This window comes from Aythya ferina (genome assembly GCF_964211825.1).
Source record: "Aythya ferina genome assembly, chromosome: 2".
Taxonomy (NCBI): Eukaryota; Metazoa; Chordata; class Aves; order Anseriformes; family Anatidae; genus Aythya; species Aythya ferina.
This window is the reverse complement of record NC_140297.1, coordinates 99,244,295-99,316,383: the sequence shown is the minus strand read 5'-3', so window position 1 is coordinate 99,316,383 and position 72,089 is coordinate 99,244,295.

Sequence of the window (72,089 nt, the reverse complement as noted above, 5' to 3'; positions counted from 1 at the left end):
TCAAAAGAGAGAAAATGCCTCATTCTAATGATGTTGGTTTTCTTTCCAGAGTGCTTAATGTCTTCCCTTCCCTTCTCACTGGCCCTGCTCTCTGCAGGTGTTTTGTCGCTGTTCCTTAGGCTCTCCATCACTTATCTTTCCCTCTACAGGGTCTTCCTAAAAATATCCTCTTCTTGAATCTCCTTTACTGCTTTCACTCTCACTTTTAGTTCCTTCTGCTGTGTCGTCCTTCTTTTATAAAAGCTGCTATGCCTTCTTTAGCTCTGCTCAGTCGGGAGCTAATTCAATGGATTTGAGTGGGAATGGCTTTTCTTGGGTAAAACAGTATAGATCAGTGAATATAATTTCTACAAATTGTAGAATAGGAGGCAATCTTCCAACATTGATGGCTCAAAAATTATATTTCTTTGAGGAGCCAAAGGCATCTCTTGTCTTCACTGAGACAAAAGGATTTTTGGCAAGTCTGTGTTGGCTGGATATTGTAAAAACATGATGTGAACACCCCCCCACTCCTGATTCTTAATCAAAACCCTGACTTGGAAATGGTATAATTTGTACAGAGTCCCGTAAAATTATGACAACATTGCATAGATGTTTGGCCTTTTTAACAATGATTTTGATTACTTTCAGAGGATAATTTGTGCGTGACCACTTCTGATTAAAAAAATATCTGTTCCCATGCATTTAACTTCTCTTTCTTTTCACGGAATATTTCTCAGTAATATAAACAGTAATAATAATACAAATGTCATGACAATTACAAATAGTAACATTTGTCACTGAATAGTAATGTGTCATGAAGAGGAGACAGTGTGGAGTTCTCTGCTGCCACATCTAGATTGCCTTGAATGCTTGAGCTAGAGTGCTTAGAGCAATCTAAAGTATCCTTATGGCATTCTGCAAAGTATAGATGTGACAGCACTTTGAGAGCAGTTTCTCTGAAGCCTCAAAGCCAGGGAAGCTGACCACTCTTGTGCCCTTCAGTCTCCTGAAACAGAGACTCCATCTGACTCCCGGTATCTAGGTTAAAATCTCACCCTTTGCTCCCTTCTTCCATTTTTTCCTCTTTTTAAATCCTTTAAAATGTCCATACCTCTAGCTTTTTAATAGACCATATTGTGCCATTTTGCTCACCTTGTTACCCTGCATCTTCCATGCTGTAGTTCTCTTTCATATAAAAGTTGTTCCACTGAAAAATAAAGTGCACCTCCTTATACTTGTCTCAGTTTTCATAATACAACTTCTCTGATGCTCCTCACATAGATGGACTAAACAGCTATTTGGCTAGCCCAGTTCCAGCTTCATAGATGCAATATGAGATCGTTGGCACCTACTATGCAGGCAGGCTTTGCAGCTTTTGAAGCTAAAAGCTGTGCTTATAAATGGCAGTCATAGAGCCTAAAAGGTAGGTTCAGTTCCACAGATTGTAAAATAAGATTATGGCCATGTTGGATAAAAGTATGAAATTATGATAGGTTGAAGCCACAGCACACAGTTTCATGAAAAGCTCAATGATCCCTTCCTTTGCTCTTCTTTAAGCACTGTAGAATTCACAACCAATCTGCATTTATTTGGAAATCACTGATTTTTATGCCTGGTAGTCTTTGAAACTTTGTACAACTGTTTACAATTGCTAGACACGTTGAAGCAAATAAGTTGTTCTCATTTTCACTCTTTTTTTCTTGTTCACAAGTGAAATCTAACCATTCTTTAAAAGTAGCTATATACCAGTGAAATAGTAATAAAGCCTAGCTGTAAAATTTTCTCTCAGAAATTTATATAAACCAGCTCTATTACCTCTTATTAATGCATTACGAATACAATCCACACTACACCTATCTACTTTAAGATTATGATGTTGTAAAAAGTGCACAGCCATTTAAAAGACCTTATGTTTAAAGAGACTGGGTTACAATCTTGTCAGTTTTTGGTGTTTTATCATAAATGTTGTAATGCATTTGATGCTTTTCCTAGAAATTCTGAATATGTTTGAACTAGGGAGATTATCTGTGCCTACTTGAAAGGTGAATAAATGAAAATGTTTGAAATGAGAAATTAGAAGACATATATACAAAGTCCAAAATCTGAAAATGGATTATTGCTTTTTTTTTTTTTTTTAAGATCTCGTGATTTGTAACTTCTTTGAGTTTTGCAGACAGGAATGGCTAATGAGTCTTTTGTGTTGATTTTTTTTTTTTAGACTGTTGAGGCTGGCAGCAACATCTTATCTAAAATTATTACTGCCTTGTCATAATGCCCTGAAAAGTCATGAGACTTATTCCAAAGGCAGAATGAATCTGCAGAATAGCTCAGAATAGCTCCCAACACCATTCAATCTAGCACTCCCCTGAGCTAAGCATTAGCACTAGTTAAAAATTCTTTTGAAAAATAGCAGTTGGGAAGACAGTGGGTGGAAAGTGAGGAAAAATGGATTTCTACTGCTGTCCTCTCTGCTCCGTGCCCATCCAGCTCATTGGTATCCACCATGAGCCTATTCATTTTCTTTCCCAAATGTCCTGTGCCATCTGCTGGATTGAGGAGCAACAAGTGGGTACAGGTCCCCAGTTACTGCTCAGCATGACAGTGGCCTGACATGTTTCTCCATACTGATATTACCAATGTTAGTACAAGTTTCCCACTGTGTAAAGCAGTTCTACTAAGCTAGACCAATAATAGATTTATTTTTTTTTAAATGTGAAAATTAGTCTTTCACAAATAAGAACAACTTGCTAGCTGCTGGAAGGACTCAGGTAAATGCAATGACATCCCATGAGGAGGTCATCATGTTACTGTTAGCATTTAGCTATTACTGCTTAATACTCAGCCCTCCACATAGATCTTTCCACTTGTCATTATTTAAGAGCAAAGAGCCTTTAACCTTTATCTCCCCAAGAAGCCAAAAATCTCTGATGCCACAAGTTTCGTAGCTCACAATACTGATGTTAAAATAGTAATTATATTTCACTTAGTATAAAATAAACCCCATGTAACTCAAAGATATCTTTGAGTTAACATGAAGTACTAGATACTGTTTATCACCAGACTGTTGCTTATTTCACCAACATTACAGGAGTTTGTACCACATGTTCAGAAAACTTTGCTAAGGGAAGTGCACAAGATCTCACAGTTTCTTAGGCCATACTTCTGAGCCATCCTCAAGCACCATCTTAGTTGTGTCAGCCAGAAGAGAATTAACCCCGCCTCTTCAGCACAGTGCTTCCCATTCTACCCCAGATTTCCAGTTCCTTTTTCACTGAGATGGGTGTTCTCATGATTTTCCGAATGAAGACAGTAAAGAAAGTAGCATTTTCTGACTGCTGCATCCACATAAAATTAGAGACAACCATTTACTTATATGGAATGAGACTGGATTCACACAATAAACAAACTAAGAACAAAAACTGATACACATCAAGAGCTTCGATTTGCTGCAATATTGCATAGAACCAATGAATATGAAATATTTCTTCACTAGGACCAGCTTGCAGGGCATCAATATTAAGAAATTAAAGTTCTGAAGTGACACCACAAGCCATATGAAATCATACAACTTAGTCCCTGATTTTTGAACATACTACATGAAGACAATACACATATTGGCATGCTACTGCAAGAAAGTACAGTGTATTTTCAACACTAATGTGCTTAATTTGCTTCCTTAGGAGATTTTAGACCTTGGGGGTGGAAGACGCTGCAAGGAACTACCCAATCTAAGAAACTGTTTTATCTAGGTAAAGATTTTTTTGGAGATCTTTTTTTTTTTTTCCTTTTTTTTTTTTTTTTCTTTTAAGTGAGAAAGATATGGAGCAGCTGCCTAAAGCAGAAATGCTACAAAACTCATTAGCCACAGCAAAATTAAATTAGTGCTTTCCAGATAATCCTAAGTTATTATCCATGAATCTTTGTAAAATAGTGCTCCACATCACTTTTCCTCTCATATATTATTTCTACCTTTGGTCTGTAGTTGGTGCCTTCTTGAAAGTCTTTGGCTGAATTGCTGCCTAAACATGTAATAAGACACTGGGAGGTGTTTTTTTTTGTTGTTGTTGTTTGTTTGTTTGTTTGTTTTTGATTAGTTGTGTTTCTGTTGTTGTTGTTGTTTTTTGGTTGCTTAGCTTTTTTTTTTTTTTTTTTTTTTTTTTTTATGTGTGTGTGTGTGTGTGTTATGTTTGGTTGGTTGGTTGGTTTGTTGATTTTTTTGTTTGTTTTATTTTCCAGCTGAAGTCCCATGTTAAAACAGGAGACCCAATTCTCCATCTTCTACTCCATACATTTTTTTACATCAGCACACAAAGGCTCCAGTCCTTGTCTACATTCAAGGAATTAAGACCACAGCTACACAGAGAAACTGCAGAGATGCTCTGGAGGCACATTTTTAAACAATCCAATTATAGTGGGTGCCAATTTCATGGGCCCAAATGACCCACAGAGTAGAAATGGCAGCCATGGCTCAGCAGAGCACTGAGAAGTCTTGCGCCTGCTCCCTTTTCTAAATTAATTTTGCTTTTATTGGCAGGAAATACACATTGTTCATCTCAATATGACAATGGCTTTGTAAAATTTAATGACATTTTTTAGAAGGCCAGACCTATGAACTCACTGACCCCTCATTGAACTCATGGACTCCAATTTGCTGAGACCTCTGACATCTCCATTGCTCTTGGTGCTGCAGAGCTGAAGCTTCAAGGTCTTTCCCTAATAAATTGTAGGAGAATCTTTACATCCTCCTCAGTACATGGGTGAATGGTGAGAAGGCATTGAAGTACTTGCATAATTGCCTTCTTTGGCCTAGTTGGCCATGCTTTGGCAATGTGGGCAGTCTACAAGACCACATGAAGGCAATATCTGATCCCTAGCCTATAACCAAACTGAGGCAGCTTGTTCAGTCAGAAGTCCCACAGTTTCCAAACCAGATGCTTTGTATATGGTTAGAGAGACAACACTTGAGTTAGAATTTGAAATTAACTCTGTCATACAGATGCACTCCCAAATTCTTTCTCTCACTTCCACTGTTTGTTTAATCATACTTGCATTGACAGCCAATCAAAGTTTTCTCAATCAAAGTGTTTTTATTTTAAATTGAAAATGGATTTCCATTAAAAGTGCTTTGGATTAATTTTCTACTGCTTGAACAAAGAGCTGAAAGGAAAATTTGGTTTTCAAGAAATTGGGTTAGGAAACCCCGTTCAGTTCCAGCCAAGAAACAGCTGAGCGTCTAAAGGCAACCTCTCAACATACCATCTGATTATTTTGGAACAAATTTAGACAGCTTTCAGAGAACATACAGTGAACTACCCTCAGCTATGGGAACAGAAAAGTAAAGGGAAAGGATACTTTCAAGGAAAAAATAAGTGGAAAAAAAAAAGTAATCAGATAATATTTTCTCAAAAAGTTTTCCTTTTGTGAAAATTTTGTGAAATTATTATTAATCAAAACCAAAATTTCCTGCTAGGGGGAGAGGTGGGATTGGTTTTAGCACATCTTAATGATTATCACTTTTACATATTTATCCTTCTGCTGAAAGATCTAACTCCCACTGTAGCTAGCAAGCAAATCATAGGTTTTAGATGAATGCCTCTATGAAGCAAAGATGCTATTAAAACCAATATTTGGGAGTAGTGGTTACTGGAGACGTTCTTGTGGAAGGTCTTGAGAAGTTTCTTTTTTAAGTTTTTCTGCAAAACTGAAGGAAGGAATTGTCCCATCTCTTTACTTCTCATTAAGAATTATTGCTTCTGAAGCAGTGCTAAACCATCTGTGTCAGGTAGCTTCCCTGGAGTTTATCATTATAAAGCTAAAGAACATATTTTAGTCCAGATTGCACCAAACCAAAATGGAGGGTTGGTTTTAGTTTCCAAGAGAAAGCTCTGTACATAATCTCAGCTTTTTTCCACTTCAAGTCTGCAGAAGCTAGGCTGCGTGCCATAATACCAATAAATTTGGTGCATCACTAGAAAGACACAGTTCCCAATACTTGGTTGATGTACATGTTGCTCACAAGACTTACTGATATTGCTTGTTGATACAGTAAATTAAAAAGTTAAAACCAAGGCCAGCAGAGAGAGCAAACCTGTCTGCAACATACAAGTTGCTTAGTATTGTTTCTCCTGGGACCACAGTTCTAGAGAAATGTGCAAATATTCTCAGCAAATCATAGCTTAAATATCAATCTGTTTGCCAAGTGATTCTCCCGACTCCATGCTCACAGCAATGAGAAAACATTTTATTTATTAATTATTATTTGTAATATGGGAAAACAAATGGCTGTGTTCCCAGTCAGTCAACTCCTCTATCTACATATGTGTATTTCAGGAACACAAGCCTTACCACTAGCTTAGAGAGGCCTTTTTTTTTCCTCTTGTCAATGGGATCCTGCGTTAAAACATTAGTAGTACATTACTTCTTAGCAGGTGCACAGACCCCTAGCCAAATGTTACTTGTTAACCATGGTGCGACATTATATGGCCATAAATGTCTAGGTATTAATCACACGCTTTGATTTGTATCCAAAATGTGATTTATGCACCCGATTTCTAAGACTGTGTGTTAAAATAACAAGGAAGACTAAAGGAATTTTCTTCACTCAGACAGCTGAATCACTCCCTGAGACGAAGTGGATGTAGCTGTCGGCAGAGAGGAAATTCCTGGAAGAGCAACTGGAATCAGCCATGTCAGCAATGGAGGAAGGAGGGGAAAAATAAGGCATCTTTGAAAAATTCAGAGGTCTTCCATTCTATTCAGGGCAGGGTATGTCAACAGTATAGCTGCCTGCTGGTACTCATATGCTAATTTATATGTGATCCTTAGAGGGTACACAACATAGGCTGTCAGACTGTCTGTAGTCCAGTTTCACTGAGTCTTTCTGCAGTGCTATTTATTCTGTTAAAAACTGTACCATCATGGGGATCAACAGTAGAAACTTCGTTGTCATTGCTATACCACCTGATAAAGTGGTGACTTTGTAAAACCCCTGAGTCACTTAGCTATGTTAATGAAAATGCATAATACAGATTGAGCTTTGAGCACAGCACCTCACTGGGGACACACATACATGTTTGAAGGGTGCTAAGCAAAGTTGCAGTGAAGACAAAGGGGAAAGGCTACAGGAGGATGTTAGCTCATTCAGCAACTGTGATTTGGTTCTCTATTACTTTGGACAAAATCTCATGTGATCTAACATGTAGCAAAGTTTAGCAATAAATGAGGCTGCCAACATGGATTGCTGCGAAATCCTGCCCTCTTCAGTGCTTCATTTGAACTTGCCAATTTATAGTTTGATCTAAGGACTGAGGGTGGTGAGGCACTGGAACAGGTTATGCCTGATCCCTGGAGGTGTTCAAGACCAGGTTGGATGAGGCCCTGAGCAACCTGATTTAGTGGGTGGCATCACTACCAGGGGGGTTGGAACCAAATGATCTTTAAGGTCCCTTCCAACCCAAGCCATTCTATGATCATGATTCTATGACTGCATCATCAAGCCTACCAGAGAAAACAGGTGAAATTAGTGCTTGTATCCCAGTTGTTCATTCAACATGGTAAGTAACTGCAACTGAGCCCCAAATCGCAAGAGGAAAACCCATGGGATTACACCCCAAAATAAATATCTTAGACATTGTAGTTTGAAACACCTGAAACAGGATTAAAGTATATCCAGTCTTTCACAGAATTATCCAAAGACCAAACTCCATCTCGCTGCATAGACTCCCACTTTTCCAAAGGTGTCACTGAACCACTGTATTCCTCCTCTCCACCTAGCATGCAGAATCCTGTTTACTGGTACCTATTGCATCTTCATCTCACATTCATAATGACATGCCTAGCTTTCCTATACAAGGCAGAAACACTGTTTCTGGCCTGAGATGCTGAACAAGAGAACGCGTGGCAACACATATGCAGGACACACTATATCCTTCATCCTTGACTTCTACCTCCCTCACTGTGACATTCACATTCTCCCATCATCTCCAAGACCAGTTAAGCAAATCACAATAATCAATTTTGGTCCATCAGATTTTTTGTCCGTGACCTCCCTTTTGTGTATGCGTTGCTTCCCATTAGCTAATGCCACACAATTAATTTCTTCTTGATATTCCTTTTGCGTTCAACAAGTGGTCATAGTTGTGGCCAACCCATCTTTTCAGTGTAAACCTTCCCTCTCTAACATGGAAATGAAATCACTATAGATCTATTATTTCTCGGAACAGGATATTTCAATTTGCATAAAATATTCTGCACTTGACACAGTGCCAGGAAGAAACACCTAATGTCCATTCTTCATTGCATTCTTGCTGTGGCCTTAAGAACAGAAGGAATCACCAAGTTAGTCTCACACCTATTACTCCCAAGTTCCTCACTTTTCAGTCCCATCTCTGATTTACACTCCCATGACTCTTTGAGAGCCCCGTCAAGGCAGTGACCAAGATAATGGACAAAAGGGAATTTCTTACATGATGTAATTTCACATTAAACAGGATGGTTCACAGGTTGTAATAGAAGGTCAACAACAGATATTATAACCCCTAAATTGGTTGGGAAAAAAATGGTGATTTGAATCAAAACTTAAATATAGATCTATATTAGCCAAGGTAGTTGAAGTGAAGTGTCTCCCTATGTGTCAGTGATATGCCTGTTAATAAATTGAAAGGAAGGCAGATCCCATCCTTGTTCATTTTCATATCATTGAGGTTTACTGGAGGGGAATGGCACTAACACTGTCTTCAAATGCACAGTATCTCCTTTTAAGTTGGATGGCTATATTCCAAAGTAAAAAAATTATCTGAATGTCATTAGTCCAATGGGAATGCAGAAAATGTACATTTTGGTGACAAATCAACTTGTTAGGCAAGAAAAGGAGAGCAAGAAGAAATTAATTAATTGAATGGATTCATAAGCCCCTTATTTTTTATTAATAAAACACTGAAGAAGAAAATGTTGATGAGACACAGTCATTCATCTTGGATTGGTATAACTATGAAAAAGGAAAATTCACACCACTATAGACAGCTATGAAGGCCTTATGCACAGCTTTATGTTCTGAGTTATGGATGTTGTAATAGATGGCAGACTCAAGACTCAACAACACTGTGTATGTGTACTTTACCTAGGGATGAATTTTACACTAAAAAACAAAACAAAACAAAAAAAAAAACACCAATAGGGCAGATTGAGAGGAGAAGAAAGCTGATTTAATACACTGTATAGCATGTAGTCACTAATGGACTTTTAGTTATTCCCAAAGTTAACTGGCCCCATAAAGGATTTTTAGTCATTCTTATTATTTTCATACACTTCAAAGGCAATCAGTCTTTTAAAGCTATTTCTTTATTTCTTTATATTACAGAGGTGTATGCATCTTATAATACTGCACAATTACATGTGCATGCTACCTTCTGCTTTCATGGACAGAAGTGCCCTGAAGTAGTGACAATGGTTTTGCCTTTCATTTTTCACAAGTTAAATTTCTTCTGAGTCAGCTCTTAGTTCTGCTTTTTATGTTCTTTGTGCTTTATATATACATTCTGTTACTTATAGCACTCTGGCTGTTGTTTGTTTTTATCCATAACATAACCAAAATTAATTAGATTTAAACCATCACATGGTGTAGTCAAACCCTGTTCCTACACAGCTGTGTCCATCCACAAGATCTGCTGCAGTCCATTTACCAGGGAGAAAAAATAAAATATACAAAATATATAATTTATTGTTGTGCTAAAAAGTACTTCAGTTACTTGAAACTCCTGTGGGGTGAAATTCACTCGAACTCTGGGCCAGTACAACACCCAAGCATGCTGTGCTAAAGTTCATTTTATAAGAGGATATAAGTGTGACTGAGGTTGTTGCACAGGACCAGTTCTAGTAGTTTGTGCAGGAGTGAAGTTGACCATGTGTGAGCACTTCAGGAAATAAAACAGGATTTTGAATTTCACCCAACTTTCAACAACTATGCTAATAATTCTACTGGACCCCTGCTTCATGTTTTTAAGTGATCACAGAGGAGTAAAAGCACTCTAGGTTATGGTAGAAACATGAGTTATCAAAAATACCTCCTAATAATTTTAGGGTCATGATGGTTCAAAAGGAACCAAACCCTCAAGGCAATTTTAATGAAAGGAAACAAGGGGTAAATTCACCTAATCCACTTCTACTAAGGCTTTAAAGACTATTCTGCTTTTTGTCTTTGCTGGAAATTGAAAGTCCCAAATATCCCCATACTGGCATGCACTGTGACTGGTTAGGACTAAGCCTGATAGTTTAGAAAAGTAATTTTGTACTCAGTGAGTAAGTCCTGGCAGTATTATGTTGCAAAGGTTAAAAAAAATAAAAATAAAAAAATAAAAAAAAAAAAAAGAGGGGGGGAAGGGAAGAGATTTTTCCATCATGGAAAAACCTCAGAAGCTTCATTGCATCTGTTTACTGCTTTATTCCTGAATTTCTAAAACACTGGCAGATTTAAAGAAGGGCCAGATAGTATTGGAAGAGATCCTGAATAGTCAGTACTAGTTTAGTGAGATCAGTCAGGCCATAAAGCCTTGCCAGCATTGCTCCTCCCTCAGAAATTTTTGAGTCTATATTTAAACACCCTTGATCTGGCCACAGGAGATGTGATAGGGCTGACAGCAAGGAAAGAGGGGCAAGGAGGAAATTAGGGCTTCCAACAGAAGGGAAGGTGGGGCAGTACTTCTAGAAAATCTGGGCTCTTTGGACATAATTGTCTGGCAGTGCGTAGGTATTACTAAAACCCAGGATTATTTCCAACACTACATCATCATATCCACTACTGCTGCCTGCCAGTGTGCTAGTAGTAAATCTGAAGAGCCAGGAAAATAAGTGGATCCTGTCTGCCTGCAATGAGGGTCTGGCCTCCACTCTGCAGCAGTCAATGTCTTTCTCAGAGAATTAAATTATCTGCTAAATATCTAAAATATTCCTGGGAGAATAAATGCTTTTTGCTTAATTTCTGGGGGTGGAAGGTGGGAGAAGGCTGGGATTTGAAAGTATCAATGCTAAAGGTATCAATGGAAGGGTCTTGGAATCGAAGGACCCGTTTGGCATTAATACACTGGTTTCACTAGCAGCCAGTCCTAGCCTGGCATTGGTGTACATTTTGAGCTTCTCCTTCTTCCTTGGCATAATAAAACTGCTGTATTACTTGGTAGCAACTCTTTCCACTTGATTCTTTCTGGGATTGTCACACACCACATTCAGATCTCGAGGGTGGGAAAAGTAGTTCTTACACAGCCCTAGAAAGACTTGCCTGTAGGAAGGGTGTTGAAGAAGAGTGATGAAGCAACATGAAGATGTGAAATCCGTTTGTGTGTTTTGCTGGGTTTTTGTTTTGTAAAGGAAAGGAAAGGAAAGAATGACAGGAGATCCACCAACTTCTGAAATCTAGTTTATGAGCAAACGATTACTTTCCATTTTTAATGAGACATTTTGCCATCTGATCATGACTTCTCTCTTGCATAGTAGCACAGGTGGAAAGACAGACTGGGACAAACCTAACCCAAAGTGTGCCTCCTCTTTGCATTTCAGCTCACACTTTAGGATAAACTGCTAATCCAATATTGGAAAAAAAAAGTTAATCCCTTTGATTTTCTTTATTAGCAATCTTTGAGCTTCAGTTTTCCAGATGAGTCTAAATTGTTGGAATCCCAAAATAAGACAAAGTATAATTACTGTTTATAGTACAACAAACCCAAGTGACAAGATGAATACTCTCAAAGAGAAACCCCTATACATTTTGATATCTATTACAGTGGGTGCAAACCATTGCTATGATGAGAAGGACATGAAGTTCAGTAGAGTCCAGCTAAGGCTATTCTACAGGGCAAGTAAACATGGAAGTTTGCATGTTCTTACAGCATGCCGTAAGCTTTTGCATTGGGCCAAACATGGCTGACAGAGACTGGGTCCAATCTACAATGGAACAGAGAGCACTGGAGGAAGTCTGCAGCTGGAGGCCAACCCCACTCATTGATTCTGGGAAAAAGGAGAACACTCCACTTCCCTGTCTCTTTCATGCTTCATCTCATAGAATGCAATTATTCAGGTTTTATAGGCATAAAGTGGATTTTCCCCTCTTTGAACATCTGCTAGCACAAGGGTTTTCACTACAATAATATTTTAATCTGGGGCCATATTGTGCCATCAGTTTTAATCACAGTTTCCCATTGATCCCAGTGGGGAGTTTTGCTTTAAAATCAATGTCACAATATTGCCCTTGCACAGTGCAGCCGGAAGCATTAAGGTAGGTACTGATGAGCATTTGGAATTGGACACCAGCTGCCATTATGGAAACCATTTGACCCAACAGCAAACTCCGTAAAATATTGGCTGTAGGTGCTGTTAACTCTGCAGGTGCCACACTGACCAATCCATTGGTTAGAATGCAGTTAATATAAGAGAGGCCTATCTTTTCAAGCTTTTCATCCATAACTAGGTCTGATACTCTTCACTGGGCTAATCAGAACATTCAGAAGGGAAACCCTTGTTACAGGAACAAACCCCCTTGGTCTAATAGGTGCCATTCAATATTCTTTCCAATATTCAGACAAGGATGTTCTTCCAGAAGCCCATGACCCCTCCCTCAGTTTCCATGCTGAATTTGTTCCCATTACTTTTCATTTGTTTGCACACTAAATTCAGCCTTCAATTCAAACAGCTTTCCTCCCAGAGCGGTGTTTCTTTTCCCTCACACAGGAGATAACTTCATCTCTTGACCTCTATTTGAAGGTCAAACAAGCCAAACTCTTCTAGCTTTCTCTCATTTCACATTTTCTGCATGCTCCTGACTATCCTGTTAGGCAACCCCTGACCCTTATATTCACTTTTCTTAAACATGGGAGGCCACCACAGCATGAAAGACTGGATAAAACCTTACCACCACCATGAAAGTTATGTCTCTATAATGTATGAAAGGTTTTGGAACTATGCAAGCAGGTATTTTTACCAAAGTAATTGAGAAAACAGCAATAAAGAACATTTTTTTCACATCTCCTCAGTAGGACTGATTTTTTCTATGTAAATGATGGCAGACATGAAAAAAAAAAAAATAATAGGTGACTGAAGCCTGGAACTACAAAGATGGTTTTTAATAAGTATTTTGCTTGGTATGATTGCAGTGGATATTAACTAACAGCTATACTTCCTCACAGAAAAATTATGTTTTGAATAACCTTAAAATAGGACTTTCTACTGAGAACGTGTTAGTCACAGAACAGAGCAGGATTCTTGGGAATTTTGTAAGTCATTAGAGAGGAGACTCCTAGGAAAGCTACAAGATAAATGGCTTGTGGAGAATGAGATCTTCATGCCAGTTCCATGAAACCAAAGCCTAATAAGGCCCTTGAAGGGCCTGTGTGACAAAATGACACACCTAAAGATCAATCCCATTTTCAGAAAAAAACACTAACAGATGTCATAGATGTGTGGACAGTATGTTCAGCCCCTTAACATATTATCACTTTCTAACACGTCACCATAAGAACCACCATAAGAACCTCATAAGAAAAATTTCCCCTCTCTTACCAAAAAAAAAAAAAAAAATTTGCAAAGTGTTTCAGCTTCACTGTACAAACAAAACCAAGAACCTCTGAAGTCCTGCATTAAAAAAAAAAATCTCTCTGCTTCTATCCACCCTCAGCATCCAGTCAGAACACTCATCCAACTGGTGGCTGAGCTGGTTCTAACCCATACTATCTCTTAACATTCTGTGAGAAGAGCTACTGTCCATCTACTACAAGGAGGACACACAGTACCTTCTCAGCAACCATGTCCCTCCAGAACTGATCATTATAGCCTGAAACAGTCACTTGAATTAGAGAAGGGGATCAAGCCCTGATCTCACGCAGCTGAAGCAGTGGCTTAATTAAGGTCTCTCACTTCCCAAATGTAGTCTGTGTCCAACAGACTTTGAGGCTCTTGGGGAGAGGGTTGTTCACTCTAAAATGAACTTGTGAAGTCACAAGTCTTTTCCAACCTTGGAAATGAAATTATTTTTATTGAAAGTGCTCCTGATCATCTTTGATGAGCATGTTGTACCATTAAGGCTGCCTCCTGCAGAGAGGAAGGTAAAGGATCAGCACATTTCATACTTGCAGACTGAAAGGAAGCTTCTAGCCACATTTTGCTCTACTCTCAGGAACTCTTTCATTCCTTGCTGGCCTCCACCAGCAGATCCACTAAAATCACAGGCTTTAGCAGAAGCCAGGGGAACTCTCAACATTCTCAGAGCCAGATCTCACTACCTTAACTCCAGCTGGCAGACCCTTTCTCTAGACAAAGCCCTGCTGATTTTAAAGATTGGACTCCTTCTCCTACCCCTCATCATGTGGGACAGCCCTGTATCTCCTCCAGCTGGCCAGTTTTCCTGTCTGGTTTATACAAGAGGATAGACTATGGCCTTGCATGCTCCTCTCCCTATTTGAGGCTTTTTTCTTCCCAAGAAGAGCTGTTCTGCCTGGATCTCACATGAGATGTACAAGCCTGCAGTTGCTCTGAGAAGTCCTGGCCACCACAACTATTTTTATTTTCTGTTTATGGTACTTGTTGCAAATGTTATTCCTAAATCCTCATTTATTTCTGCAGCCCACAAACTTGATGATAGCACTAACACCGCAAGTCTTTCCAGCTTAATACATTTTTAGCCTGAATAGTTTCTCTGTGGAAAAGGAGATTCTCACAACCCTTCAAGGATGTGCTTGATGCCTACAACTAATGCTTAAGGGTTAAGACTTTGTGGCAAACACCTGCCAAGTCAGCTCCCAGTGCTACTTACATAAATATGCTTTTGTTCTTAGAATGTGTTACACTGGCTTTCATAAAAGCACCCGTGTACAGCCATAAAAGATTTAAAAGATATAAATAATAACCTAGGAGTCATTTAAAGTTGGGATCAGCAAATTTCAAGGAAGGGATCAACCAACTTTGGTAATTTAACAACTGTTTAAAATACATTAGCAATATCTGGTTTAATCTTATTGTAATTTATAAGCTGTGAGTTTTTGTAAGAAAAAAAAAAGTCACAGTAATATAGGAATGTGATAAAATAAGTGAAAGTCTATGAGTGAGATTTTTAAAGAAAAAGCCTATCATTTTACACAATTGTTAAAGACGCATAAGCATACACATAAACAAATGAATGAGCAAAAAATACATCTAAAAGTGCTTCAGATAACTACAGAGGGATTGTTCAAAAAGGAACAGATATGTTTAATTTGTCCCTTCCTTTTCTATTCTGTGCAGTGGTATTGAAAAAGAACAGGTACTCAGAATTAGCACATAGACATTTTTCTTGCTTAAAAAAGAATGAAGTCTATAGCACCCCCCAGACAAAGAGAGACTTGTAAGGAAGTCCTTTATTGTGTTCATACCTAATGTCTACTTGCATATGTACTTCATTATACTGTGTCTGGGGGTTCAGCACTTTTTTCAACCTTTCTTCTAGACTTTATTGCCATGAAGAGGTCAGCACATGTGATACTGTGTCTCAGCAAGAAACCCAAGTGAGATCTGTTCAGCCTCCTACAGGAACTTGAGCAGAACCAGTTGTTCAGCTCAGCCAAAACTCAGCCAAAACTCATTAGCATAGAAAATGCAGCGTTAAGGAAGCTTCTGAAAATAAAGCAAGGTGAGCATACACCAGATGTGCCTCACTGAGGTTAGTTTCCAACCCACCTGGGTCAGTTAGGAGCCTAAGTCATCAGGAAAGTGATTCAGGACATGTTTGTTTCACACAATGGAGAGCAGAGCTGGCCTTTTGCTCTTGGAAGAACTCACCTGCATCAACAGCTGGGAGAACACAAAACACAAGACTGAGGCTGTACCTGAAGAAGAGTTGGGTAGTTCTGAAAGATGTCATACTTTCACGTGTTGCACAGCTCTATATGGCCACAGATGCCCAACAGGACCTGGGCAATTCTCTGTGTCCTGGATCTACTACACAGATCAGTTTTATTTTGGCACCCGGTTGCCAGTGACAGCCAATGTGGCATGGGACCACCAGCATGATTTCTGCTTTGAAAAGTGGTTTCATAAATTGAAATACATTTTTAGTGTTGCTCTTCAAAACCTTTACGTTTAAAACCAAAGTTGGCCTCTTTGCTTTGGAATCAAACTAGAATAAACTATTTTAAGCAAATTATTATACACTGGGGGGTTTAAATTATCATTTTTTTCTGGCTTCTTCCTCTCTCTCATAGCAAAAATATTAATTGAAATCTCAAGAATGTAAGATATTAATAACAGATATCACATTCTTCATTTTAAGTTCTGGTTTAAAAGTTCTTTTCATGCTTGTGGGGCTTTATTTTACAAATAACACTGAAGCTAAATTTAGTCTTTCAATATGGTGTTTCTCATTTAGGTAACTAAACAAGACTCTTAGTGTTGGGAACCGTGAAATCTAGGTCTACTTCTGCAATGTGACTTTGAATATTTTTTTTCCTCTCTGACCTCCTCCCCTCTTCAGAGTAGGGAAGCTTTCTGCAGCCCATTGTCCCAGTCTCAATTACAGTTGCCAAGTGTTATCACAATACAAAAGTTTAATTCATACTCTGTGGATAAGATACAGCAAACAAGTTAATACAAAACTGCCATTATAAATATAGGTTTGGGGTTGCACAAGGGGAGTATCAATATTATTAAAGGAAAGGCTTGCATCATATTATGTGCTTCCCATTTAAAAATAAATAAATAAATAAATAAATAAATAAATAAATAAAATCCTTCATAGAATTCTGCTGAGTTGTATATCTGCAGCAATATAAAATATCTTTCCTTCACTTTAAATAAATAAACAAATAAATGAAGAGAGAGCAGTGACACTGTATTATTAACAAAGTCATGTGACATCAATGAGAACAGAAGACAGCAACAAAAGTAATAAAGGATGCAAAACTAGCAGTGCACTCTTCACATTTTTAATTATGTACAAATTTGCAAGGGAAAATATATTCATGAAAGGAAGGTACTAATAATTTTGGCTTTTGTAGGACTCAGTCTGCTGAGAATGTCCCAGGATTGGCCTCTGGAGTTCAGGGAGACACAGAACAAGAACAGTTTTGCCACAGTACTTCAACACTGACTTGGAAAAACACTTGCTGTTTCTGTCCTCACTCTCTCTGAAGCAGAGTCTGCCAGTCCAGTTATACTGGTCTGCAAGGTAGCTACCAGAGTTTAGCAGAGTGGGCAAATGGGTGTTTCATTTCACCTGTCCTCATCTGGGAAAATTTGTAAATCATACCTTGTAGCCCCTTTCAGTATTCTTGTGATCAGAATAGGGAGCTTTCCAGAATGTACAATAAGCTGATCTGCCAGAGGTTCAGCAACAAGAAAAAGCCTTGCAGCCTGTTATTGATAACTCACCCATACATATTACAAAACTGATCCTTTATAAATACACTTGCTTTTCTTTCTGATATTTGGAATGCCATTGCAGAAATAAAATCCTCACTAGATGTATTCTCAGTCTGAAAAGACTGTGAATGTAAGAAATTAGTTCAGCTCATAGATAATGAAGTCTCGCAACTAGAACAGTAAGGAGATGTTTCAAAGAGTACAAGATGGAACTTCATCCTCCCCTTCACATATCCAGTGTTTTCTACATTTGCCCATGTATTGCCTGATCGCTCTCAACATTCCCAGAGACTACAAAGTATCTTTTCCAAAACTTAATAGTTTAAAAGTTAAAAAATAAGTAGAGAAAGACAGAATCCAGAGGGACTCCTGTGGTTTTATAAATAGTCTTTACAAAAGATAAGATCTCATGAACTGAAGAAAAGGGATATTATCTCTCTATTTCTGGTTAATACCTTTTTGTATGCCTTTTTGTCATAAAGCACAGTACTCTCAGCAAAGAATCATCCCAAATCTTACTTGTTTTTCCAGTTTCCATTTTTTTATTTGAATTTTTTTCCTTTTGGAAAATGAACTTGCACTAATCCTTTTAGTAGTTATTAGTCACAATTCCCATCAAGAGTAATCCTTTCTAAAGAACCTGTTCATAGGGCAAATATTCACCAGGTGTTTCAGATTCATTCTCACAACCTGGAAGATCTCTGCTGTTTATAACAGTGAGAATTTTCTCATTGGAAGTCTTCTCATGCCCAAATATACCCTTGCCATTCAACAGCCATGTGGGCAGGTTTCAGGAAAGGGAACTCCGATCATTCAAACTTTAAATATTCTGTTCCCTTAAGCCATATTTCTTAAAGTTTAACGCTAAGTTAGTGTTATTTTATGGATGGTAACTAGGAATGACGTAGCTGTTCTTCTCCTTCTGCTCCCTGTTCTGGTTCTCCCAATGGGTGGAATTATATTAAGGAATATACTGCCTGGCAGAAAGCTGAATAAGGGACTTAGTAACCTTTCCTAATAAATATCTTGTTTGAGTTCGTACATATATAATTTATTTTTAGTGTGCATATATTTCATCTATCTAAATATTTTTAAGATGCCTAGAGGTTGCCACTGTAGCCTCTTCTCTTTATTTAACCAGACACTTAATATTCATAGCAGTGCTAATGTCTTGTGGGTGTTACCATGACATCAGCCACACCACTGATATTTTGCACTGCTTTACCTGCATTCCTGAGTTAGGTTTCAGCTCACTCCTGGAAGTAGAAATGCTGAGATAAGAGCAACTCTGAACATATGCATAACCCACACATACTGGGTGCATGTTGCTGGAGTCTCTGTGATATGCACAGATCTTGCCCTATGCCAAAGCTCCTAAAGACAACCGTGCTGCTGCTACCAGCAACAAGGAGAGCAGAAGGAGTCAAGGAGCAGCTGATCATAAGGCAGGGACTGCTCCACTTTCAGGTGCAGATGTCACCTCTGCTGCACCCCTCCTGCCATCAATAAGGGAGCTGAGACCCCAAGGTCCCTTCCACATGCTTGCACATACACACACACATGCACTCCTTCCTTGGTCTCTGCCTCCCTCTCTGCCTCCCTTAATTCCTTATCTCTGAAGTGGCAAAGTTTTTAATTCAGAAAGAAGCTTTGACTGGCCCCTGCACTAAAATGCGTGTTTTGCAAACCAAAAGTACAAAACTCATTTTGCTATTAGTTTTGTTGCTCTCCTTAAGACCATCACTACACAGGACTGGAAAACGTGTAGAGGGATTCATATATGATAATGCTGACATTCAACTCCAGGACTGAACTGTCTAAAGACAATCTCCAAACACTACTCCAATGATTAATCAGCTGAACATCCACACAGAAATATTTGATGTACTGCTCCACTCACCAAAGTCTTTTATTGTATAGTCAAAGGTTATTTGGAATTTATCTCTCCCCACCAAGCAGAGGCTGACTGTTACTAGGCAAAATCTCTTTGGTGATCTCTTCACTTTGGTGACCAGCAATAGGACTTGAGGTAATGACATAAAGTTGTGACAGGGGAGTTTCAGTCTGGATGCTAGAAAACTTTTTTAACCAAAAGGGTGGTGGGGCACTGGAACAGGTTCCCCAGGGAAGTGGTCATAGCACTGAGCCTGCCAGAGTTCAAGAAACATTTGGACAATGTTCTCAAGCATATGGCTTGGGTTTTGGGTGGTCCTGTGTAGAGCCATGTGTTGAACTTGAAAATACTTGTGGGTGTCTTCCAACTAGGGATATTCTATAATTCTATGAAAATTCAACCTGGAGGGTAGGAAGCCTGTGCAAACAATATGGAGTGGTTAGATATATTATTTAAAAATAATAATTAAAAAAAAAAAAAAAAGAATGCTCAAAATGCATAAAAGTAGGTTTGGGACAAACCTACTTCCTTTGAAGGAAGACTGTATCCATTTTTTAAATTAGTCTCCAACAGTCACAAGCATCTAGTGAGCATGTAGTAGTCCAGGAGTGTCACAAGAACATCTATTCCTCCTGTCTACACTCCACATATCTCAATGTGTTATAAAGCATCTGAAAAAGGCCAAAAGCCACGGCAATAAATTGCCATGGGAATGTTGCCAGTATGATGGATTCCTATGATAGCAAGAAATTTTCTCTTCTGTTCTTTCTTCAGAAGGACAGTTGCTTAAAAATGTTAGCATACATCTTCAGCTCTTGGAGAAGAAAGAAATGTAAGTCAGACAAATACAAGGATTACACTGCAAATGTAGACTCAATAAAGCCCTCTTCCACTACAATTCAGGATTTCTGCTCCCTGTTTTGATATTTAAGAACTGTCTCTTCTTAGTTTTTGTTGCATGTCTCACAGAAGAAAAAAAAAATCACAGAATCATAAAGTCTCTATTTCCCAAATATAATTACTAATATTTTAGTCACCTAACACTATGGGAACAGACAGGTTCTCTGGGGATCCTGAGCAGTGGGATAATGGCACTAAGTTGTAGTTACCCCCACATTACCAGAGGTTTTGAGCAAGGGGTACCAGTCACAACTCCCTTATTGGTGTCTGAAAGGAAGTTATAGATACATCTGTGGTACAACCTGAGTTTATACACTGGGTATCTCAAGAGAGTTCTGAATTTTCATAAAGCACACTTATTTCATAGTCCAAGCCTCCTCAGCACCCTGAGAAGGAACTTCCACTGCACTCCGGCTCTTATTATGCTCATGAATATCTGTTTTCTTCCCCAAATAACTGGGAATCACATACCTTGTACTGGGATGCTAGGCCAGTGTTGAATGCAATTGTCCTGAAGGTTGCATACAGACAAGAAGTGTTACAGAGAAACCCATAAAAATGTTGACTTTTGAACGAGATACTCTGACAGAGTCTGAAGCTTCTTGTTTGTGTAGCTAGTCACATCTTTATGCTTGCACAGTGTTTCCAGATACAAGTATGCAATGTAACATTTTTGATGACACAAGAGAATGTCACTGCCATAAAAAAATAACATTTAACACCATTGTTCTTCATTCTTGGGATAAATTGTATAAGACCAGAAACTAGAAGGATACAACTGTTTCAGTGGCTGCATAGATAGCTATATGGTAAAACTTTCCCAGTCTACAAAGATTTCTGAAATGATTCTCAGTCTTCTTCAGTTTCCACAGCCTTGATATTGAAATCCAGCCCAAGGTTATGAGAAGAATAGATGAAGGTATCCAGCAGATGAATTGGGTTCATTTGTCTTCAAGCCACCAGTTCAAGTCTTGTTTAAAATAATAAGTTGAAAAGCATTATATGAAATGAGACCAGTATTATGTTACCATACTAATGATAATCTCAGAAATGCTGAAGGCTTTAGCCTCCTGGAAAGTACACCTAGCAAAGGGTGAGACAGTGGCAAAAACATTCGTCTTAAGGCTATTTTAAGCTTAAGAGTCATTAAAAGAGAAAGAGTCAATATAGCACACCGGGCCAACCTGTCTCTCTTTCTACAAAGATGTGACCTTTCTTTCTTTTTTTCAAAAAAAAAAAAAAAAAAAAAAAAAAAGGCTTTGTCTTTTGGCCTTTAACTTCATGTGGTTTAGTGATGTACCATCAGGAGATAAGAACTTCTACCCTAATTCTTAGTGTGTTAATTCAAGTCTCATGGACTGTTATTTTAGCAACAATTTTGTAGTGTTTCACTTTAGCTAAAAAAATATTTTCTGTGTTCAGTTTTGAAATGACAATTGTTTGAATAGATTCTGTTAGTTCTTTCAGTCTCTTCTCTGTATGTATTATAGTTGCTCATCCATGCATCTCCAACCTTTAAAAATACTTCAGAAAATATATATAGGGTTGTAGAGCCAAGATAGCTCAACTCTGTTTAGTTGGCAACCATCTTACCTTCACCACAGGGAGAGCTATGGTACTAAAAGCTAATAACACAGAGGTTATTTACATGGACAGTTTGCTGGGCCCAGGAAAATTGCACTTACAAGAAAAGTTGTTTTTTCCTAAGGTCTAACATTAAAGCTCAAAGCTCAGTTTTCTCTCTCTCTCTTTCTCTCTCTCTCTCTCTCTCCCTCTTTTTTTTTTTTTTTTTTTTTTTTTCCCTCCCTTGCCTTAAACCCCAGTGGAAAACAGGCTTTTACTGTGAAAGTAATCCAACCAGCTATCTTCAAAATCTTAATAGGCAAAGTGGATTGACCTCAGTTCATCTTCATGGAGCTTAGGACAAATTGATCAATTTACTTCCTAAATAATTACCATTTGAATGTTGATTTTACCTTCCTAAGATTAGCACATTAAAAACCTTGTATTCAGTAATGCTAATGCAATGCAGCTCTGTGCACTTGCACATGCATACACGTACTCACAAAAATAAAATAAATATATATATATATAGTCTTTGTATAGATAAGCTTCAACTGATTCTGGATAATAAGGATTTGCTTATTCTTTTGTTGAGGAATGAAAAAAAAAATAAGAAAGAAATAAAACAGAAATGGATATGGTTAGAGTGGTGGAGGGAAAGACTTTATTTAGCATTCAGATTTTTGAGGTTAGGCATTAAGATTCTATGGATGCAACAACTCTAATCCAAACTTTATCTGTTTAAAATAAGCCCATGGAAGAAAGATTGCAATAAATGATTCATGTATCAAAGGAGGCATCTATAACAGGAAAATTAGAACACTATCTAATTATTTCATAAAGCTTATAAGGTGAGCAGTAAGACTACAGCAGAATGTATTGATTGAGCAATAACTTTGGAAGCTTACTTGTCATAAATAGCACTATTTGGTTATCAAAATGTGTCAAACATTTAGGCAGGGTAGACTCCCATACGTAAAAATATTCATTTAATTGAATGTTAGACTGACTTAACTGATATGCTCAGTTTTCCATCTAGATGAAGACTCAGCAGTCCAGATGCTTAGTCTTAACCTACTTAAGCTCCAGTCCCATAATCACCTTCTCTAGTGGTAATTTTCTTCTGAGGGAAAAAAAATTCTCTGCTGCAATGGCTGATAACAGATTTCTCTCAGCATCTTAAGGGAAGAAAAGCAGAAAAGTTTTTTCTGGTTTGTCACCAGCTAGAGCATCTTCCCCCCTAAACTTGCAGAAAATGAGGAAAGTTTAAAAATATGTATTTCAGTTTAATGATTTTTTTTTTCTCTACTGTGTACCTGTCTCCGTTTCTCCTGTTTTTCTTGGTATGAAAAGTTTTAAATTTTACTTTGCAACATTTTGCATTCTGATTCCTCTCCATGTATGTTACCAACATGAATGTTGTTTACATCTCCCCATTCATCATCTCCTGGCATTTGTTTCTCCTGGAAATTCTCCATGACAACTTTAGTATCAGCTGCTTTTTCTGCACTGTTTCTCATAAGAAAGCCTACGTCTCTCTATGCTTCTTTATAAAACTTTGTGAGCTCTGATTCCAATATATCACCCAAAAGCCTGTTTTCTCTCTGTCTGGAACAAATATGAGCTCTGAGGGGACCATCAAAATCAGTACAATCTGTTGAATTCTGTTTAATCTCAGTCACTGTGATATGGGTTTTTAACTATAGTTTATCCTGATTTGTTTATTGTTGTTGTTGTTTTGTTTTTGTTTTTACAGCTCCTGCAGAGCTTTGTCATGAAAGTCACAAAAAAGATGTGTTTCCATCCAGGGTCATTTGGCTTCTCTAGTTTATTAAAAATGCTTAAGAAATACAGGTAATAGGTTTAAAAGATTTTTATTTATTTATTTATTTTAATGAGAAATGGAACAGGTTAACACCAGTCTTTAGATCAATTTAAGCTCATGGCAATAATACCCAAAAGTTGCCAGCTGTTTGATAGCAAGAGTTAAGTCAGTTTGTGGTCTCAGTCTAGGCTTCAAGAGACAAATGTCCATTACACAAAGCCACTAAATATAGCACTAATGGATGTTTAATCAGATTAAATTTAGAACAGGCATGGAAATAGAACTAGCCTGTAAAATTATCTTTCCATGTTAGAAAGTAAGTTTGTTGCATGGAGAAGCTGAGGAGATGTTAGCCTTACTAAAGCTATGGGTTGCCTTAGAGGTCTTCAGTGTTCCTTGCTTTTGGCCTGAATCCCTTTCACAATTCATTTTATTGTGAAAAAATATACTGGAGAAAGGTAGACAAAACAATTACAATATGATGGTTTGCTGCAAGCACTGTTGCATTCTGTGCATATGTACATACAAGTTGTGTAAGCATTTTTGTTCATTTGTTTTCAATTACCAAGGGTATTTTCCTTGTCTGGATTGCCTTTTCTCTTTTATGTTTTCAGTATTATTAATATTTTATATAATGCAATAAACTTTTTATTGTTTGAAAATAACAATCATGCATTAAATATAAAAAAATCTAAACAGGTTAATGTTAAAGTATTGCACATACTCTGTCAGTTCTCCAAAATGCCTTGCACCTGGAAGAATTCATAGGAAATATACAGAAAAGTGATTATGACTGATTCAAAGTTTTAATTTCATTATTTATATGCTTAATTCAAGCCTGGAGAATTATATTTGTATATAAACTGCGTTAGAACCATATATATATTGCAATTCCAATAGTTTAAAAAATATTTTCTTACTGCCTATTTTGAAATTTCAAAGCTGTTGTTCAAAATAGCCCATTTTAGCATAGGATTCAGCGTGATCAGCATACTTCAGACCAACACCCCAGTGACTGTGATCCAGGGCTGCTAATGCTTCAAAAGACTTGCTTTCATCACCAGGTGTAACATCTAACAATCTATGAAGCGGTTCCGAACTCAATCATTTTTCAGCACAGGTTTCTCTGAACATTTTAAGGGAACAGAAAACCTAAAGATTTCATTCAGTCATGTTTCAGCAGCTGGTGTTTGGCAGGGTTGCTTGTGACATCTATTTTTTTTCCTGTTTCTTTGGTCAACTACTGGCAGACAATTCCCTTCCAGGAGTATTTACAATCACTACGTCGTCATTATATAGCAACAGTACTGCCAGACATAAAGCAATGCAACAAGCAGTTAAACACTTCACATTAAGTGAGTTCATTTTAGTAATTCTTTCCTTAGTATGCCAATATCTTATTTTTTTCTGTTTCTATATAGACAAGCATGCTATGTGTGTAGCAAATGTGTGAAATTTGGAGCAGATAGGTTGGTCCTAGTCCTAAGAAGTAGTACACAGAGTGAAAAATGTTAAGAACCATTGATTTAGACAAATAGACTCCAAAGTGACATTTGTATTTTGCTATCATTGCTATAAATACTTTGTCTTTTTTAGGGAAAGCTTTTTCTAGATGTTATTCTAAGAGGATCAGTCACAGTGCTTTTGACCTTTTACTGTACACTACTCCATTAACATCCTGTGGAGAAATTCTCCTTATATATGTAATTGATGCATTTTATGAGACACAAATCAAAATAGATAGTCAAAAAATAGATGGTATGGAACGTAGGAAGAGCTGCCTGCCTGAGTACTTCGTTGGCATATTGCCTATAGTTGATAGTGTCAACTCAACATATGGCCCTTCAAATGCACTGATGAATCCTCTTATGGGAATAAAGTAAGACTTGCCTGTGACGTGTTTTAAGTTTCAAAGCAGTCCAACGAATAAAGCAAGTTATAGCTCTAGTAAGGATGAAACTTGTATGCAAACAGTACAGCTTGCCACCACAACAATTTTGTAATAATTTCGGCAGGCCAGTGTGAACAGTCTTGCACAAAACAAGAGTGATTATTAAAATAGTTACTATTTGAACACAGTTAAACTATGTTACAAGCTGATCTAGCTGGATCAGTGCTAAACTTGAAAAAGACTGTTGTTACTCTTGTTCAGAAGCCATAGATGTATCCTCAAATTAGGGAGAACTTGTAACAGCGCAGAAAAGAAATGATAGCAGAATTAAGCAATTAAAATTCTCATCTAACCTACCGAGCAAGATCAAAAAACAAAACAAAACAAAACAAAACAAAACAAAACAAAACAAACAAACAAACAAAAAAAAAAAACAGAGTGTCTGAAATTATATATTCAGTGTTTATATGTGGCAGTGATAGAGTAAAAGAATTTGTACTAGTTTGGCTTTTCACATAGACATACAAAACAAATACAAGTCTCCATGCCAAGAAGTGCTAGGGTATGCAGCAGAAGGCTAGAAAAACAGAGGCAGCCCAACCACCTACTCATTTGAATGGAGCAAAGGGATGGGCACCTGACCCAAAGGGTAGAGAAATGTCTGAAATGATGAACCAGTTTCCCTTTTTAATGTAGCTTTTGTTACAGTGAAGCAAACACTGCTGTAAAAGGATTTTCTCTCCATTATTTTTACCGCTGCTTCTCATGGTCCTTCTAGGCAATGAATAAAACTTGAAGGGCAGTCTGGTGCACAAATGTTCTTGTTATCTTAAAGGGGTCAATGGTCAAAGGTGAAAAAAATTCATAGAGTAGTTATGATTAAAGGTAGGTTTTTAAATGCTTTTGATAAAGGCTTGTAAAACAGCCAAAAGAGATCCTGCAATTTTAATGTTAAGTGGCTTTTGTATTGGAAAAATGCCCAAGGGCCATGTCTAGCACGGTCACTTACAAATGACTGATGGGAGATCAATACAGACAGAGTGGGGATGCAGCTTTGTCACTGGGATATGTAGTTAGTATGTGATTAGCCTTAAGTAGCATTGACTTGGATGTAGATGGGCAGTAAAGTGCTTAGTATCTAGTCAGCATGATAGCTGCTTGTATACAAAAGTTAATGAAAGAGGAAAACTACATTATCGTTAGACACCCAAAGGGGCTCCCCACACCCATTCAGGGATTTTAGGAAAAGATCAGCCTGACAATGAGCTGTGTAGAGCCCCTTGTCCCAACAGCATTAACTCTGAATTTGGCTTTCCTCCATGACAATCCCCTAGGACTTGGTAAAACACCTAGTTAAGCTCTATGTGCAACCTTATTATAAGGGAATGAGGAGCCCACTTTCCCTTTCTCAGAGGCAGAAAAGCCTGTAAAATAAGCAAAAATAGAAACTAAAGAGTGTAGAGAGGAAATGAGAAAGGACTTTGAGACTCTTTTGAATTATTACAGAATTCAGGAAGGTAAGATCCTCTGGCACAGATAACATATTGCCCTGAGCCTCCTCTGTTCCTTAGTGTGGGGGTCATTATACTTAATCAGTTCCAGAATATCTCACTAAGCATTTCACTTTTCTTCTCCTTTTGATCACGTGCAGTATTGGTAAACAGGGATTTTAAAATGTTTTTTGTCTGTTTGTTTGTTGTTTTTTCATTCTTGATACAGCATTTTACTAACCAAAGAAATAGCACCTTCTTATTTCACAAATTCACATAGTTGCATGCTTTTCAAGACACACTTAGTGAGGGACCCATATTTTTAACTTAAGAGTCTGAGGTATGCCCTGATTTGCCTTTCTGGAGGGGCTTGTGTTTCTTCTTTCTTCCTATAAAAGCTCTCTATTGTACCTTTGTTGGACAGCAAAATAGCCTAAAACAGATGCTCTAGATCCTCCTTGATATCAAATTATAAACTCCTTCATATGTTGCTCAAAAAAAAAAACCTGCAAGGTCTTTCTGAAGAGAGCAAACCTATGTAATGGAGGACACAAGTTTAGATGTTTCAAGTGTTTTGATTAATATTATCTTTTTTTTTTTTTTTTACATTAAAAAAAAAAAATCATGCTCTGAAAAAGCATCACCTATGCTGTCTTCTATGACCTCTTATCCTCTACTCATGGTATTAAAAGGCTTGCCTCAATTTTAGTCACACAGAGTAAACTGAAATTATTTCAATGCTAACCTGATATTTCCAGGGCCATGGTGAAGCCAGAAGTCTGTGGCCTAGGGCCATCACATGCCTTTCTAATGGACCCTCAGTACACAGTTAATTATAGGGAGTATTTGGATATCCAGCTGCCAAAAGCCACTGTAGCACAGCACCCTACAGAAAGGCTCCACACTCAGGATCTCTGCTGCATTCAAAGCTGGACACCTTTTACAGGCTTCCCACTTGAAATGGAGGTGACCCAGAAGAGCCCAGAAGGCTTAATGTTGGACAGTGCATGCATAACATTTTGGGGAGGGGCAAGCTTTATAAGAACATGCATCTAAAATCATTACACCTCTTATTAGCAAACGATAGTGCACACATCATCAGCTAATTAAAATTGGGCCTAACTACTAATGGAGCCATAACCTGGGTCATTGATTCCCAAAGCATTCATTCTTTTAGTTAGCTAACAGACAAACTCTGTAGTTCAAACAAGGCAAAATCCACGCTATACTTAGTCCATCTTTTTCAACTGTCTGAACTCACCATTGAATAAAACTCTTCTAAGGGCATTGAACTGAGTTAGTAGCTCAGCTTTTACAATTGTGGTTATTTCTTGCCTGTTTGATTGCTCCTAAGTGAAATCTAAAAAGCATTATTTATTAATATTTACAAGAAAGAGACACCATTTCTCCTCTTAAGAGTCTATATGAACATACTTAGAAGACAAAAAATCTATTCTTCAGATTACTTGGTACAATTTATCAAAACTGAATAATTTGCCCAGGCAAGATTTGGCTACTTATCAAATGAAGCATGGTTGCCCAGTCTTTTTCCAGTAGGAACAGTAACGTATTGGTATCTTTTGAAGTGTTCTGTTAAATGTGCAGTCAGCTAACACTCAAGAGTAAATATACAGCCACAGCTGAGGCCTTCAACTTGACATTTCCAGGTTCACAAGTCCCAGACCTATCACACATTTCCTTTGTGACCCTGGACAAGATATTTAATCTCCCAGTCCTCCATCTGTATAGCAGCTAATATATTAGTTGTGTTTATTGCTATAGACTGTGGAACAAGAACAGTGTCCAATTACAAGTATGTTCAGTGCTGGATATGATGGAGATGTGTTGATAGCTGAGGCCTGAAAGTTGACATAAAAATAAATTTTTTTTTTTTTAAAAAAAAGGAAGAAAGAAAATAAATCAGAAATCTCAAATGATATTTTGATATTTTTGGCATGATGCTTTCTGAACATGTTTTTATAATCTTCTTACCCAGACCCTCCTTACATGTGAAATCTCATAGACCCCACAAGGCTAATAGGGCAGGTGAAGCTCAGTTGAAGGTCTGTTTCCCTCTCCAGAGGTCTCTGGATATATTTAAGAACAATGCTCATATGAACTTGCAGAAATTCATAGCTTTTGGAATAGTCCTGAAACTTTACACCTTTGACACAATGAGGGTGAATCATTAATTTGGCTCTCAACTTCCACGGAAAGTATTCAATTTGTTTGCATGGTCATATATTTACCACACCAAGACTTTGTCTCCTAGAAGTATAATGCTTGCCAATGAGTTGTTTCTCATGACCTGAGAAGCTAAGTGATGTCTAATATTGATCAGTGGTTCATACATTAATGGAAATAGCTAAATTGAAAAAGAACCTCTTTATACACCCAGTGGCAAATTGTATCTGTTTGACTGGGGAGGGCAACCTTTTATTGAACTGTACAGTGGTTTGCTTTTAGTTGAGTTTATTCCTTTCTATAAAGGATTTTTGGCTTTCTGAATTATTCCACAAAAGAAGTGTTTTTTTCTCTCTCCTCTGACCACATTTAGTCCATGCCTATCTTAATAATGACTCTCAATTTACCTTCAATCATCCCCATGATGTAGGAAAAGACAATCTGAGTTTTCTGTGTCAATGAAGCACAGTGCAATAGGGGATTAATTTATTCCTACAGACAACAAGCAAGACTGTCCTTTTCCTACAGCTTTTGCCAAGGCATGGAAAGGAAAAGGAACTTCACATCAGTCCTTTCAGGTTAGGCTGCAACAGAATTTTTCTAGTTCTATTTCTTTTCATCAAGTGATACTCATTTCCAAAGTAATGTCACCTCCCTCAGTCCAAGGAGAGGTTCCTTCACCTTATACCATAGCCATATCTCCTCTGAAATAATTATACAATATCGGAAAATGTTGCACTAGAGTGTGACCTGTTTTCTTCCCAAGTCCTGTTTTATTATCTGTGTCTGATTTTACATCAGCATGCCTACTTCAGCTATGTTTTTGTTCCACTTCCTTCCAGCATCACTATGCTGGTTGACAGGAAGAGAAAAAAGCAAGCCATATAGGACAGGGCTAAGGACAGGATTTAGGCTGGCTTAGAAGTATCCAGGTGATCCTGACATTACACAATAGCCACAGGAGATTTTTCAGTTTAACAGCTTTGCTTATGAAAGGACACAACAAATGGAGTTTGTGCAAATTAAACTTGAGGTGAGCTGATAGAGCAGTTTTATTGCTCAGGAAATGACTGCACTCTGCTTGGCATCAGTCATTGCCTCCCGATCCCATCTTTGAAAGATCCCAACATTTTATATTTATTTACCAACACAAATTACATTGGCAGCCAGTCACTTCAAGCAATCTGCCTGGTGTGGTACAGCCAAGTATACAAGGTTTCAACAAAGAAAAATAAAAGATCTGTTCTTCCTCCTGAGAGGGTAACACATATACCATAGCCCAGGCTGTTGGTCAGCCAGCTGGCACTGAATTACATCACACTTTTTAAAAAAGAAAACTCCTTATTCCACTAATGCTTCCTGTGGGACTAACTATTACAGAAAATAATTATTGGCAATGTGGTATCTTGAGCTATACTGAATCTCTTTCTGTCTTTAACACATTTTTTGACACAGCACTGAAATGTGATGAACTGATACAAAGATATATCTCCATTGTGGTCAAGCTGTGTTCTCCTCATATTTGTTTTGATTCTAAATAACCAAAACAGCAGACAAAAAAAAAGGTCTTATCCTGGATTTGTATAAGAACAAAGCAGCAAAACTATGTAGAAAGATGTTCTTTGTTCTGTAGAGCCTCTCATTTCCATAAATGTTTTTTGTGATATATTTGGTAAACTCCCATTAACACTCATTTTCTCTGTTCCATGAAGAATTGCTGCCTAGTCATTCCACAGAATAGAAAAATAAGAAAAGTGTTGTCACGATTCATATCTGAAAAGCATTTAAGAAAACAGGCAATTATGGATTTATGAGGACATCTGACTTTTTTTAATTAAAAAAAAAAAAAAAAAAAGGAAAGTATCTACAGGCAGGCTGGTGCAAGGGCAAGGCTTATGGCAAGGATACCTTAAATAACTTATTTAAAATGTCAGATTTCAATTTCCCTATCAGTAAAATGTGGTAATAATGTATAAAAGAATGCTATGAGGATTAGTTAATGGGCAAGTTTATTGCCCTCACCCTCTCTGAATGGCCCTGTGGACATCAGCAGAACTTACTCCCATTAAAAGAAAGAGTTATCTCAACACAAATGTGGTGGCTCAAATCCATGAGTTGCTAAACTCCATGCAGATCAAAATGACAACCACTTCTTAGTATGAGATGTGAGTTTTGCTGTATGTTGTCAAGCTCATCTCACAGTCACATCTCATTAGACCCACGGCCTCTTTTTGCAAGCACTTCATCCTCTCCAGCTAGTAGGTACTGGCTCAGTTCAAAAGGTTAAACTGCTATTTCCAAAGGATTCAGAAGAACAAGTCTTGACAAGTAAGAGAGCTGCAACTCCTTGATAAATCATGCACAACACTCAGTTGTGGGACCTGCAAAGTACAGAATTAAATTGTGATCACTTTGGCCTGTGCTGACTCATGGAAATGCAATATGGGAATCATTGTTTTAATCAAGTCACACATGTTAGGTCTTTTTGTAAAATAAAAAACTAGGGTGGGTTGTATAGACTAGGCATAAATACCAAAGAAAAGAGAGGGTCTGTGAAAATCAATCTCTCCTTTATATACTCCCAAATTATACTCATAAAAAAGAGGCCTCCAGCAGCTCTGTCAGTCACAATAAAGCTATCACTCTGAGATTTATTACAGGTTCTCTCCTTGTGGTTTCAATGGAAAACATCCTACAGGTGTGTTTGCATTACAACCAGAGATATATGAAGATTAATTACACGTCTGAGTGCTGAAATTCATTGACATATTTTCAAAGATTTAACCTGCATTCAAAGTCAAGCCCTAAAAAGGGGTACTAGCTAAAGAAGTCAAAATGGGAATAAAGTACTTTCAAGGATCAAAGAGTAATCACCATTTAACTCTTGGACACAGGAATGTAGCCTGAGTTTTCTCACTGGTGCATTAAGGAAGCTCTGTGCTTTGCATTTGATCTCCTTTGACAAAATCCAAATTCTACTTTATTCACTTTAGCTTCCCCCCCCCCAAAAAAAAAGAGGTGTGTGACCCAAGAACATCATTTTCTGAATTCTTTGGGGTCCTTACGTGGGACAGCAGCAGTGTCATGCTCTTCAGTCTACACAGAGAGGCAGAATTTGGGTTTTAGAGAAGGTAATTCAATTGTGGCTGCTAGGCCACGCTGCTTAGATTATTTTCATCTGCAAGGACAAAACACACTGTTTAATTTCCTAGGATGGGAAATATTGTTCTTTTCAGTGTCCTGGTCTCTCTCTCTCTGACCCCTCAGCATGAGTAGAGACTGGAGTTCACTGTGGTGGGAAAAAGGTAGGAGAGGCAAGATGTCACTTCCTTCAAAGGGCAATAAAATTAGGCACACTCCAGTCAACACTGTCCCTGTCATGAGCTGTAGAGTAAAACTGGTTAGAAAGGGGAAATATTTAGGGTTCACTTTGCCATGGGGCTAAACATATAAAATAGTAATCAATTTTGCTGTAAAAAAGCTGCTATGTGTTTTAAATCCACCATCTTGACAAACATCATCTAAATAAGTTGCAGCAGTCCAAATGTATTGGTCCTGTCATGAGAACTGAAGGTAGACCAAGAAAGGATTTTGATTTACTGCTTTTCAAGGTCTTAGATGAACAACTATAGAGTGGTGCTTTTTATTTATATTCTTGCAATTGATGCTAAAGTAGCACTTAGGCAATGAAGTATATAGGTTGCAATTGAAAAAGGAAAAACGTAATCCCTAAACATAGTATATCTTTATCCAAGTAAAGAAATGAAAAATCTAACCAACACTGCCCAAAGTTTCTGGATCTTATTCAGCAGAAAGTTAAATTTCCTGAGTGCTGAGCTGTTGAGGTGGTATGGTGGGGGCAGCATCACCCTGGTGAGAGAAACAAGATGGGGTCCAGTGCAAAAACTCACACGCAAAAGTTCTTGTCTCACCACCTCCCTCCCCCTGCCTCCTCACTCTTTCTGCCAGGGTTGGAGTCTTCCTACCCACTGAATCCTCCTAAAATGGAGGATCCTAAAACTAAACACCCCCCAACACACCCACCCCTCCAATTCAAAGCATCAGTACACTTAGAATCATAGAATCATAGAATATCCTGAGTTGGAAGGGACCCTTAAGGATCATCAAGTCCAACTCTCGACACCGCACAGGTCTACCCAAAAGTTCAGACCATGTGCCTAAGTTCACAGTCCAATCTCTTCTTAAATTCAGACAGGCTCGGTGCAGTGACCACTTCCCTGGGGAGCCTGTTCCAGTGTGCAACCACCCTCTCTGTGAAGAACCCCCTCCTGACGTCCAGCCTAAATTTCCCCTGCCTCAGCTTAACCCCGTTCCCGCGGGTCCTGTCACTAGTGTTAATGGAGAAAAGGTCTCCTGCCTCTTGACACCCCCTTACGAGGAAGTTGTAGACTGCGATGAGGTCTCCCCTCAGCCTCCTCTTCTCCAGGCTGAACAGGCCCAGTGACCTCAGCCGTTCCTCGTACGTCTTCCCCTCAAGGCCTTTCACCATCTTCGTAGCCCTCCTCTGGACACTTTCCAACAGTTTCATGTCCTTTTTATACTGTGGTGCCCAGAACTGCACACAGTACTCGAGGTGAGGCCGCACCAGCGCAGAGTAGAGCGGGACAATCACCTCCCTTGACCTACTAGCGATGCCGTGCTTGATGCACCCCAGGACACGATTGGCCCTCCTGGCTGCCAGGGCACACTGCTGGCTCATATTCAACTTGCTGTCTATCACGACCCCCAGATCCCTCTCTTCTAGGCTGCTCTCCAGCGTCTCATCGCCCAGTCTGTACGTGCAGCCAGGGTTTCCCCGTCCCAGGTGCAGGACCCGGCACTTGCTCTTATTGAACTTCATGCGGTTGGTGATCGCCCAGCTCTCCAACCTGTCCAGATCCCTCTGCAAGGCCTTTACGCCCTCACTTGAGTCCACAACTCCTCCAAGTTTGGTGTCATCAGCAAACTTGCTCAAAATACCCTCTATTCCTACATCCAGATCATTTATAAAAATATTGAAAAGTACCGGCCCTAAAATGGAGCCTTGAGGGACCCCACTGGTGACCGCCCGCCAGCCTGACGCAGCTCCATTTACCATAACCCTTTGGGCCCTGCCCGTTAGCCAATTGCTCACCCATCGTATGATGTTTTTATTTAGCTCTATGGTGGACATTTTGTCCAGTAGGATCCTATGGGAAACCGTGTCAAAAGCCTTGCTGAAGTCCAAAAAAATCACATCAGCTGGTTTCCCTTGGTCCACCATACGGGTGATCTTATCATAAAAGGAAATCAGGTTAGTTAGGCAGGACCTACCCTTCACAAACCCATGCTGGCTGGGACCAATAACTGCTTTGTCCCCCAGGTGCGCCTCAATGAGTCCAAGAACCAACTTCTCCATGATTTTACCAGGCACTGACGTGAGACTGACAGGCCTGTAATTGCTAGGGTCTTCTTTCTGACCCTTCTTGAAAATTGGCACAACATTTGCCAGCTTCCAGTCTACCGGGACCTCTCCAAATTCCCAGGATCGTTGAAAAATAATTGATAGAGGTTCCGCAATGACATCCGCCAGCTCTTTCAGCACCCGGGGATGAATCCCATCCGGACCCATGGACTTGTAGGGATCCAGGTGGAGTAGCAAATCCCGCACACGTTCAGGGTCAGTTGGGAGTTTGTCATCCCCACCGTCCCGGTCCTCCAGCTCAGGGCACCCTGGGTCCCGACGCCCATCATCGGCATTGAAGACAGAGGCAAAGAAGGCGTTAAGCGTCTCTGCTTTGCCTACGTCATCGTCTGTGAGGAGACCTTCCCTATCAAGGAGCGGCCCTATGTTTTCTTTAGTTCTCCTTTTTCCATTTACATATCTAAAAAAACCCTTTTTATTTTCTCTCACAGACACAGCCAGCTTCAACTCTAGCTGTGCTTTGGCCACTCGAACTTTCTCCCTACAAACACGAACAGCATCCCTGTATTCTTTCCATGACGCCTGGCCCTCCTTCCAGTAGCGAAACACTCTCTGTTTCCGCCTAAATTCAAAGCATCAGTACACTTGTATCAGGAGGGAAAGAGACTGACAGAGTAAGTCAAATAGACAAGAACAAAGCTCTGAAAGACAACCAGTTTATTTTGAAAGATACCTTAACAGTAGTCAAAAGAAATATAAGCAAATGCTAAGAAAATCTGTTTAGTTAAATGGAGAACCAACAACTTTAAAGTTCCAATATTAATTATTTTTTTCTTTTGTTATCTTCAGAATTACAGGAAAATATTTATTTTGACAAAGGATGATCGACATTTACATGAGATGTTAGAATAATTTTTTATTCTATATTCAAGGGTATCAGCAGAAGACATTTTAAAATAGGGCTACAGAAGCCAGAAAAGCAATGAGTGAGCTTAAGGCATTTTCTGGGTCATCCTATATTCAGGGCCTTTATCTACCTTACATTCTTTTACTTCTGTGCAGCCACAGCTTTCTGCATTTTCATATTTGATTTTCTTTCTCTTACCTGGAACTTGTTGCTGTTGCCACTACCTACTCCTAGGCAAGAGTAGCCACTCTTCTACAGAAAGCTGACATTCTTTAAAAGAACAAATAGCCGTTAAATTTGACTACTACTAATGATTAACATTTTCACTGTTATTTAATTTCTTTTCCTCTTAGCCTTTACTAATCTAGGAAATTTGGATGTTATCTGGGGACAACATCAGTGGAAAAGCTTTCAAATAACAGGCTGATGATATTCCCTTAATGAAGAAAATTTGAAGTCGTTTTTTAAAATAAATATTAAATATACCAGGTAAGAGGAAATGTCCATTGAATTTCAAATAATGACCTCGAAACTAGAATTTTTTAGTGGAAAAAAAAAATGAACATGAAAATTACTGATCAAGGTTTATTAGCATAGAACTGCAGTCAGTATTGACAGAACTTAAAACTCAGAACTCAAAACAGGAGATACACAACAGCTTTGCAAGACAAGATGGCAGACATCTGGCAGCATGAAGCCAACAAGTAAATCCAACAAGCTAAATTTCTTTATTCATTTCTGGGTTAAAATGCCACGGGAAAAAATGTGAATTTTTACGTGTACATAGCTTTTTATACTTCAAAGGATTTATAAAAAATAAAAATAAAATAAAATAAAATAAAAATCTTATTCAATGTATCAGCTCTTTGTGTCATTAAATCACAAGTGCACATTTTACACTTCTTGCAAGAGTTAGAGATCTCAAATCTTATTCAGCCACTGCAAGCTTTCCTTCTAATATTACCTGAAAGAATCCTATTATAAGAGTATTGGGCTGGCTCTCGAGGACCCAATGGAAGTCACTTTTATGCCAATTCGATAAAATTTATGATTTTTAGGTCCAGATCTTTGAAGGACACAGACAACTTTAAAAATAAATAAACAAATAAAGAGAGAGAGAGAGAGAAAATATATGTCCAACTTACTTACCTACAATTTTTATTAAAAAAAAAAAAAAAAAGAAGACAAGAAGATATACAACTGAAAGACTAAATGTCGTGGTTCCGCTCGAGTGGGCAGCCGAGCTCCACCACAGCCGCTCTCTCACTCCCCCTCCTCAAAGAGGAATGGGGAGAAAATATGTGAAAAGGGCTCAAGGATTGAGATAAGGACGAGAAAATCACGCAATAATTATTGTAACGGGCAAAACAGACTCGGCATAAGGAGATAGTAAGATTTATTGTCTACAACTAACAAGCGAGAGAAGTGAGAAAACAAAGGAAAAAAAAACAAAAGCACCTTCCCCCCCATCCACCCTTTTCCACCTCCTCCCCCCGAGCGGCGCAGGGGAACGGGGAATGGGGGTTATGGTCAGTCTACAGCACTTCTTCTCTGCCGCTCCTTCTCGGTCACTCTCGTCCCCTGTGCTGTGGGGTCCCACCCACGGGATGCAGTCCTTGATGAACTGATCCGGCGTGGGCTTCCCACAGGCAGCAGCTCTTCCAGAACTGCTCCAGATATGGGTCCGTACCACGGGGTCCATCCCTCAGGAGAAAACTGCTCCAACCTGGCTCCCCTACGGGCAGCAGCTCCTGCCAGATCACCTGCTCCTGCGTGGGCTCCTCTCCACGGGCTACAGGTCCGGCCCGGAATCTGCTCCGGCAGGGGTCTTCCACAGGCGGCAGCCTCCGTCGGTGCAGGGCCACCTGCTCCACCGTGGTCTCCTCCACGGGCTGCAGCGTGGAACCCTGCTCCACCGTGGTACTCCATGGGCTGCAGGGGGACATCCTGCTTCACCATGGTCCTCACCACAGGCCGCAGGGGACTTCTGCTCCGGCGCCTGGAGCACCTCTCCCCCTCCTTCCACACTGACCTTGGTGCAAGGCTGTTCTCCCACTCCCTTGACTCTCCCGGCTGCTGTGTGGCGCAGCGTTTTTTCCCTGTCTTAAATATGCTCTCACAGAGGCGCAAAACAACATCGCTTATTGGCTCGGATTTGGAAAACAATGGGGCCCTTCCCAAACATGGGGCAGCTTCTAGATCTTTCTCACAGAAACCACCCCTATGGCTCCATGCTACCAAAACCTTGCCACGTAAACCCACTACACTAAAGAAAAATACTTTTTTAATATAACATTGCACAGTTTTCAACAGAATTGCATTCAGCTTTATTGTTTTGCCCAAATAGAAAAAGTCTTTGTTTAGTGTTGGTCTTTCACACAGCAGAATGGAAGGAAAATGCTTGTCAAATAAGAAAATTGGGTTCTAAAAACTAAGCACTGGCAGAGAACTTCCAGGACTCATTTAGGGCCTAGCATGTTTATAAACATGTTTATAAATACATTTATGAAACAAGATATTAACTTAAAATCAGAAAATTGTAAAAACAATACATATTGTTTTATTTTCTTTTTCTCTGGGAATGAAAAGTTTCTTTCATATCACCTTGCTTTTTCACTATTATTGAGAAGCATGATATATTTTAATAACAGAGTTTTTCAGGTAATTTGGCTGAAACAATTAGGCATATAAGAAGAACATCAGTTATAACAAGATGAGTGATAATGTAATAAGGGATTGAGTATGGAATAATCTGAAACCACGTTCAAATTATTTTTTATTAAGTTGCATTTCAAGCAGAAATTTGATGTCCCTTTAACACAGTAAAAGGTAACTTGGTTTATAGTTATTTAGCAGTTCCTGTATTAGTAAGATAAGGTTATATAATATTCTTATACTTTTAAAATCTCTTTGGTCAGGGCAATGAAGCATAATCCAAAAATATACAATAATTTATAACTGTCTACAGCAAGGATTACAACTCACAGAAGTTTGGATCTTTTTCTAACTTTTTCTTTTTAAGAAGGCTCAGAAAAAAGAGTATGTCAGTGACTTCATTTACAGTTAATCAAAATTGTCCCTTTCTCAGAAAGTCTAAAAAATGTAATAAAAGGCTCACAATTGGAAAACGTGGAAGTAAAAATTCATGTCTAGTTAATTTTAAGGAAGTTAGAACCCAAACATGTTTATTGATAAACTTTTTTGGGTTTTTTTGGAGACTAGGCCAAGAACTCCAGATGTACATAACACATCATATCAAAAGAAATCTAATACTGCTGGTCAAAAGTCAAAACTAGACATTTTCTGATAACAAAATCTTATTTCCTAGCAAGATAAAGCCAGTTGCCTTTGCTTTCCTAGTAATATTCTAATAGTAATAATAATTAAAGAAAAAAAAAAAAACTGATCTCACACACCTTCATCAGACAACCATTATTAATTTCAGTTAAAGCTTTCCTGAATAAGAGTTGCAACATTTGACCAACACACATGAAAGTTGTAGAACTTGTAGCAAACAGTTGAATCTTGTCTAATACTTAGATTGTAAATCTTAAGGATAATATTATATATATATGTATATATATATTCCCAATTGGGAAGTGCATAGAATACCTAAAAATGTTTACCAAATTCATAGTTATTTGAATTCAAAGGGATTTAACATTCCAGTTGACTCATCTCTAGTTGATTTTATATTGTGTACAATATAAAAATAATAATAGAAAAAAAATATATATAAAAGGTAAGGGATGATCTGTAAGGCATACCTGATTTTTTTTTCCCTAATTTTTCGCTTCTTTAGCTAGGAGTCAGTTAGTTTTGCTATTAAAAAAAAAAAAAAAAAAAAAAAAAACTAACAACAACAACAACAAAAAAGTTTAGTATTACAATTGTAGATGAGGTGGTAGGGAAAATATTCAGATATATGTCCTGGACAAGCACAGTCTACGCTTAATCTCAGTTGTTTCTTCTCAAACAGCAAAAAGGTCCTTGCAATATAGATGTGCTGGAATTATTTAGTGTGCATCACAATATGTTTTCCTGGTCAAACTAAGAGAGTGGAATAATTTTTTTTTTAAGGATCTAAGGGTAATGACAAACTTCACTATTTGCATTTCATAAAGTCTGCCTTTTTCTTTCACTTTGTTTAACATGAGTATGGAACACCATTTATAGAAATAAACATATTTCAACATACTTTTCAGAAACTAACATCAATCTCACTATACTTCTGCCCCTCACGAGGAGAGAAAGAATAAGTAGTGTCCATGATGTCATTTAATGAAACCAATATATCACATGTAGAACGTATGGCAATTGAGCAATGTGAAAACCTACACACACTGGGACATGAATCACCTGTACATTTTTGTTTCAACTACAAGTAAACTGTAGTTGCGTATAATGGCATCAATGGTTCTAAACTCATAAACAGACTCAATATCAAAACAATTTTAAAATTTCCATCCCCTAAAGGAAATGTGTCGTTAGGGCTGAGTCTGTAGCTGCCAATTCAAGCATGACTGGTGATGTTTTCAGGCACTTAAGTGTTCATATGTCTACACCAGAGGACCCAAAGTCTCCCTCAACTTTTTCCTACCATGGTTTGGTCTTCAAAAACTGTTGTTGCATAGTTCACAAGTAGGAACCCAGTTTTAGAGGCTCATTAGTAGACAGGTCACTAACAGATACTCAATCCACCTCTATGCCAAAGAACATACCTAAACATGTCTAGTTTACCAGACCAGACATAATCTACTTACTCCAGACCAGAAACTAATTTTTTGGTGTTCACACAAACCCTAGCAGTTTTGCATGTTATGACCACAAGTCCAGCTCCTTATAACTTACACACAGTCAGGAGAGATTGATGCCTATCATAAATGACCTGGTAGCAGCATGCACCTCATACATGTTTTTTTGGCAGAACATTAGAAGAAAAAGTGCCATGGTAATTGTCCCTCTTTCATACTTTTGTGCTCTGGACATTTGTGGACTTTGTAAACATTCAGGACAGCCCAAAGTTCAGTTACAGAGCAGAACAGAAGCATCCCACTCAAGACTTGAGCATCCTGCTCAAAGACTTAAAGTGTTCACACAATTTAACGTGTTTTGTACCTGCTTGCAGAGTTACTGCAGTTCCTATGGATATAGTACAACTGCATAGAATTTTTCAGTTTTAAATCCATTGATTCTGCAATAAGATAATCTATCAAAATTAAAAAAAAAAAAAAAAAAAAAAAAAAAAAAAAAAAAAGATAATCATTAAAACTTTGACATGAAAATTTTAGTATTTTTTCTATATTTCCACACAATAGGGCTGGTACTGCTATAGTAAGCCTGAAACCTTGACATATATACAAACACCCTTCAAATGAGTTTTGCAGGACAAATTCATGTTATCCAAGGATTTTGATGTTTTCACTTAAATTTTACACAATTCTATTTTAACAAATTAAAATCATTTTAAATACAATTCCAAACATAGCCAAGGAGATCTGGAGGAGGAAGTTTTCTGACACAGGTGTTAGTCAAGATTGCAGTGGGGTAACATCAATTTATGTCACATGAGGATCTTGACTAACAGTTTAAAAGAATGATATAAAATAAGAAAGAGAAAAAGCAAAATGATGTCCAGGTTACATGAATTATTGTTACTATTCTTTTAATGACTGTAGAGAATGCTTTTCTTGATGATGAGGTAACTTGTGACTAGCCTGAATTTTGCAGATAAAACCAGTATTACTCCTGGTACGCAAAGAAAAAACTTGCTGATAGTAGCAGTACGAAAGGAAAAGCAGCAGGAAGGGGGGAAAATGTATAATTTGTAGGGATTCAAAACATACGTCAGGGTTTAATATCTACTGTTGCAGGGCAGATGCAGATGCAGCATTTAAAATTTAAACAAATCCTTCAGAGGCTTCTAGATATGTTACAATCTGTACAATCTGTAGTTATTTTGCACACATTTCCATGTTCTCAAAAAGTAAAAAAAAAAAAAAGGTTATTAAGAAAATCAAAACTTCACATAAACCGAACCCAACTGCTTCATCACTCATCTCTGTAGCAGTGGCATATTTCCCTTGAGTGTTTGAAAGCCATAGGAACAAGAGAGTATCTCTTGGTAATTCCACAAGGTACTGTATTTTATTGGTCAGCAATGCGGAGTATATATGTACACATCCCTTTCCAGATACAAGCAGAGACACTGGCAGCAACCAACCTCTAGCTCTGTGAGAAGGAACCCATCTAAGGGTGAAGAATTCTCATTTTCTGCCCTCTTATGTGAAGTACAAATTGCTAATGCTGTTCAATATGATAACATGCTTTTAGTTTTGTTTAGTTCTTCTTGTAACTGTTGTGCTTTTTTTTTTTTTAATCTTTGTTTTGTTGCATCTGACTAGGTGTGTGTGTATATATATATAACTACATATTATCACTATCAATCAGAATTAGAAATCATTGTGATGGTTGTGTTTAGAAGACTGATAAATCAACTTAATCAAATAAAACTTTAGCTAACTGACAGTCATTAACGTCACCCTGTGCCCATGGTTAGTTCTTACACATTGCCACGACATACCTTTACATACACAAAACTATCAGTCCACTATATCCCAAATGGGCTGTGAGCGTGCAATACCAGGGAGCTGACATACCAGTGGTTCCAGTACTTGATAGTTGATGGTTGAGGAGGTCAAAACTGTCAGGTTTGAGAGCCCTTTGATGGCAAAAGTTCCTCCGCATGCCTGATGTTTTTTGCAGCTTGCTCCTCTCCAAGAAAGGGATCCCATCTGCTCCCAATGCTGCTTATCTTGTTTTTGGCTTTGCCAGCCATCCTTCTGGGATACTTGTGTACTCAGCAGGATATCCTGCCCATTTGGTGTTCCTTGTGCTTATCATGGTCTTTGTTCTTTATCTTGCAAGTTCTGTTATTTGGGTTGCTGTTTACATGTTTTCCACGCATACTACTTGTAACTACACCAGGTTTTTTTTTACTCTTTGGCAGACACATTGGTCACATATTCATGTGAAAAGCTTATATGCTGTGTTTGGCTATGCCAATATACACATATATATATGTTGCTGGCTACACGATTGTAGTATGCTCCTCTTGGTATTCAGGGTAAGTAAATAAGAATTATACCCTAACCATGACTGTAACTACAATGTGTATCGTAAGTATAACTACGACAATAATTCATAGGTGTCTGCTTTGGCTACAATGCCCACATCCGCCAGATGGTGTGGTAGTGACCTGAGGTAACTTTCTTTGTGGCAGAAATAAGCAACCCAAGAGCTGTTAATTAGACAGATAGGAGAACAGAATAATTAGTACACTTCAATAGCGTGCTTTAAAACAACAATTACACTTGTAACACCACTTCTTTTAATCAGTACAGTTTCACTGTAGTGGTGGTCTGCACTTTTACTGAAATAAGATCTCTTTCAGGGCAGCAAAATAGAGATTATGTGAAGATGACACTATACAAGGATTCACTATTCATAAAATGAAGTTATTCTCCCTTGTGCTGCAGAATCTGTTAAATTAAAGAACACAGCGGTTAGTATCTTTGATGTAGAAAAGAAGGAAAGAGAGAAGAGAAGGATAAGTCTGTCTAAGGGAAAAGTAAAAAAAAAATTAAAAAAAAAATGCAGGAATAGACTGATTTTGACTTAAGTAAAACACTTTTTTCAGCCTTAATGAAATGATTTTCTAGACCTGATGTGCAATGGAACTAGCAGCAGAGGCTCTCTGCTTTGATAGAGATCAACAAGTGAGAAATGACATGCACGTATGTTTAGGGAACCTGACATGACAGCTGGTTACCTAGTCTCTCTACTCCACAGATACACTTCTGCACTGGGGAAGAAAAGGCATCAGTCATACTCTTCATCCAGAAGGCAAAGTAGGATCATGTTAGGAAAAGTTTTCACAGCTTCTGTGGGAAAAAGACAAAAAATAAAAAATGGAAGCCATGCCAAGAAAAATTGGATGCTGTAAAAAACCTAGAAGAGCTTTTTTGTGAGGAAATTTCACCTCTAGGGTAAGTGATGTTGCTTGCTGAGGAGAGCTTTGCAGGAGCTGCGCTAGGGGCCAGGGCCACCATAGCCCCTGGACAGAGAGGACCAGACCATCCACAGTGCCTTTCAGCTAGAGCAGGCAATCAGCTGTGTTCAGTAATCTCCTTATTATTTCTTCCCTGCTTAAACAAACTCCCTGCAGTCAGTGACACAGAAGGGAGAGGTATCAGCAGCAGAAATCCAGGTATGGTGAGGAGGGTGTTGAGGAGGGGTTAGTGAAGGTGCAAGAAGAAGCACAGCAGAGCATCTGTAGCTTTCCCATCTGTCTCACATACAGCAGCGAGTTTTTGAGACCTCTATTCCCCCCCAAAAAAAACCCTGCTGTGGGGATTTGCAGTGCACATCACCTCATGAAGGTCCAAGATTCCTATTAGTCACAAGGAGCAAAATGACGAGAGGTAAATTTGTCCCTGGTACCAACACCTGCCAAACGATGAATGAACACTGTGTATGTCCTTGGGCCTCCTTAAAAGGCTGCCACTGACAGTAGTAGGAATTACTGACCTACCTCCAATATAAACTTGGCCTTCGTGGAACGAGGGATGTGTAATGCATACACTGTGACTGCTCTACCGGTGATCTCAGTCCTGACCCAGTGGGTCTAGTCTGAAATTAGTGGGCTTCTAATTGCTTTTTAATTTAAAGCAATTACAAAAGGGGGCACTACCAAACGTCATTTGTACTTGTGGGATCACATATGGAGTTTGACTGGGAAAAGCGTATTGGACAATTTTTTTTGTTAGAAATTTTATTCTACCCACAGCAAATGCTGGAATGCCTGAAACTCAGAATTTATATGGCAACATGTATCGGCATTTTTATCCACAGACCTCTATTTTGCTGGGAATATTGAAGTAAAAAGCAGGTTCAACTATGTAGACTGGCCTGAAACTTATGATTCATGTTCTTAGCTCTGTGGCACTGTTCTTTATTGTTTTAGCCACTTAAGAAGAGACCATTGTTAAAGGTTAACTGAGCCAAAGAGGCATCTAGAAAGAAAATAAATTCCTGATGCCTCTTTATCTTCCTTCAGAATTTACAGCAGTATGGAACATGACCTTGAGAAGTCATGTTAACTGACACAACCATGACCATGGCTTGCGGTCATTGCAGACAGAGATAAGTTGTGTCCAACAACCACTTTGCAGATTGTGAGTCAGTTCTCACTAGAGTAAGGTTTTTCCATGATTGAAACAACTCTTTGTCCCTGCCTAGACATACTGTGCAGTCACGGTCATCGTTGCATTAGTTAACGTGACTTCTCAAGGACATGTTTTAACTTGTCATATGGTTCCTGTGAAGTCAAGCCCAGTGAGAGGGACATTAAGAGAGTATTAGCAAAGTATGGGGCCAGCTCCGTCAAAAAGGACAGATTCTCCGGCAGCGGTTCCTAATAGAGAAGTGACATCTCTGCATTGCCACTTCAAGCCCACAGTGCTATCTGAAGTGACATCTCCATGTTGTAGCATGAAGCCTGCAGTGCTATGTGGAATGACATCTCTGCAGAACTGACTGAAGCCCATCTTAATTGCAGCTCAGTCTCGGGAAAAGAGTTTTACAAAAACATTGCCGAAAACCCTCAAAGGAGGGCAGGCACCAGTTAGCAGCACTCATTCCTGAGTGCCAGAAAGTTATTACTATTGTTAATGAAATAATAATGTGCCATTTTTTCCCCGTGTTATAACAGTCACCCTTGATAATAAGAATGCATTGCTCTGTTTATCTGAGGGGAAGAAGGTGCTACATTTTTCTTCTTGCAAATATGTATCAGGGAAAAAGTAAACATCTTTTCTGCACTAAAAACTGTTCAGCTCTGCTTAAGCAAAATTAAACATGGGGCTTTCTTCTCTGAAGAAAATGTTGAGTCTTGCCTGATTTCTACCCATTCAAGGCTGTGCCTGTATGGCTAAGCCTTTAAGCAAGCAGTCATAAGCTCTTCCTGGGCTTGCCATCAAGGCTCATGGTTCCACATCTATCCTTTACAGAAGAGTTGCTCCCTTTCTTTCAAGGCCTCACTAGGGCTTCCTCTTTAATTCTGGCTTTGATGTCTGTTTTCCCGCCATCCCTCCCCCCTCCTCCCCAGCAAAATAGTCCAGCAGACTGTAAACAGCCAAAAGAAGTCCAAAATATATCTACAACAGAGGTTAAGAGTTGAGGGTCATTGAAAGACGAACAATAGTTGGAGTGGAGGAGGGAGGTGATAAAGCAATTGTAGGTTTCCATCAGATTGGTTTCCAGCTTTCACAGGAGATAGGGCAAGCAGGAGCTACTCCTTCTCAGTACTAGAGGGTTTTTTATTTATGTATTTGTAGATCATTATGGGAGGGCCAGGAATTAAAGTCTGAACACTAGCCAATATTCTCAGGTGGCCAAATTTCAAGTGCTTGACTCAAGTTTTACCTTAGTTAATAATACTTGTAATGAAGTTAAGATTTTTCTTTTCTGGTTTAAGGCACTTTGGAAATAAAGAATGAGAAACCCATGTAGAGCTTGCACACATCAGATATCAGTTACTAATAATTTGTTTTCAGACTTGTATTGTTAACCTTGAACTGATTTGATTTTTATCTTACCTTGGTTCAGTTAACATGTTTACGCATGGGTCATGTTTCTGGGATGTGTACTTTTAATTATTCTAAAAGTAAGGAAAGGAAAAGTTTTCCCCTTTCTGAAATTCTCTTTCTGAGACTGCTTTACAGAACCATATTTACACCCTTCTGATATACTAGTGGAAACATTCTCTCCAGCTGGAGATATTAAAAATTGTTATATTTACTAGGAACCTAAGTTTTGTTTTTCATATATGGGACTGGTTCAAATTGGCAGTGACAGAAAAGTTACCTATTATATAGCACAGGGGAATTCAAACCTGCTGTAACAGTTATTCTCTGCACTGACCTGATGCAATTTTAAGGGGCAAGGTGAATACCTATCAGTAGGAAAATGTCATTATTCACTACAAATAAACAGAATTACCTGTTCTTAAACGCTAAGGTCATCTGTTTCACATTCTATCCACCTTGGGCTGATTAGAGCAAATTAGATTCTGGGCTGATTAGCTCAAGACATTTGCTGAAAATGTAGAAATTCGTTATTTGATTTTCTTGCAGTAATTCTCACAGAATTTTCATGCTCAATGAACAATATGGAAGTACTTAACCTAACCAGGGCCCAACCCTGCAACTTTTTGTGTGACTTATGCTGAGCGGTCTCATCAGGTTAAATGGGACCCCTCACATGAGTAAAGACTGCATAATGGGCATAGTGGGAAGGTGGTTTTACAGTCTGTCAACAGCATCTTCTTAGCTACTTACATCCTAATTTTGCAGAATTCAGAAATTAGCAGTTTTGGTTGCATCTTTTCAAACATATCAAGAATGAAGTTGTAAGACCAACATTGGACAATTATCACTTTATATTAGAATGAGACTACATTTAGACATGAGAGGTCAGGGGTCATCTAAGTCGGTCCTTTTTTAATTTAAATTTCATTAGTTTTGCACATTACATTTGTCATGGCTACATTAAAATAAGTCCTAAATCAGGTCATCTATGGAGAATGTGGGAATGAAACCATAAGGTGAAGGTTTCTATTCTCTGCTTTGTTGTTCCTTGCCACATAAGCTTGGGCAAATAATCTAAACAACTTTTTCAGCTGCTAAATGACAAAAATATTGTGTAATGTCCTCCGTGAGTTTTACTTCACTCATAGATGTTAAATGACTTCAGAATCTTAGCTATACTCAAGAGACCTCTCTATATATAACCTATATACATCCAAGAAACAATGATTTATTAACAGTATTTTGTCACTTCTTATGTCATCATTTAAATATATTTCCATGTTCCACTACCTCAGGACCATAACCATTGACTTCAATGAGATTCGTATCTGTGGTTCACAGGTGACTGCCTTAAAATCAATGAACATTTAAAAAATTCATATTCCTTCAGTATGTTTTCTGGAAAGCTTTTTGTTTTTTGTTTGTTTGGTTAATTTTCACACCTCCATCAGAATATTTACTCTTATTAAAGATAAAAAGGGACAGGAAAAAAAATAAATCATCTATGTCACAAGAAGCTCTCTTGCATGAAAGTCTGTATTGAAATGCCAGAATCTGAATAGTAAAAATAATTTCATGCTTATCAGGGACCAGGTTCCCATTTGTGGAAGAGTGAGCTTTATTATGCAAATGTTTTGTAAATATGGGGAAAAAATATTTCCCTCTCATTCTTTGGATAACTGTGGTCAGTGCTTGCAATATTTACAATCTTCATCAAAGAGGTTAGACCGGACATCAAAAAGAAAGCATGTTGCTTAACATTCCACATACCTCAGATCTTCTCAGTAATGCTGCCATTACTGTGATGAATGTGAGAAACAGTGATGCTTCCAGTTTTGGAAACCTGTGTTTTTAAAGTCTAGATAGGTTGGGGAAAAAAAAAATATATATATATCAATATACCTTCAATCCAGTACCAATTACGTAATATTTAGGAAAGGTAAAGCTCTATTCCACATTTCCATATGTTCTTTCTAAGCCAGATCTATCACAGAGAGGCTGCCAGTGATTTAAATTCAGTTGTCCAATATGCCACAGTGTGACTGCAAAGACTTCCTGAAGACACCTGAATGCCTAGCAGGACAATAACTGGAACTCTGTGTATGTTGCCTATGGTCATACCAAATCATAAAACCATAAAACTTTCTTATGAATTGTGATTAATATATTCATTTCAGGCCTGAAAGGCAAACTGGAAAAGCAGATATTGAACAGCTTTACAGATCAGAAGTAGAATTGCTGCATGGATGCATATTTGACCTTTTGTTTGTCTAACAACATGTTAATGCAACTACCCAGCTTTAAAATTTCAAATTACCAGACTCAAACTATTACCTTTGCTGTATCAGAGGTGTGGGCAGGTCTCTTCATTGCACTTAATTGCACACTGTATGAGTAAAACATCTCCAGGCTGGTCTGTGCAATGGTGTCCGATCAATAATCTACAAATAGTAAGAGTCCTTTCAGTTCAAGGTAAAGATACTCTAGGTTTGTGCATCCAGGGATTTCCTTCATTACAGGTGAATTCAGGGCCACTCTGAAGGTCAGCACCAGGAGACCAGACACTACGTAAATTCCCAAAATGGGGATGAAAAAAGAATTAGTGGCACAATGACTTGTTACTGGATGAATTTCCCTCTAAACGGGAACTGCTTCATTAGCACATACCCTCTCCTTATCGCAAGACTAAAACCAAATAAATCAAACCCTGGCTAGACTTAACCAATATTTTTTGTCATCATAATGTCTCTTTTTCAAAAGAGTTACATGATTCAAGTTCATTTTAATAGAGAGCAATGAAGAAATTATAGTTGTTTCTATTCACACATAGCTCTAATGGGAAAAGCTTGACAGAAACTGCTGTTGCAAGAAATTCTTAACTTTTTCAGGAAAGGCACTGGTGTTCCTACATGGGTAATTACATCCTGATTCTGAGATTTTCCAGAAAAAAAGAAAAAAAAATACAATAACTTTGTCCACCAGATTGGAAAGGGCTAAGGGAAAAAATATATATATTTTCAGGTTAAAAAGATTTTTTTCAGAAGTAGGCAATTGTGATGGAAAGAGTAGATTACATCATTCATTTCCATAGCAACTAAACTTGTAAAATAACAAAGCAACTAAACTTGTAATATAACAATGAAGTTAGCAGAAGTTATTTGAAATAGCTTCCTTGATAGTTGATATACAACTCCAGTGAAAAGATGAGACAGATAAATAGAAAGATTTGTTTCTTCTATTGAGGCTTGATTCACTATTTGTCTTTCTTCTTGATTTTTTTCCCATTATACTTTGAACTTTTTTCGAACAAAGAAATACCCCTTTGTCTCTTTGATAGCATAAAAGCAATTCACTTTTTTATTTCACTCTTCCTTGGCCTCTCATTCTCCCTCCCCCATCCACTTCTGCCTTCCTCTTTCTCTGTTTTCAGCCACCTTTATCATTGTCTCCATCCAAATAAAAAATTTTAACATAGTCAACAAAAGAACATACGTAACATTAGAATTAAAAGCCAAGTGGTAAATCCCAGAATAAGTATCACAAAATACTGGAATGATGATTGCTGAGGAAATCACACTGACAATCTGTATCAGCAAGTACTTCTTCAGTTTTACTTTTCCTCTCAAATGCTACAGTATTCTTCTTTAATCAAAGCTGGATTTAAATGTTCTTGCAGTCTAAAAGGAAAATGTTTATCTATTGGAATCAGAGTCTTCTTAAATCTTCAGTTTCATGAAAGCTTCTTTTCACATACAAGAAATATAAATATGTTCTTTAAGTCCAATAGAATTTAATGTGACTTCTCTCAACGTTGCTACTCGGTAGTACAAGTAATAGTAGGTTCAAACTTGTTGAGAAGTGCTACACCGAAATAACTTCTAGAAATGTTATGAACTTTGCTTTACAGCCAGCGACTTTTTTTTTACAAGAAATGTGGAAAACATTAGCTAAAATTGTGTTGGTCTGTACAATTTTATTCTGTTAAAGACAGGTTTTATGATACATTTAGCCTTTTAAATGACACTAATAGTCTCTGGAGACACATGGTCTTTCCTGCAGTTCAACAATTAAGTCTATTTCAATGTTATTTGGATAAGTTGAAACAATTCAGTTACTGTATGTCTGCTCAGTGGCATGTACTGTAAGGCTAATAGAAACCACCTAGAGTTAACTAAATAATAAGGCTTTAGCCAGCTTTAGACATCTACCTAACTTTTGGAGGGAAGGTTGAAAGCTGGGGGTGAGTTGGGAGTGGGGGGTGAAGGGGGTCATTTTATTGGCAGGGAAAGCAGTGTATTTTTCATCTCTCCTTCCACACATATGCACCCCTCCTCCCATCCACCACCACACACACACTTCAAAAAAATATGCCCTAAAATTTACACAGGTCATAAGTCTGACTTGATAATGAGCATGATTAATCACAATTGTGTTTCTGTTTTTCCTTTCTCTTTCTACTTTTGAAATGTGTTACTTGCTAGATTGTACTAGCAAGGTTTTTAGATATGTATGCATAAATACACACATAGTCTTCACACATATACATACACACATATATATACACATATACACACATAACTATATATATATATATGGCATGTTCTAAATTACTCACGCTTTTGTGTAGTAAATGTATGTTTATATAAATTATCTTACATTGCTATGGCTAGACTGCTTCCGCTACCAAACCAGATCTTTTAGACCTAGCTTAATATCTCTACAGTGAGCTACTATGTAGACGTATCTTTAATCAGATTTTTACCATATGATAAAAAAAAAAAAAAAAAAAGAGTGAGAGGAAGTAATTAAGAGGGCTTCAGATTTAAAAACTTGGCTTTATTTCAAATCCCAAACCTTGGACTAATCAAGCACAAGAAGGACACAAAGGTACAGAGGGAGCTAAATTAATCACAGGCTAAACTGTTTAATAGGTCTCCATCAGCCTGCACTCAGTGTGGGAGAAAGAAGCAGAGGGGTACTCATATAAATCTATTTCCTACAAAGCTGAATTTTCCTCAGATTTTTGGATCTTGAGAATCAAACTGGAATTCTTCTTTTAGTACTGATTTAGACTATGTCAGTTATTTCTCTGGAGTCTGTTAAATGTGTTAAATCTGTGAGGCAGCAGAAACCTATCCTGAAATGTTAGATGTTTTAACATAGGACAAAACATGGCCTGGTCTGTGTATGAACTACATGAGGATGCTTATCTGATCATGTCATACCACTGAAGATACAGCATGAGAGAATAATTGCAATCTAAGTAATGAAAACTATATGAACCGTGTGACCATTCAGATTTGAGGAACCTGAGAAATGTCAGGAAAATTTCACAGAAAGTAGACACATTTTTCAAAATGATTTGTGCTACCAGAAGCTTGACTCTACACAAACACATGTACACAAATGTACACAAAAAGAAAATTTTCATGAAGGCTATTTTAATATTGCACAAAATATTCAACTGTGATGAAAGGTAAAGCAGTGTACTCTCTGAAAGTGAACTATGCCTGATCATCATCAGGATCAAAGGTGGAGAGCTTTTGAAGTGGACATAATGGCAATGGACAACTCCAGAGTATCCTTCAATACTAATTTATCAAGTACTGACTTAAAACCCACTTTCTGTCAAAAAATAAAATAAAATAAAATAAAATAAAATAAAATAAAATAAAATAAAATAAAATAAAATAAAATAAAATAAAATAAAATAAAATAAAATAAAATAAAATAAAATAAAATAAAATAAAATAAAATAAATAAACAACAGAAGTGAGCTAGGGGCCATGCTCACACTGATGCCACCACACTAGTGGTGGGAGTCCCCAGACTCACCAACACTAAAAGCTGCAAACATACTGGGCTCCAGATGAGATGGGCTGCTGCAGAAATTATGCCTTGTCAAGTGTCCAGAAAGCCATAAGATTCTACCCAAAGTATCTAAATAGTAGCATACATCTAAAACTGATACTCTACCACCAAATTCGGTAGGGTTGGGGAGTCTACAGTGCCCCTTTCAAGGACTTTCCTTTCTCTTTAAGCCCCTCTAGAAGAGATCTACTGTAGTGATGACCCTCCAGTGAACTGCCACAGTAAAAAGGTTTCCTAAGAAGACTCCTGACAAAGAACATATGCAAGTAAAGGCATTAACTATATTGAACATTGAACTTAGGGGTAGTCAACACTACATTTGACCAAGGAATGATGAGAATATTCCATTACAAAAAATCAGTTCCTTTGACTGGAAGGTGTCTTTTTACTAGAGTTAAAGGGTAGCATATTATGAGGTCTGGATTCATTCTTCTGCATTTATTTTAGAAATTCAACAGATAACAGGAATACAAAATAAGGTCTGCAGAAGAGCTTTTCTTTGATCTAATACAAACAGACTACTATTCTGCAAGCCGCAAAGGTACATTTTAATTACCACAGTGAAAGCAGATGTAAAATCAATAAGGTGTTTTATTTCTCTCATTGATATGTATAAATACTTACTTTACAGCAAGGTTAAGCTGAGTTTTCTGTCATTAAATGTAAGGATTGATGTAGGCCATTCAAACCAGGTTAAAGCAGCAGAGAACAGAGTAGCCCTCCATGTCACACCATCACCTGAAAATATTCACCCAATGCTTCAGAAACAATTTTCTGTGCTATTCAGAAATTTCACTCATCACCCAGTTAGGATTGAAGGCTTTAATGGACAAAACTTTATTACAAATAACTTGATCAGCCGTTTCTATATTTATACTACTTTGTTTGCTTGTCTTAATTTATGAAGTAGTTCAATTACTATAGAATTTCTTGGGGATGTCTCATTTTAATAGAATCATTAATTCTATGCTCAGAGGATGTATACAAATTGATGGTCAGTTCCTGATCTTCATTTTAAGCAGACAAGGATACAATTCAGAGCCTCCCACTGAAACTTTCTCAGACTTAGAGGAAAATTTCTACTGTGTTCATAAGTATAAAATATATTTTTTTTTGCATTATTTATTTACAAGTTTTTATTATTATTTTTTGGAGCAAGAATCAGTCTCCTGTTGTCCTTGAGTTAATGCAGTTCCTTCCTTCATACTGGTTCTCATTTGCATAGGAGAAATCAGACCCTTTATCCACTATCAAAAAACACATTCCTACATGTCAATGTGAGTTTTTGTTGTTGTTGTTGTTGTTGTTTGTTTGTTTGTTTTGTCTTGTCTAATTTTGTGTTTATTTGTTTGTTTAACTCTTTGCTGAAAGTATGTAGACTTTGAAAAACTCCACAGGTGGAAAGGCTGGCCCAGCCACAGCACTGTTTAGCTTGAGACATCACTGGACTCCACTTCTTCTAGAGATATACATAATGCACTAGACAGAACAACAAGTCTAAAACTTCAGTTGACTTTGAACTTAAACATGTTCTACCACTAAAATAAAACACAAAGTTTGGAGTTTTACATCTGTAGATTTTTTTTCTTCAGTTTTCTTTGTCAGAAATTATTTCCCTTCTTGACAGTGGTTCTGGGAATATGCCTTGAATGTTGAGAGGCACACAAATGCAATAGGTGCCACGCAAGTACTACTGATTCAAAGCCAATTCCACATTATTTACACAATTTTATGTCTTCACTTAGAAGTTCATTTAAATGAATATCTCACTATTGACAAGGCTCTGCAACTGCACCATTATGCACATAGAGCTCAGATGACAGTCTAATCTGCTCTACAAAAATCTTTACAATATTTCTCCTGCTTTTTAAGAAGTACTTGCTGTAATTTTAAATTTCATAAACTTGTTTTATGACCTGTTTTTACAAATTCTTCATGTATCCCATTGTGAGGGTTCTTGGAGAAATCTGCAGGAAAGAGGTACTTGCAGTGTCTGTACTATGAAGTGCAGACCCAAACTACAAAACATCTGGTTATACTGTACAGACAGGGGAACCATGGAGGCAAGTTTGCCAGTAGCAGAATGTTAGTCTTGAATAAATTAGAAGGGAGAGATCATTCACATGCTCTTTTCTAGCAAAATTATATGAATATCAGATTAACATGGGACAAGAGCCCAGTGAGAATAGAGCCCTTATGATTCAAAATGCAGAAATATCAGAGGCAACATGTCACAGAAATAAGGAAGAGCAAACATAAGGACGTTATGATTTTTTTTTTCTCCTTTTTTATTGCAGTCACAGAAGACAAAGTACCTTATCAAAGCACATGTTTTAAGGGGTCAATTTTGCATCTAATGAAGTCAATGGAAAAAAACATTGAATTCAATGATGCAATATAATGTCCTTAATGAAAAAAGTAATCTCATGTTAGGACCTACTTTTGAACCCATTTAAGTCAATGGAAATCTTTCTTTTGATTTAAAAAATACCATATTAAAATACCAAGTATTCAAAAAGAAAGATATCTAGATCTCTTTACATGGAGTGCCTCCCATCTATTAAAAGTTTAGATTAAATCATGTACAGACCAGTGCATGATCCCACAGGTATGGTCAGACTGCCCATGTGTCTAAAATAATCCTGGGCTCAGACATTGGCAGGACAATTGTATCTGAATACCTTTATGTTTAACTCTTTCTGCCAATAAAATTCTCCCTGACATTTATAGAGCCTGCCATTTTGACTTACTGTATGCTTATATTAAAATTCCATGGAAGAGGCATAATTTCTTCTCTCCCTGTATATATTCTACCTCAATAAGGAACAATTCATTTTACTCACACTTTTCTTTTTTAATATCACAGTAGCCCTGAGACTAGGCAGAGAAAATATCAACCCAAATGTTCGAGGTGGGAGATGCTGGCAGTGGGGAAGGACACGGAGGGAAGAAGATTGTCAAGGGAAACCACTGTGGCTGGCACTTTTTTTAAGCAAGAGTGACTGCAGGGAATATGGCTCTTCTTGGTCTGAGTACAGAAAGCACAATTTGGGAAAGAAAGTGATCAGTACTTCTGCTGCCAGGGTCAAGTTTATCTCCAAATAAAAACAGAACTGCTGGCAGATTCAAAAGCTCAGTGAAACTTGTTTTGCTCCTGCTCTGGACAAGCCTTTAAGTCAAAAAAGGCAAATTCACACTGACAGATATGAAGTTTCTCGAAAGCAGTAGGAACACAGAACATGAGAGTAAGCCAATAGACTCCATTTATTTTTGGCCACTGATGAGAAGACATCATCTCCCCACTACATGATGGGGAGGTTCCCAGCCAGCTGGGTGCTCTCTGACCTGTGACAGTGGCAACTGAGACTGGGTCTCCACGTAGATACACTCGTGGTGCACATCAGACATGACAGGTCTCCAGCACCAAAGGGAAAGGTGAAACATGGGCGCTTAAAAGGGTAAAATATTTAACTTAGATATGAGTTTCAGTACTTCCCCCTCTCTGGTACTAAGCATAATCTAATCCGCTCATAATTACCTAACTACTCAGAGGATTCAAATTATTTAATGATGCATCTGAAACTTGGAGTGCTAGAGGTTGGGAAATGCAGTTTCTTCTATCACTAGAAAATGAGAGAAACCAAGCTCTTGGAGACCTATGCAGCCTATAATGTACCAGAGACAATAGAAAGAGGAGAGGGATTATTCCTTCCACATAACCCCCCATTCTGCTGGCACTGGAATCAAAATGTGGAATCTGAATTTTAACTGAAGCTTATTTTCCTGGACAAATAAGGAAAAGAAGCATTCCACCAGCATTTAGGTCCTCCAGCAGAATGACCAGAGCACCCATGGATATGACTTAACCTTGCCTATCCGAGTGACATCCCCAAGCTACACTAAGCATGTATACAGTTAAGCTGTCTATGATTTTCATTTTAAATAGGAAATTTGGACGCAGGGACTGTCTTCTTCCATATAGCAGCACAAAACAGACCCGTTTAACATCAGGACAGAGAATTCATCCTTTGATGCATATTTAATATGTCAGTAATACATCAATGTTAGTTCAGTATATAAACACACATATGCTCTTGGACAAAAGCACCCATGCATCAAAACTCTGCATCCGTATTTTAATGTATTTAATTAAGAGAGAAACCCATTATCACTAATTATAGTTTATATTTTCATAATACTGTTTTATGGTTATTACCTATTCCCTTCAGTTCTATTTATCTATAAGCCTTACATGCTATGATGCTATGACATGATGTAGAGAGCTCTTCAGCTCTCCAGAGCTAAAACAAAACCTGAAATCAGTACCTAGACTGATCTTAACACTTCGACACTGGATACTCTGCAGTATCTGGAATGCAAACTGACTTTGTCTTCTCACACATCTGCTTGCAGATAATCTCATGAGGAATTTCACGTATGATTTCTCATTTTGAGAAACCTATACATGCACATGTGCCCACTCCTTGGGAGGCTTTCCCAGCATTTTCATGAAACACTTCATAACAGCAAACATCACTGGGACAGAAAAAGTGGTGCAAAGATTGGCCAGAAACTACTAATCGTTTTTAAAGCATATTTTTGTTTATTTAATTTTAATTATATTTATTGATTGAAAAGACTGAGGTTGAGGTGAGTCTTTCTTTTAGTTTCTAATAGCACCTCCAATAAGAAACAGTATCACTAAATCACTGCAATATTTCTTATAAAGAAGATAGAGCTTTTAAGCTAACACCTTATTAAACTACATTTACCAGTGCTTTTCAGAAAGCTCCTGGCTCACCACAGTAGGGATGTGGGGTGAAATCTACCCCATTCCAACTCCACATAGCCTTGATCTGAAGCACAGCACTTTGATTTCTGTGAGTGCTGCTGGTGGACTGCTGCAACTGCACAATTGCACCTTGGCATCAGACCAGCACTGCACAGGTTCCTTGGATGCATCACAAGAAGCAAAGCTGCCTCCATGGAGATCTGCCAGGTCTCACAGATTTTTGACACAACCCACAGCTTTAGCTGGGGTGGTCGCACTGCAAAATGCTTCAGTTTTCCTCATCTATATTGTTCCCTTTACTTTTTCTCTGGCTGCAAGGGCAGATATAAGACACAGAGGAAATGGGGTAGGATTTCAGCGGTCAGTTCAACAGCGCAGAAATAATACAAAAAAAAAAAAAAAAAAAAAAAAAAAAAAAGGTAGAAGTAGGACTGTAAACTTTTTTTGTTTTATCAGAATTTGAAGCCACTGTCTCAAAGAAAATTTGTCATCAGTAACCACTGGGAGGTTTTTTAAGGACTCCAAGCAACTCACACAGACTTGAACAACAACTGCAAAATAATTTAGAAATATTAAAACAGACTGAATATACCTCAGTACCCAGAATTAATAATGGTAATTTTTGAGTGACAAATTAAAAAAAATAAAATGTTAGCATATGTATGAAAGTAGGCAGAAAAATATCCACCCGTAATTTAAGTCATTCTGCACTGTGTCTTTAATGAATACAGAAGTATAGACAACTAGTTCCACTGCAGCCCTGTTCATGTATGCTCAGCCTGACCCTCTCATCTTCTCAGTGGTAAAATAAATATTATAGAAAAAAAAATCAAGGGAATTTAAAAAAAAAAAAAAAAAAAAAAAAAGGAAAAAAATAAAAAAGAGGGGGGGGAGAAAAAAAAAAAAAAGGATAGACAAAGACACTAAGAAAGAAAAGAAGAACTATTGAAAGCCTGTGCAGACAAGTATGAATCAATTATTCTAAAAAGCAGATGTAAAATGAAGCTGCTTAAACATATAAGGCACTTCTACATTGTATTCAAATAATGCTGAAATTATAGAGCTGTCATTCGCAGACCTGTCGAGGGTGCCTTTCTTACTACATTATGATTTAGCGTTTCTCTTGGAAGGTTGTAGCAATTTTGACATTAGAGTCATTGGACAGAAAAACCATAAAATGTACGTGAAGAACCACCTCTCTTTTTTGAAATCTCATATAGAGCTCCAAGAACTGATTTTGTCACTAAATAATAATAATAATAATAATAAGCAAAAAAATAGAATGACCTGAAAGGAAAGTATTCGTGGAAGTGCAGAAATGCTAGTCTCAAGAGAGAGAGCACATGTCTGTAGAACAAATGTAGCTGTGAAGATTTAAATAATTTGATGGCACATAACCTAATCTGACATGGCAGCAGGTTATTTTACAAATTGTGAAGAGCTCTGCCCACCAGTGTCATAATAAGAGCCTCTTTGAGAGACAACTCAAAGATATGGATTTTTTGGAGGCAAACACGCAGGTGACAGAAATGGAGATGAAGCAAGCGAAGGAGTTCCTGCAACATGCTCAGCTCTATGTGAGGCAGTATATACCACATTTCTTCCTAGATCCCCGTACAGCCAGTGGGCAGACCAAACCTAGCACTAACAGTAGGGCACGATTTCATAATTATTTAACAGACTGCACTAGGCAGGGTCCTGTCCTGCAGGTGGGTGGATGGGGGTGCTCCCTGGGGTTGCCACAGCACAGCTCGCCTCTGCCCTGTGCTCGTGTGCTGCTCTGGGAGGAACAGGGTGGATAAAGGTGGCTCAGTCAGGGAGCCTGAATTGCTTGGAGGTAAATGCTGACCCTCACAGGTCTCATTATCTGTTACAAGCTCCCTGAGACAGCCCACGGGGCCAATCCTTTTCCACACACACACATATTGAAACTTTCACTGCAGTTGGTGTCATGGCTACAAGTGTTACAGTTGCTTTCCAACTGATCAAAGGTATGCTAGGAAGAATGAATGCTGAACCAGCTCTGGACATGAACAGATATATATAGATATCTATATTTATATTGATATCAATATCAATATAGATAGGCATGCATGCATATCACTTAAATACATGAACTGCAAAATGCTGATGAACAAGAAACAAATGCAATATATTTCAGGGGGTATTTTCAATCATTTGCTCTGATTGTTAAAATTTGATGAGATAATCCTAGCCATTTAGCTCTAATAAACTCACAGTTCATGAACAATGGCTGCATTAAATCTATTGTCACCAGCAGTAACACAAGGAGCAAAAGCTCACTGGCTCTTCTCACAGCATTTGTTTTATTCACTCAGTTTCTCATTCCACATCAGCTGCCATCTGGACAAAATTCAGAAACCAAGACACCTGCCTGAAGAATAAGATGCTGATCAGATGGAATGGGCTGGGGCTTTATCTTGAGAGCAGAGATGTGAATTATTGGTAACACAATCGCTTAAAAGGTTTGTAAATTATATGCCTTCAGCTTAGCATACGGCTTATGTGAAATATGGACTTGTGAACTTTTCACAAAACTTGGGCTCAGATGATATAGTGGTGGCTGTTTTATAAACATGTGAAAAATAAGTATGACTTTACATATATACACAGAAAAGAAAGCGTCAATGTCTTTCAACAGCCTTTTAAATAATGTTAATATTTTGTGTTTTCTTAGCAGCATATCAATATTTATTTCACCCAAAATATACAGGCAGCACTCACAGTACTTCTGGAAAAGCCAGTCAAGAAAACCTGTGACTCTCTGGCTATACTGCCCTGGCGTGGAAACAAGCCCCTTCATTGTGCCTGGTCAAGGGGTACTAACATACATGTAAGTCCTCCTTGGGCTGGGCCTGTCTCCCCATCACAAAAGGATAATTTCTGGAAGGGTAAGGTAGGGACAAGAATGTCCTCTTCTCCTCTCCTTGATTTTCATTTTCCACTAGACTACGTTTTATATGGCTTATCAACTAGGAGGGTAGGAGGTCTTTCCAAATGAAGGTTGAGATGGCAGTTAGAGATGAAAATGAGAAATTTTCATAGTGCAGAATTGTTATTTTATGTAGGATTCCTGTAAAATACAGAAATCAAAGTTGAAAGCAAACTCTGAGTAAATTTACAAACACTTTGGCTAGTACTGTACCTGTCAAAAAAAAGGCTTTATTGAATAGTACCACATTATACTGGCTTTTTTGATGACATACCAAAGCCTGAAGCTGGGTATTGCTGTCATCCGAGCATAGGATGCTGCTTTGGTCCCTCTGTGGATTGTGCACAAAAATGGATCTGCAATATCCACTGACCACTTACCTACATGCGTCTTCTAGAAAGAGATTCACAAAGACTGTCAAAGCTTTGATTGCTGTGCAGACTCACCTGAGCAAAAAAAGGCACTTGAGTGAGTTATGGAGGACAGGAACAGTGAACAGCTTTCATCTTCACTGAGTTTGTAGAACTATACAAATCAGTTTGCACACATAAATGAGGACACTGTAAGTGTATCAAGCCTGCTTTTGGTGACCCTCTGGGATATACATCTGTGTAGGTTTCTCACAAAAGAATGAGCGATTTCTGGGTGCTAATAGTAAACCAAATCTGAAAAAACATGGCCTGTTATTGCCTTCACTGAATATAACTAGTGCTGCTGAGACATTAATGAGTGTTGGCTTTTATTTCCCTATTTTGAGGAGAAAAAAAATCCCTTTCAGGACTTTGGAAAGGGGGAGGAGGGTGATAGAGATTTTCAAAAGTTTGTTCCCCACTTTAATGCCAAGTTATGGTGCTTTATAGCAGCCAGCTTTTCAGTGTTAAATAGTTTTCTGCAGCCTCATCCTTCTGCCTGACTACAAGAAATAGTGACAAATTACAGCTGGGGGGGAGACTGAAGAAAGAAATATTCCATTTTTAATTGCCTTTTCATTTTCTTTTTATAGCCATGCTTAAAGTGTGAGTTATCAGAAGCTGTTCAAAGTCTTTTTCTTTTACCATTTTAAAATATATTCCTCCTAAAGCCAGATGAAAAATACGGTTAATGGGGTTTTGTGACTCCCACAAAGTCCCCTACAAATTAAGGGACTTTGAAAAAATGTCAGCTGCCCAGTTCCCAAGAAAAAAAATTAAACAATAAAGGCTTATCGACTTGTTCCTGAGAAGATAAAGCACTTATGAATGAGACCCTCTCATACTCTCTGGTTTGTGATCAGAGTCTTCAGTTTCCAAGATTCACAGAAAATATTCTGATTAGCAAAAAATATGCCCTGATTAAATGAGTTTTAAGATCTTATAACTGAATCCCATCCTCCCTTCAACCTGTTTTCATACAATGCACTGTCTCTTTCAGTTGTGCTGCTATCACTACCAATTATAACCAGTGCCATAAAAACATCACATTCATGTAGATCAGCTGATTGTGCCAAGTTCAAGAAAGGACAGCAGGATGGAAATGACAGCAGCTTCTGTTGGCTCTGCTCCAAAGTCCCTTCAGGCTTGTTGTTGTTTCTCTCTGTTGCAGACCCCCAGGATTTCAATTCCTCAGAAATTTTAATGCCATCCCTCTAGAGAGAGGCTACCAATGCCATTGAGGGTATTTCTGTTGACTTCAACAGGTCATCTGTGGATCTCTTTATCTTTCATGTCATTCTCTTTTACACTGTTTGTGATCTTTCTGTCATGTGCCAGCCTGAGCAAAAGCCATAAACAACAAACCCCAGTCCCACTATCATATGTTCGACATATACACACCACATACAGATAAACTGCAGGATTGCGGTTGCCTCCTTTGTTGTGCATGTGGCTTGTACATGGTCTAAAAAGCCTTGAAGCCAAGGGGAAATGCGAACTATGAAAGACTTAAAATTTTAAATTTTCTGACTTGTGGAGCCCCACTCATTGCCATTAGAGAAAGGGAGATAACACAAAAGGCAAAGAAGCCTACTAGCTCTGTCTTGTCCAAGTATGGTAAACTCCAAGTACTTCCAGTACTTGAAGGGAGCATAAAAACAGGAGTAAGAACACCTGTTTACATGTGTTGATAGTGATAGGACAAGGGGGAATGGTTTTAAACTAAGACAGGGGAGATTTAGGTTAGAAATCAGGAGAAAGTATTTCACTAAGAGGATGGTGAGGCCCTGGCACAGGCTGCCCAGAGAGGTTGTGGATGCCCCATCACTGGAGGCATTCAAGGCCAGGCTGGATGTGGCTCTGGGCAGCCTGCTCTAGTGGTTGTTAACCCTGCCCAGAGCAGGGGTTTGACACTAGATGATCTTTAAGGCCCTTTTCAATCGAGGCCATTCTATGATTCTATGAAATAAGGCAACTTTCTAGAATCTTGTTAGATTACTGTTCAAAGCACTGGTGCATTTCCATATTTCATTTCTTTGGAAATGGAAAACTGTTTCACCTGGAAGATATTTATAACCATATCTAGATATCCATATTAATTAGGATGATATAGAAATTGAAAATTGGTTTTAAATGTTTTACTCTTGTTAAGGCCATTAGGAAGAGTATGCTGATGAACCCAGTTTCAGCTCTTCTTATGCTGTACAAAGGAAAATGAGATTTCTTCTGTCACTCCATTTTCTTGATGTTAGAAATGTGAGGGCAATTTCATAAACAAGAGAGTGGTCACTTGCTAAAAGAAGGAGACCATTCACTTTTCTGAGCAGCAAAAAAGCCTGTCCTAAAGTATCTACTGCAGATTTTTTAAAAAACCCTACATCGCATTTAAAGACAAATAAAGCATTTTGATCTTATTAGTTTATATCTTAAATAAATAAATAAATACATCTAACTTCAAGGCAGTTGAATCAGTATTCAACCATCCTTCAGGCTCATAACCTGCCCAGTGCTGTATATTTTTAGCATTTAGCTGATTTGGCAAACTAAGCTTGACAGCACTAATTGCTGCAGGAGGCTGACGTGGAAGAAAGTAGTCACATTCTTTCTTTAACATGGCACAATCTTCCATGACTCTGCAGAGTGACACAGTGAACTCAGAATAGTAACCAAACTAAGCGAGTCTTCCCAATGCCAGATAGGGATGATAGAAAATGATGGATTGTCTTCAAATTAAAGACAAGAAGTTAAAAACTATGTGAAGTCTGGAAAGCCAGCGCATGCCAAAGGAATAGTTGCTTTGATTTAATTGATGATAAAAGAAAACCCAGAAGAAGGGTAAGTTTGGATGACATTCAAGTGTTTGTCCTGTGTTAGGAGGAGGGTAGAGATACCATCTGCTTACCTTTGTTGCTAGAACCACAATGGATAAGTACAACTATGAAAAGAGCCTTTGCTACACAAGAAGAGGCCATAGCCAACAGTCAAAGATTTGTAGTTTCATCAGGTGCTGGCCTCTCCACTAAGCCATCTCCTCTGCAGCTGCTGGAGGAAGGCAGAGCTAGCAGCAGTGGCAAGCAGCAGGAGGAAGCTCCCTGCTCCCTTAGGAATGAATTTTCCCCATACACATTCTCTTCCACATGACAGAGAAATACCAAAGCAGAGCAATAATGCTTCCCTTGTTCCAGCAGAAGTAATTCCAGGCCCATTGGTCTATTGACATGTGGAAAGCGATGCACAGAAATTCTGAAAAATGAAGGTGTGTTTTTTTCCAAGGTGGTATAAACAAGCAAGGAAACAGAGAAGACATTTTCTAAGCTCTGGGAAGAGAAAATACTTTGTCTTCTCAAACAAAAACAGGTTTAAAAATGAGCCAGGCTTCCTTCATCTCATAAAATACCTGATCACTACATCTCTCTCACTCCAGTACAAGATGCAGGAGGCATACAATCACTTTCCTGGTCAAATGCTAAAGAGTCATTGTATATAAAATACACAGACAAGCAGAATAGGTTTACATAATGTTAATATAGACAAATGGCATGTACAACATATCTAGCTGCAATTTAATTAGATTAATTAGATCAATATAATTAGCAGTGCTATATTACACTATCAAGACTTAGCCTTGCAAAGAACAGTGCTAAAAATGGTTTACAGTCTTAAAGCATTGTAACAGTGCATGCTGTATCCATGCTATCACGCATCAATATCACCACTAACACACTGTTCATACTGAGAGTTTATAGGACACTCAAGAGACACATAAAATACTACCCTTGCAGAGGAAAATTTTGATAATGGAGTCTGTGAAATTATTTCAACTGTAGAAAAGAGCTCACTCGAACTTAATTCCAAACTACAGCATGGTCATGATTATATAGCAAGTTAATTTAACCCATCAAGGCAGGGGTAGACATAATGAACAAAACAGATCAAGGTAGCAGGACTTACCAATGAGCGTTTTGCTCAGAGTTCTTCATGAGTTTTGTACACATAATAAATCACAAGTGGCTGTTTAACTATTGCATCATCAACTTGGACGTGGACTAGATGTCACACTTGGTGAAATCTCAAACAGTTATTCTTGGTTTTAATTGTGATTTTGCATTAAACAGGGCTGTGGGATTTTTCTTGGACATCTAAACCTCCAGAGTGGTAAAAATGTTAATTTACATCTGGAAGTGTGCTCAGTACACTTGGGCTTATAACTCACCAAACAAACATGTAGAATCCAACTACTGTGATGTTCTATATTCTGGAAATTTCCTTGCAAGGAGAAAAAAAAATGAATTAAAAAAAAAAACCAGCTTGTTCAAAGTACAACAGCCTCTAAAATTTAGCAACATGAAGCCATGAAATGATAAATAAACCAGAATTCATGTCTGTGCATTTCTTCCACTAATCAGAGAAGCTAATCTTAACTATTCTATCTGCACTCTCAATTTGATACTTGCCCAAAATTTTACTAAGATAAAAACTGGTACATTCACCACTTAGGCTAGACCAAGACTATTTCTCTTTGCATTTACACACACATAAGAATAAATTTGTTCATGGAAGAGACATAGTAACAGCCCTGGTGTCTGCTGTCTATGCACAAGATACACAGACAAAGCCAAAATGCCAAAATGCATATTTCCTTTAGTGGTGAGAGACAGATGAAACTATATGTCTATTTGATCCTGGAGTACTGAGGAAATAAAATCAACCTATTTCATACAGAAGACCAGATAGTTCAGTTGCAACCAAACTCATCTCCCTAGAAGACTGAAGAGTATCTGAACAATCTGTTTTGTTTCAATATATGCATCCTGACTGACCACAAGAATTAGGTCCCAACCATCCTCAAACTCATTGAGGAAGAGCAAGTGCAGACAGTTTAAATGTGATTTGAGTTTTCTTGATAATAGATGCAATTAAAATGTGTATATTGTTCTGTAACTGTCCAAGGAAGTCCCATTTTCCATAGTTTTGGGGGTTCTACTGTTCACCATTATCAATATAATATGGTTTATGCTAATGGTACTTCAAGTCATCTGTCTTGATCATAATTTTTTGTCAATAAAAAGTTATATGCATGATAAAGAGCCCCTCTGCCTGACCGGTGAGAGCTTACATTAAATGCTGAACTGATAGAAAAAGCATTATTCTGGCTTTAACTGTCTTCAGTATCATGTTGGACGTGCAATAGCTGATTTTGACTTTGGTTAATTTTGCATCATTATGACCTAGTCAGTCTAGTCTTCACTAGATACATGCTGCCAAATAGACAGCACAAATAGAGTAAAGCACTGAGGATTAATATAAATAATGTCTTGTGTCTGGAAATAATCACCTGTATTATAGGAACTGTGAAAGCTTAAAATGAACAATATAGCTTTCTAGCTTTTTTAATGTGATGTTGCTTTTAGCTTCTCTGGTAGAAAACTTTGCTCAGTTTCTGCATGACACGTGCAGAAGAAAGCAGTATTGCTTTTATGTGTGAGTACAATTAGTAAAAAGCGGATAGTCCAGCTGATATTAAAAGAAAAACTTGGGAGCAGAAGCTATCTGTGCGCATTTTCTATTTTGTTACTCTCATTTTCAAATAGCTAATGTAGGACATTCTGTCACACACTAGTGTTTTATGAAATGCATATTTTATGACAACTAAATGACAAATTTGTCTGAAATGAAGATATTCTTTGAAGAGTTAATTATAACCTGTGTAACATTAAAGAAAATCAATATATGTTTGGAATGAGTCACTATTGAATCTTATTCCAAACAGAGGAAATCTCTTCTAAAAAATAAAGCTCTAAAAGTTCTGAAATTTAAAGCTTTTGTTAAATTAACCTAATTTTGGTGTTAATTTATTTAAAAAAAAAAAAAAAAAAACTGTCAATATATCTGTGTAATAATCTTTTTGTAGAGTAACATTACATAATCTGCTTGTATGATGTTCAGCTGAAAATTTCACATTTAATGCTATTTGACAGCAAAACAATAGGCCAGACTGGTCTAATTGCTGAACACCTTGACATATGTAATATTTGGACTTTGAAAGGCATTGCCAAATGTTGGGTATCTGTTCCAATCTTTCAAGCTCGTTCAAATAAATAGACAAAGATCTAAGAATTTACTCTGAGAATTGCTCATGGAAGAAAAAAAGAAAAATGCATAGAATTTTTCCCATCCTTTCCAGAAGCAGGGGGTTTGTCTCAGATATCTCTCAGTAATTTCAGTATACAGGTTTTTCATTGTTGTTTGTTATAATGTATTCTATTTGCTACAGGAATAGTGTCTCATTTCTGCAGCTACAGTCATCTGGAGTAGAATGAACTATAATTTTAACAAGAAATAACTAAAAATGTTTTCAAGTTGACCTATCCTTTTCTAAGAGTGACTACAAGGCTTAGAAACAGATGTTAAATATTTAATTTGTACACACTGGCAAAATATTAAAATAATAAAGCAAGAACATATACAGTACTAAGAAAGAAAGATATTGAAATAGATAAAAAAAAAAAAAAAAAAAAAAAAAAAAAAAAAAGGTTAAGGTTTATCATATTCATTGGTTTTGTAGTTCCAAAAAAAAAAAAAAAAAAAAAAAAAAAAAAGTTTGAAGAAAAAAGAGGACAAGTCTAAAATAATTTCACACTCTACTTAGGGGAGTACACCTTTTAGTTATATGTGGGTGTTAACTTCACAAACAATTATCTGTAGGTATCTAGAATTCCATCTCACCTGATCATTCAGATAGGTTAGGTAGGCTCTGCAACTGTGTGGTCATTTCAAGAAAATTGGTTTTCTCACAGTATCTGCAAAGAAGCCTGAGGTGACGCAAAACCAATCAATTGTAAAATTAGAGGCAGATTATTATTGGGATTACAGGAGAAAATAGATATATCATCTGCATACAATGAAACTATATTTATGGGGTTTCCAAATTTCATTCCTTGAAGCAGTTCTTGGTTGCTGAAAAATAAGGCTAAAGGTTCAATTACAATTGTTAAAAGAAAGGAGGATAATGGACAGCCTTGTCTAGTTCCCTGGTGTCATTTTAAAAAGGGCGAGTTTAAATTGCTAGTATGTACACACCTGGCCAGGATATTACACAATATTTTTAATCCAATTTTTATGAAGGTCTTTCTAAAATGAAGAGTGTGTTTTTTTTGTGTTTTTTTTGTTGTTGTTGTTACTGTTGTAGATTTTTGCTATTGTTGTAGTTGTTGTTGTGGGGTTTTATTTATATTTTTTTGTTTTGTTTTGGTGTTTCTTTTTTTGGTTGGTGTTTGGTTTTGTATGTGTATTTAAGAACAGTCAAAAATATTTCCATTTTAATGAATCAGGAGTTTCCCAGCCAGTTAAACAGACAAACCTACATTATCAAATTCTCATGGTGAATAAACATACAACTTTGAATCATCCTCAGTGAAATACAATGGAAATAATCCAGATTGATCTGTGTGGACAAGGTTTCCTAATGGAAATCCTTTGTGATGAGCTGAAGAAGTGCTTCAGCAGGCCTCTGCTCCTCTTTAAACCTTCACTTAAGGCTTGCTAGAGATTTGAGTGCCTGTATGTGCACTTTGGGTACAGAAGTGTATTATTTCAGCAACAGTAAATTAATCTAGTCCAGGGTTTAAAACCGATTTCCAATGCAGCAGATTCATAGGAAACAGTTCATTGCGATTGTCAAGTTGTGTAATAGCATGTTTTTTGATTCGAATTTTCAGTTAAACACTTCCAATCACAGTTCAGAAGTGTATGTACAATTTCTCAATGAATGGTTACTGGCAGCTCATCTAAGCATGTTACTTTTTCCAGTGTTAGGCTTTAGCAGTATTTATTATTTCTTACTAAGTCTAGGGTTACACTTTGATCTAGTGAAAGTTTCAATAAAGTGCTTTTGTTTACAAACTTTATCTCCTGTTTAAAGCAACTTGGAAGATTAGAGTGTCTGACAGTGCTCTTTGAAAGTGTTATTTATGATTTCTAGATCATGTGTCAAAGTTTGAGACTTTAGTTTTAATAATTGACGCAGCTTGGGATACTTCATCTTATTCTTTACACAGAACATGTGCCAGCAGTTTCTCATTTGTATTCTCACTGGTTTACTTTATATGAAAGCTTTTCTGCAACCGTGGTGTGTTGTAGTTTGTTCATTTTTTGTCAGCTAATTCAGCTGAGATTTTTTTTTACTGCACATATTAGTATGCATTGATTTTTGTCATTTAAAAACTATTATTCAAAATTACTATTGTTGTATCTTCTCTTTTTTTGAGGTCTGCACCATTGTTAATTGTGGTTTTTAATGATTCTTGTCTTGTATTTTATAGCATATTATTACCATCACAGAATCAAGTTTCAAATTAATATTTTGGTCTGAAGAAGAAAAAAAAAAAAAAGAAAGAAAAAAAAAAGCACTCCTTTTCTTTTCTCAAGAAGTGTTTGATTTGTTCATGCAGTTTCTTGCTTGTGAGAATTGCAATAGGAAAAATTACTGCTACTTCTACAGTGGGAAAACTGAAGATTTGCTTGGTCATTGATGGTGAAGATTTTCTGTGGAGAAGAACCTACATCCATTTCCAAGATAAATACTCTCAAGGTCCATCGTCTGCAGCATACACCCTCCTCCCCTCCCCCTACCACCAGTGGGCACAGGACTATCTTCCAAGTGCTGCAGACACCAGGCTGGTTTTGAAAAGTGAAATATCAAAAGAAAAGTCAAAACTGTATATGTAACACTTGTGTGATATTTTCGCTTTGGCCTCATTTTTCTAAAAGACCAGAGCATATTAATCCACTTCCCATATCTCGTTCATAGGCATCCCAAGACAAAATGAACTGAAATGCTGTAAGCCTGAGACAACTAATAGGCAGATCATTGAAGTTAGTCAATCACTCCAGGCAAATGAGCATACATTTCTTTCTAGCCCCTTAAAAAGGAAGACTTTCCTCAGCCATGCCACCTGTGTACTTTCGAGTGACAGCACTCCCAGCTGAAGTTTGGATCTGTGAATCATGCTGATGATCAGTAGGTAAACCTTCAACAAAAGGTGAGATCCTTGAAGCATTTCCTTTCCCTGTGAAACTCACTGTGTCTTATCCACAAAGAATTGGATCCAGCTTCTTTTCATCCATGTACGTATTTCTCACCAGCACTGGGACATCTGGGCAATAACACTGACTGCCTCTGCAAAAGTAGACAGGCAGCTGTGCGAGTGCTCTTGGTGATAGATCCCACAAATATGTTTGCAAAGGTAGAAGATGGGATTGAAAGCTACATATCCCATGAGGGAGGGTCTTCTGTTATCTGTCCAAGAGGAACATGCAGAGCCCACACAGAGCTGCACATCCAGGCCTGTCAGGTCCTGTAAGTGAACCAGCTGCACCCGAGGGACTGGTGGTGTTGAAGGTTGTTGATGGATCAAGTAACAGTAACATACACGTCTTCCCTCTTTCAGTGGCTGTAAGAAGCTCACCCACCAGGATCATTACAGCTGTACATCATGCTGTACTCCAGACTGATGCCTGATTATGGAAAGCATTGGATTTGGCAGCTGGCGTATTCCTGGAGACTCCTCTACCTGTATTCTGTTTAGACACGAGAGTTTATATATCTAAAGAATTCATGTTTCACATACTTGTTGAAGTGAAGATAGATGGCAGAAAGAGGTCTAAGAAGCCTTATGTGCCCTAGTTTTCAATCAGTTCTGAGCTTAGCTTTAATGTAAAAATCTATTATTTCAAACCTTAAACCTTCTGTTAGAATTTTAAGTTTAAAATCAAATGCTTCTTTCTCCCAAGATAATTAATTTCTTTATGGATTGTTGTATTAAAATAAAATTTTCCTGTCGATCTTCTCCCTCTTTTTATGATCCTTCCTTATGCACAAGTTTCTTGGTTCTGTACAAGAAATAGATGGAGAAAAAGAGAAAAAATATTTACACATATATATGGATACTTTTATATATGTATATATATAATGGATTTAGAGAATATTTTCTAGGAAGATAATAAAGGAAGGAACGTAGGACAGCAGCTTTATTATGCATAATAGTTATTGCAAATAGAGAGAAATGGTGATGCATTGTTTGTTACTGAAATGACCGACACAGTAACAATTGCACTGTATCATGGGAATTATTGAAAGATCTTGTAAAAAATTTCACCATATCTCATGTATTAATTGTCCACATAACTTCCACTACAACTGCACATTGAGAAACAGGCAAGTAAATTCAGAAACTTGAGACGAGGTCCTGCCCATAGAATATGAGAGATCATAGAATCATGAAATCATAGAATCACTTAGGTTGAAAGAGACCTAAAGACCAAGTCCATCCATCATCTAGCACTGCAAATCCACCAATATACCGTGTCCCTAGGTGCCATATCCACACATCTCTTAAATACGTCCAGGAACTGTGACTCCATCACTTCCCTGGGCAGCCTGGTGCAATGCCTAACCACTCTTCCCATGAAGAAATTCTTCCTGACACCTAATCTAAACCTCCCCTGATGCATTTTGAGGCCATTTGCTCACATCCTATGAACACCCTTAAGTTATTTTTCATATATTGATGTTCTAAATTCAAATTTCAAATCAACAGTAGTTCCCACGGAATCTCAAATTAAATGCAAGAAATGCTGGAGGTCTATAATTTATTTCTGCCATGCCAAGGCAGCACATATAGCTGCAGATGCAGTGGTAACCAAGGTACTGATATGCTGTTTACAAATACTAACAGGCAACCATGAGAGCACTAGGAGAATGCTAGATGTTCAATTAGCATAGGACAGGGCCTGTACCCTACTTTTATTAATGTAAATATAACTGATTAAACCAGAGGGATCATTCTAATAAATAGTTCTTGTTTAAGCAGGACATTAACTGAAGGAAAAATTATATGAAGACTTAAGGTTAAGATTTGATTGAAGATTTTAGGCTACTGAATCTATTTAGTAATTAGATAAGGACTAAAGGGAACATTTTATCTCAGAATGAATATGAATTATTTGTTGGAACAAAGAGCCAAAGTCCCGGGTGTCATGCTTTCATCTACTTACGGCAAATGGAGGAAACTTGGCTTCCTAGCAGTGGTCAGTAATCAAACGTGAAAATTCAGTGAAGTTAGTATTTTATCAATTACAAAGCTTTTTAATGTATTGTTTTAAAATAATTGAAAATAAGCATCAGTGGGAATAAATTCCTCATTTTAAAAATGTTTCTGCAGCAGGAATACCTAAACAAAATACAGCAAATAACTATTCTGAACAGTCTCTCAGGTAAGTGCTGATGTTAATTATACCAAGGTTCAGAGCTACATCATTTTCTACACTGTATTTTTCTGTTTTGTTTCCAAGGGTAATTTCACATAGGCAGGGTGAAGAGAACCATCAGGAGAGGCCAAATTTGCACAGGACAAGGTTTTCCTCACATTCATTTCTATCTAGTAGTGGATATACAGAAAAAGATTTTTTAAATCTGTAGTGTGGAGAAGGACTTCTTAGTTCAAGGCTTAATTGTGTTTGATCATTTGCAAATGCATAATTACAAACATTTACATGTGGAAACTTTGCAGTGGCTTGTTCAGTCAGGCTTGCTCACTGTGCAACAAACAAAAGAATCACAGGAAGTGGCCACCAACTTGTTTCTTCAAACACAAGTGTTATCTAAAAAAAAAAAAAAAAAAAAAAAAAGAAAGGCAGCTTTTGCTCTCTAGAGCATATGCATGATGGTACAATCTACAGAAAATAAATTGTTATATTCAAATGAGGGATATCAACACTTTACCAGGTAACCATATTTTGTCATTAAATTTGTTTTCCAGACTTCAAGGGATTCGATACTTATTTTTTTTTTTGTATATCACTTTAAAATAAACCAGAATTCATGCAAAATCTAATTCCAAATTTGTATTCATGATTCAGAATGCATGGATTTGCATTTGTCTTCTATTAAAGCACTATTCTGAAGGATCAAAAGGATTTAGATTTTGGGGGTGTTTATAAA